This window comes from Sarcophilus harrisii, chromosome 5 (genome assembly GCF_902635505.1).
Source record: "Sarcophilus harrisii chromosome 5, mSarHar1.11, whole genome shotgun sequence".
In the NCBI taxonomy this organism is placed as follows: Eukaryota; Metazoa; Chordata; class Mammalia; order Dasyuromorphia; family Dasyuridae; genus Sarcophilus; species Sarcophilus harrisii.
Window position 1 is genome coordinate 2,185,147 of NC_045430.1, and position 62,626 is coordinate 2,247,772.

The 62,626-nt window shown below is 43.3% G+C and overlaps 1 protein-coding gene across 1 annotated transcript; it reads right to left on the bottom strand.

Annotated features, from left to right (window-relative positions):
• Positions 1-13,395: 13,395 nt before the first annotated feature.
• LOC105750656 (zinc finger protein 91) lies at positions 13,396-39,919 on the bottom strand. Its single transcript, XM_031938588.1, has 11 exons — positions 39,085-39,919; positions 38,915-38,997; positions 37,496-37,622; positions 37,086-37,181; positions 34,162-35,898; positions 29,111-29,253; positions 28,515-28,632; positions 28,326-28,408; positions 25,650-25,776; positions 25,249-25,344; positions 13,396-20,809 (listed from the first exon to the last, which is right to left on the bottom strand). Exons 1-11 carry the CDS (start codon positions 39,107-39,109, stop codon positions 17,409-17,411), a joined length of 6,036 nt encoding a protein of 2,011 aa, XP_031794448.1. The 5' UTR covers positions 39,110-39,919; the 3' UTR covers positions 13,396-17,408.
• Between the last annotated feature and the right edge of the window lie 22,707 nt (positions 39,920-62,626).

The window sequence follows — 62,626 nt, forward strand, 5'->3', positions numbered from 1 at the left end:
TCATCTGTTAAATGGTTTTTTGCTTCCCCAGGGCATAGCAATAATTAAAATTCCAAGATACAGTTGAGAAAACAGGGTTCATGCTGTGGAAATGACTTGGCTGACCAAGCAGCTAAAAGAATAGGTAGCTTTTAACTCCTCAAAGTCCTGAGGGCACAGCTCCTTCAGCAGAAGTCCCTCTGGAACTTTCACTTTTAATATATCCATCTTGCCCAGAGGGCTTGCTTAAGCCTCTTGGCTGAAGTAAGGAAGAGATAGCTACAGCCCCAAAGAGAAGGCTTATCACAAAGCAAGAAAAGTTTCAAAAGGAGGGATATAAACTTGATGAAACTATGGATTGGCTCCAATGGACTCATAAAGTCTCCCTCAGAACTTATCCCTCCCTATGATGAAATACCTTCATTCAGTCAGTCATTGAGGAGCTAACAAGTTGGTGGAATCAGTCCGAAAATATTGGTGGGGGTGTTTTAATAGGGCTGCTGTGTCCCACCTGCCCCAAGCACAAGGAAGCCAGCTCATATGTAGTTTCCTCTCCCAATGCATCCTTTGAAATCTGGCAAATGGACTTCCTTTAATTTCCGGCTGCCCGTGGTTACAATATGCTTTGGTTTGTATGTTTTCTCGGCAGGTGGAAGGGTTCCCCTGTCACACTGCCACTGTCTCTAGGGTAACAAAAATCCTCTTAGAGAAAATCATTCCACTATGGGAGGTTTCCAAAGAAATACTCAGTACCCATTCCACAGGAGCTTCATTAGCTAAACTGCTTTTATCCCACTCAATCACTCAGCATCTCCATTGTGTTTATCATCCCCAGTCTTCAGGGATGGTTGAAAGAGTTAATGGGATGCTTAAAACCTCCCTTACTAAATTCTTTGAAGATCTAGATATTCCCTGGCCCAAAGCCCTTCCTTTAACCCTACTAAGCCTTTAGACTCAGACCTTTGGGTTCCCATAAGCCCAGTCCCTATGAGATATTAAGAAGATACCCAATGCCACAATATCTGTATGTGGGAAACACAGCACCTAAAGAGATTTTAAAAAAACCCAGAAAAAAGAAGTGAACAGAGCATGTGTTGTTTTACATTCAGTCTCTTTTGTTTTTTCTGGAAGCAGATGGCATTTTCTGTCTAAAGGCTATTGGGATTGTTTTGAATCTCTGAACCACTGAGAAGAACCGAAGTCTTTCATAGTTGGTCATCGCACATTCTTGCTGGGAAGTACCATTTCTGAAGCCCTTCTTGGAGCCACATGGAAAGGTCCCTTTGAAGTCCTGCTCACCAGCTCCACTGCAGCCAAACACAGGGAAAGGGAGTTCTGGATCCACCTGTCACATCTTAAAGGATAGTACCACTTACCAGAACTGCAGAAACTACAGGTGACTTAACCTTGAAAATCAAATGGGTCTGACAGGAGTTGACATCTGACATAAACAGCTGTTCCTAAGACTCCCAGGATGAGAAGCAGCTGACAGCAGAGGTAGACAGCTTGACCCAAGAAACCAAAGGTGGGCTTAAAGTTTCCAGTCACTCTATGAATTAAGTCTTTCCTTTCTTCCTACTGTAATGGTCACCAGGCTTACAGTTTACAAAATGATCATCTTTTTCCTAATCTCCTCACTCTGGTAAACAGGCACTGAACCATCCACTCAGGAGCCCAATAAAACACTTCTCTAAAATGCTTCATTTAAGTAATTGGGCTTGTTATTCAAGGTCCCAACCCCTTGAAGCTTTAGCCTTGGCTGCACCTTTAGAATCCCCAGTGGAGGGTTCTATTTTATTGGCCCTTCAAGACAACTTGCTCCAAAACTCCTGAACCCCTCCTGACTGAGAAGCCGTCCAGTCCCAGTGGACTTCACAGAGCAGTAGCTTATATAAAGGGAGCAGCCAGTGGCCGCTACCATCATTTCAATCTCCCTTCTCACAACACTACCACCGAAGTCCCTAGAAAAGAAAATTATGCATGAGAAAAAAAGGTGCACACTAACTAAGAACTAATGGGCTTACTAGCAGGTTTTAGGATCCCTAGCATATCAGACCCTTATCCATTATATTCAGGGTCTCTTTAGAAATTCAACTTCCATTCTGCATCCAGGGCATAAACAAGAATGTTAAATCCCATACAATAAAATTTCACCTTTATTCTGAACTCCACATGGGTTCCTTCCCAGTCATTCCCCCATGATGGAGGCTTGCTTTTCTTCCCACTGCGGCCCTGTTGGCCTCTGTAGAGTCCCCTCACTGGTACAGACCGCCTTTGACTTGCTATACCCATCTGTCGGGAACTTTTCAGTTTGTCACTATATGAAAAAGCTTGTCACTAACCTCCAAAGACAAGCAATGCACTTGCCTCATGGTACTGCCAAAGCACAGGGTGCTAGATATCCTCATGGCAGAGAGAGGAGGGGCCTGTACCATCTTTAGGAAGAAATGTCGTTTCTGTGTTAACCAGTCCTCTCAAATTAGAGGAAGACCTTAGCGTCGTCAACAAGCAAGCCGAAGATTTATGGACTAGAGGTCAGAACATTCTGAAAAATGTCTCCCACTTACCTGTCTTTGATCTACGCCCCTGGTTGCCTGAAACCTTTGGCAGCATTCTCCGTTCTGTGCTCCCTGGTCTGATAGTTCTCTTCCTTATTTTTCTTGCCATCTACTTTAGCATTCACTTTGCAACTTATTTATTTTTACATAAAATCAATGTCTCAAAAGTTCCTCATCAATCTTCAGGGTCATTCCGACCTTTTGAGCAAAAGGAGAGAATGACCAAAGATTATGATGATTTTCATAATTATCAAGATGATATGTGTGATGAATATACTAATAATTTTGATTTCTCAGTGCTGCCTCTTCTGCCTTGGTAAGTCAAGGCTGCCTTGAAATGATTAATCAGTTATTAACAATGCTCAATGTGGATGTTAAGTGGAGTGAATCAAAGATTGTAGAACCTGTTCCTGACACAGAACTCTGGGCCTGTCTCCCTACCCGCACGAACTAACAATTCCTATGATGAAATAATCACTTACAGACTATTCTCATAGGATTGGCAGACACCCAGATTGTCCTGCGCTCCAGAGCTTGTCATGGGAAAGCAGTGGGGCCCAAAACTGATTGTATTGTAAACCTCTTCCTTCCCACTAATGATTTGTGTATAAAATCTCTACCTTTCCTGCAACAGGAAGAGGTCTCCAGCCTAGGAAAACTTCCAGTTTGCAGACTGTTCCTTACTGTGAAAGTGATTAAACTGCTAGTTGATTGCTAAAATCTGTCTCTGCTTTGTGTAATAGCAGCTATTTTTTAGAGATCAAAATGGCAAAATTTGATTAGCAAACAAAAGGTCAAGAACATCAAGGGAATCAAAAAAAAAAAAAAAAAAAGTAAAGGAGGGTGGTCTAGCTGTACCAGACCTAAAAATATATTCTAAAGCTGCAGTCATCAAAACTATTTGGTAATGACCAAGAAATTGAGTAGTATATCAGTGGAATAAGTTATGAACACTAGATGCCTTTAGGGAATGAATAGAGTAATCTACTGTTTGATAAACCTATAGACTCCAGCTTCTGGATAAGAATACACTATTTGACAAAAATTGCTGGAAAATGGCAGAAACTAGGAATGGACCAATATCTTGCATCCTATGCCAGGATAGAGTCAAAATGAGTTCATGATTTAGACATAAAGGGGGAGACTATAAACAAATTAGTAGAGCAAGGGGATAAAATATGTCAGATCTGAGGAGAAAGAACGAATTTATGGCCAAAGAAATATTAGAGAACATTATAAAATGCAAAATGGATAGTTTTGATTACATTAAGTTAAAAAGGTTTTGCACAAAACAACCAATGTAGCCAAGATTAGAAGGAAAGCAGAAATCTAGGAAACAATTTTTACAGAGAGTGTCTCTGATAAAGGCCTCATTTCACAGATGTGTAGAGCACACAGCCAACATTATAAGAATACAAATCATTTCCCAAATGATAAATGTTCAAAGGAAATGAACAGAGTTTCATGAAAAAAACTAGTTTTTAGATTTTCAGATGAAGAAATTAAAGTCATCTATAGTCATGTGAAAAATTATTCTAAATCACTATTGATAGGGGCAGTTAGGTGGCTCAGTGGATAGAGAGCACCAGTCCTGAAGTCAGGAGGATCAGAGTTCAAATCTGATCTCGGATACTTAACACTTCCTAGCTGTGTGACCCACAAGTCATTTAACCCCAATTGCCTCAGGGGAAAAAATCACTATTGATGAAAGAAATGCAAATTAAGACAACTCTGTGATACCATCTCACACATAGCAGATAGGCTAACATGACTGGAAAAGATAATGATCCAATGTGGGAGGAGATGCGGGGAAAACAGGACACAAATGACAAGATCTTCATTGTTAAGGTGTAGTTAGCAGAGGAATTGATAAAAGTGAATCCCTGAGGCAAGCATGAAGAAGTCACTGATAGAGATCAGTTTAGCTCCATGGTCTCGCCCTCTGGGGAGGTCACTCAGTCTGAAATCCAAGTTATGTCTAACCCCCAAGACTTATCCTCTGTAAAGGTCTCAAGCAGTTTTGCATTGCTCTGCCCTTTCAGAAATCCCAGTCATGTTCCTGAAGTTAAATTTTCTCTGTAAAATCTATTAAATATGGGTTATCCCATGGCTGCTGTCTTCCTTTGCGTCAGTCCATTGTAGCTCTCTGCCCCGTGGTGTCCTTCCCCTTGTCCCATGACATGCAGTATCTCTCCTAATTCCAGTTTCTCTCTCTTTTTTCCTCATTTTTTAAAATGAAAGCTTTTTATTTACAAACATATGCATGGGTAATTTTTCTAATATTGACTCTTACAAAATCTTCTGTTCTAAATTTTCCCTCTTTCCCTCTACCCCTTCACCTAAATGGCAGGCAATCCAATATATGTTAAATACATATGTTAAATCCAATATATGTATTCATATTTATATAGTTATCTTGCTGTACAAGAAAAATCAGATCAAGAAAAAAAAACCTGAGAAAGAAAGCAAAATACAAGCAAACAATAACAAAAAGAGTGAATACACTGTGTTGTGAACCACACTCAGTTCCCTGGCTCCTCTCTCTGGATGTAGATGGCTCTCTTTATCACAAGATCGTTGGAATTGGTTTGAATCATCTCATTGTTGAGGAGAGACACGTCCATCAGAATTGATCATCATATAGTCTTGTTGCCACATATAATGATCTCCTGGTTCTGCTCACTTCACTCAGCATCAGTTCCTGTAAGTCTCTCTGGGCCTCTCTAATTTTATCCTGCTGGTTGTTTCTTACAGAACAATAATATTCCATAATATTCATATACCACGATTTATTCAGCCATTTCCCAACAGACGGGTATCCACTCAATTTCCAGTTTCTTGCCACTACATAGAGGACTGCCACAAACATTTTTGCACACGTGGGTCCCTTTAAGATCTCTTTGGGATATGATCTCAGTAGAAACACTGCTGGATCAAAGGGTTTGCACAGTTTGATAACTTTTTGAACATAGTTCAAAATTGCTCTCCAGAATAGTTGGATCCATTCATAACTCCAGCAACAATGTATCAGGGTCCCAGTTTTCCCATATCCCCTCCAATATTCGTCATGATAGTTTCCTGTCATTTTAGTCAATCTGAGGGGTGTGTAGTGGTATCTCAGAGTTGTCTTAATTTTCATTTCTCTGATCAATAGAATTCCACTGTTTTTCAACTATACTTCTTCTCCTTATAGCTAACTAACTCTTTTAGGGTACTAAGTCCCTGAAAGGATTTAGCCTGCCAGCTAAGGACATACCCCAACAACCCCCTTTCTACTGGATAATAATCATGTGTTCCACTGATGAACTTGTCTTTTTTTTTTAATCTTGAGGAGATTTTATTCTTTTTTTTTTTAATATAATTATAACTTTTTATTGACATAACATATGCCTGGGTAATTTTTTTACAACATTATCCCTCAAACTCCCTTCTGTTTCAATTTTTCCCCTTCCTCCCTCCACCCCCTCCCCCAGCTGGCAAGCAGTCCTATACATGTTAAATAGGGTACAGTGTATCCTAGATACAATATATTATGTGCAGAACCGAACAGTTCTCTTGTTGCTCAGGGAGAATTGGATTCAGAAGGTATAAATAACCTGGGAAGAAAAACAAAAATGCAAACAGTTTACATTCATTTCCCAGTGTTCTTTCTTTGTGTGTTTCTTTGTATGTTTCTGTCCAGCCTTGATCAACTGGTCTTCTCTTCGAATCAGAATACATCCTCACACAGTATCATTGTTGAAGTATATAATGATCTCCTGGTTCTGCTCATTTCACTCAGCATCAGTTCATGTAATTCTCTCCAAGCCTCTCTGTATTCATCCTGCTGGTCATTTCTTACAGAACAATAATATTCCATAACATTCATATACCACAATTTACCCAACCATTCTCCAATGGATGGGCATCCATTCGTTTTCCAATTTCTAGCCACTACAAAGAGGGCTGCTACAAACATTTTGGCACATACAGGTCCCTTTCCCTTCTTTAAAATCTCTTTGGGATACCGGCCCAGTAGTAGCACTGCTAGATCAAAGGATATGCACAGTTTGATAACTTTTTGGGCAAAATTCCAGATTGCTTTCCAGAATGGCTGGATTTGGATGAACTTATCTTTCACATGCTCTCCTAACTAAGGATTCTTACAAGGTGCTAAGTCAATTATCTAATTTAGCCTGGTACTTAACAGTTCTCTAGTTCACTAATGTACTTAGTACTTATTAGAATTCCACAAGATTTACACCTTTAAGAGAGAATATATAAGGAGGAGCTCCCACAAGCCCACTAAGACACAAGCCCACTCTCAGAGGCGGAGTCAGATTCATTCCAACTTCCACCTTTGTGCTGGCTGGAGACATTCGGAGGCTGAAACTAGCAGAGATAAAGGACTAGCAGCAAGAGCTCTCAGAACCAAGGAGAGAGACAGGCTTCTAAGAAAGCTAACGGGGTCCACGGAAGGAGACAATACTTGGAAAGAGAAAATAAAGGATCTGGATTTTAACTCCTGGCTGCATTTGAGGTGAGTATTACCCTGAACTGAAACTAAGGCTGCTCCCAAGAACCTGCTCCCAGAGAAGATTATAATTTAGAGAAGAACATTACACCCAACTCTATTAATTTATCATTTCTGGTGTCTATGTACCCCTTCATTTTGTCTGTAACCTATTCCCTTAAATCTACCTTTTGCCAAAGAGAATGATTATTGTGAATTCTTTACATGACCAAACCACATCATCTATGTCTACATCACCCACATCACTAATGCATTGTGGGGGAGTTGTGAAATGATTTAGACATTCTGGAGAACAATTTGGAACTATGCCCAAAGGGTTATCAAACTCTGTGTCAGTGTCAGTACTGGTCTATATCTCAGAGAGATCATAAAGGAGGGAAAGGAACCCATATGTGCAAAAATATTCGTAGCGCTTTTTTTGTGGTGGCAAAAAAATTTGAAATTGCATGGACGCCCATCAGTTGGAGAACAGATGAACAAGTTATGGCACATGAATGTAATGGAATATTATCGCTCTATAAGAAATGATGAATAGGTTGTTCAGAAAAGCCTGGAAAGACTTACATGAACTGATGATGAGTGAAGTGAGCAGAACCAAGACAACCTTATACATAGTAGTAGCAATTTTATGCAATACTCAACTATGATAGACTTAGCTCTTCTCAGCAATATAGCATTCCAAGACAATTCTAATAGACTTGGGATGGAAAATGCCTTATAAATCCAGATTGAGAACTATGAAGACTAAATGTAAATCAAAGTATATTTTCATTACTTTTTGTTTCTTTGTTTCTTTCCTTTTTTATGGTTTTTTCCCTTTCGGTCTGATTTTTCTTGTGCAACATGACAAATATGGAAATATGTTTAGCCTCTATCAGATTGTTTGCTATCTTGGGGAAGCTCAGGTAGGGGAGAGAAGAAGAAAAAAATGGAACACAAAGAATTATAAAAATGAAAATTGAAAACTATCTTTATGGGTATTTGGAAAAATAAAATACTTGAGAATAAAAATTATAAACCTTAATTTTAATATACTTTATTGCTTTAAAAAAGTTAACTATCACCTGAGCTTTGAGAGAGTGCTAAACTTTAAAGTAGAGTCTTGCTCCGTGTTGATGGCTACTGATTGATCAAGGCATGAGTGCTGAAGGTTGTGGAGAAATCTTGAAATAAAATGAAAATGACTTTGCAACATCAATTGTCTCTTCCATTCACTTGAACTTTTTTTTTAAACAATAGTTTTTTTATTTTCAAAATATATGCAAAGATAGTTTTCAGCATTCACCCCTGCAAAACCTGGTGTTCCAATTTTTTTCTCTCTCCCTAGATAGCAAGTAATCAATACATGTTAAACATGCGCAATTCTTCTATACACATTTCCACAGATATCATGCTGCACAAGAAAAATCAGATCACAAAAGAAAAAAGATGAGGAAACAAAAAGCGATCAAATAATAACAAAAAAGGTGAAAATACAATGTTGTGATCCATATTCTGTTCCCACAGTCCTCCCTCTGGATGCAGATGGCTTTCTCCATCACAAGCCTATTGGAATTGGCCTGAATCACCTCGCAGTTGAAAAGATCAAGTAATCTTTTTTGAGAGAATCACCAAAATGATACTCAGAGACACAATGGGACCACCCACTGTTAGGAAAATAGTGCTGAAAGACTTGGTCCATATAGGCAGTTTCAGGGGCCCAATAGAGAGAAGGGCAGGAGGAAGAGGTGTGCCTGGAGTCTCCTTTCTGTCCCTTCCTTCTCCTCCTTGGCCCTCCTCTCATCAGCCTGGGACTCCCAGTGGGCTGAACCTTTGTATTCCTGACACCTGGGAGGTCTTAATCAAAGCTATTGACTGACTGTATTTATTAACATTGACTAGTAAGTAGGCAGTTTCTCCCTAAGAATCAATCTGGAGTCCTCACAATCTCCCCCCCACTCCATCTCATCTAATAGGTTGCCCAGGCTGTCCATCTTACCTCTGCAATCTCTCTCCAAAATGCCCCCTCTGTCTCCTCTGACACTGCTCCCATCCTGGTGCCAGACTATTGCAAAGGAGTGGAGAGGAGGGGGCTGCTTAAGTGCCTCCCCGATTTAGTTCATCCTCCATTTAGCCACCAAAGTCAATTTCCTAAAGGGTAGGTCTGATCATGTCACTCTCTACTCAATATCCTCCATGGCTCCCCATTGCCTCAAGTTATTAGGGAAACTGCTGTCTGCCTTCCTTTCCCCTTTCCTGTAATACTAGAAGGTTTTTGGTTGTTTTGTCTCTTCTGTTTAGAATTAGTGTCTGAATTAGGGTTAGCACAGAGATTTCTTTTGCTTCCTCTGTTTTTAAAAGCCAATTATTCTTCAAATCTAATCAAATGAGATATTTGCAAAGCTCTTTGCATGGGATTACCTTTCTGAGAAGCTTCATGCTGGAGGGTGATTTGGTCCCGCTCCTGGGGAGCTGTCCAAAGGAAGGGCTTGTGTGTTTATGTGCCGACATTTGCAGGAGGCAAGATATTAAAAACAAAAACAAAGTTGAAATCTTGCTGGTGGAGAGCCTAGCATGGTGGAACAAATGGGCAGAAGCAAAAGGCCTTCCATGGGTCAAGTGCAGGCCCTACCTGTTGGGAGCTGTGGCTCTTACTCCTCGCCCCATATTGGGAGGCAGAAGAGACATCTTGTTGGGGTGCTTCTGACTGTGATCCAAGGTTCCCTTGAGGACCTCCCTCCTGGGACTGTCTGATGGAAAGTCCTCTCAATGAAAGCAGGTGACATTTAGTTTGGCAAGGGACGTTGAATTAGAAACATCCATAGGTGTTGGTGATGTGGGGCTGGAGTGCAGGGAGAGAGAGACTGGGCAGGCTGCACAGAACTTGAGATCCCCAGGAGAGAAGTTAGGGGATCCGGCGTGGACGGCGAGCCCCCAAGAAGTCAGAGACACAAGGAGATAACTAGGGGAGAGCAGGGGTAGATGGACTCTCCTGGCCTCCCGGCCCAGCAGCTCAGCTCTCCCCCCACTTTGGTTGGGTTTGAAGCCGAGCCACTGCTAGGCATGAGACTGGCACCGGGTATCCTCAGCCCACCCTTAGTGAGCTCCTGGTCTCTGATCCAAGGACGTCTCTAATAGAGAATTGGGCTCAGGTCTTTGGTGACTGGGCTGTATTCAGTGCCCGAATGGGGAAAACCTAAACTTTGTGGGAGGGGGGAAAGGGAGAAGTGCAGGAGACAGGGAGGGAAAGGCAGAGGTAACCACACTCAGGAAAGAGCAGAAGGCACACTGACCAGATGCTGCAGTTTCCTGGGGAGGAAGGGGGACTGAAGCAGACTGCAGGCAGCTCCAGCCTGGGAGGAGAAGGTGTTCCTCGCTCAGACAGAAGGTAAGCAAAGAGAGGCAGGCCCTGCTGAGGGACCCCAACAAGGTCCTCAGCCACCCCAATGGCTCTGCTCAGCACCAAGAGGTGGACAGTGCCCAGGATGGGCTCCCTACAGAATGCCAGAGGGCTGGGTCCTGGAGGCCAGAAAGCACCTCTGATCCTACCTGGGCTGGTAGGGCCCATCTCTATTTTACCTTGCTTGGCCCCTCTGGGCAATGGAACTGCTTGGGGCTCCTGGAGGTAACTGCCAGGGGGAGGCTGGCAATTCTACTCAAGCCTGGATGAGACCATGGGGTGGGGGCTCCTGGCCCAAATTATGGGGGTGGGGCTCCTGGCCCAGCCTGGGGGGGGGGAAGGAAGGGAGGGAGTAAAATCTGAAACCAGAACTAAACTGAGGATTTTTTTTGACTCCAGCTGCCCAGTTGGTGAGTAAATAAAGGGTCCAAAGCAGGAGTGGGGAGATCATTGGCTGGTTAAAAGTTCAAGGAAGCTCTGGCTTAGTTTAGGCACTTGCCTGTTTCTGGACCAGTTTTTCCACGGATGAGACGACTACATCTGAAGAATGAGGCCCCCGCTTCTGATCAGAGTTGGGGGTGGGGTGAGGAGGCCCCTAGCTCAGCCTTCCACCCACAAGCCAGCTGAGCCACCTGAGAGCTATTTGAGCCTCAGACTCCAAGCCTGCTCCACGGTAAAGTGGCCTGAGTGGCTCCGAGGGCCCCAAGGATCTGCAAGTCCTTCCAGAGGTTAGGGTTCAGTTCAGCCTCCTGTCAGCAAAGCTGCGCTCCCGGGGGGGGCACATATGAAGCCTCCTTAGTTACTGACCTGCAGGAGCTGGACTGACCAGCCTTATCCCCTCCCTTGGAAGCCCTGATTGCCAGAATTACAGCAGTAACTTTCTGCTCATCTTATGCCGCTCCCTCCAACTAATTATTCCATTTAGTGGCTTAGGGTTTTGCACCTGCCTATGTTATAATTAGCAAAGAAAACAACTGATGGAAAACATGTTTGGAAATTTCAATCTGCCCCAAGGGAGGTAGGCAGGTGGGACTGCTCTGGCAGGGCTGGGATTTGGGGGTGCTCCCTTCCTCCCTCCTTTCTTACTTTGTCAAGAAGCCCTCTAAGGATGCTCTATCAGCAGCAGCTGCCTCATGGGGGAGGTGGCAGACAGAGAGTCCCCAGCTTTGAGTCTTTGGGCACAATGTCCAAATCTCAGGAGGATTTTGGGGAGCATTAGAAGGGCGAGATTTCACTGGCTTCTCCTCTTCGGAACAAAGGGACATTCCCCTATTCCTTTATCTAGACTCCTTTGGCCATCGATGTCTCCGGGGACCCGGACAAGCACCCTGAGCTTGGGGCACAGGGCAGCCAAGGCCAGGGGTTCTTTATCAATCAGGCTGCTTTGGGACCCCTGGCCTCTGGGGAGAGGTTTGGGGGTACATAAGACCACCTCTTTATTCCATTAACCTGCAACTCAAAGCTAGCGTTTCTCTCAATTAAAAAAAAAAAGATTTTAAAAGTCTCAGAAGATTTCCATGGGTTGTACCATGTGTGCCAAAGGGAGCACACAGCACAGGAGAGAGGAAATCCCCAAGTTAGCGAAAAAGTCAGTGAACCCAACGGAGTAAAGACCTGCCAAGGCCTTGCTGGCACATCAGACAGATCCTCCAGAATCAGGGAGAAGCCACGCCCGCCACCCCCACTGAGAGGGTCTCAGGAAGGGGACCACTGGAGGCCCCAGTCTCCATCCCAGAGAGGCCGTGATTCAGCCCTGCTCCCCTTCATAAGCATGGCTAGGTGGGCTTTGAATGTGTCCACCATGGAGTGGTACAGCCTATCAGTTGTACATCAAAACCACAATATCCATCCTCTTCTGCAGGGCTCTGGCCAGGCCACTGAAAGAAGGGTGATTTACCTGGTCCCAGACATTAGGCATCCATCTCTGAAAATGGAGGGCCTCCTCTTCTACTAGCACCAAGATTGCCTTACATATTTCATTTTATTCTCAAAAAACACAACCTTATGCAGTATGCGTGATTATTATTCCCGTTTTACAGATGAGCAAATGGAGGCAATCAGAAGTAAAGTTACTTTCCCAGACTCATACAGCTAGTAAATGTCTGAGGCAGAAATGGAACTTGGGTTTTCCTGGCTCCCTATTCAGCTTCCTAGTTATAGGGTAATTGCCTACGATCCCAGAAAGGATGAATCCCCTAAGGAGGAATTTTCCTGGACTAGTAGCAAACTCCAGGATTTTCCTCCTGGTGGAAGGGCCCCACTCAGGGTAATGTCATAAGCCTGGATAGTTGTGTAATTGCCTCATACACAGCAGGTGCTTAATGTTTGTTGTACTGAACACAAGCTTCTAAACTCTACAGGATTACAGGCAGGGGAATGCATTCCCAGGTATCTCCTTCGTGAGGATACCCCCAGAGTTTGTCCTGGACTCATCCATCTCTCTCTCTCTCTCTCTCTCTCTCTCTCTCTCTCTCTCTCTCTCTCTCTCTCTCTCTCTCTGTATCTCTCTCTCTGTATCTCTTTCTCTCTCTCTCTGTATCTCATCATCTCCGCAGATAATTCTCAGATTCATTTACCCAGTTCTAACCTCCTCACCTGCAGCCTCCAATCACCAGTTACCTTTAAGCCATGTCAAACTGGGCATCTCAAACTCAACAGGGCTCAATCTAATCTCTTTACCTTTGCCCTCCCCTTTCCCCAGCTTTCTCATCACTGTGGCAGGCGCCAGCATCCTTGGAATGCCATCATCCCAGACTGATTCCACTTATCCAATCTGTGTCATTGTGTCACTTCCACGTCACATTTCACCTATTCTCCTGCATAGTCTTTTCTCTCCATTGACATAGCTCTCATGTTTCACCTGGTTTACTATCCTAGATTTCTTGATGATCTCCCTGCCTGTGTCTTCCCAACATCAATACCCTGGCCACTTAGGTGCCAAAGGGATTTTCCTAAAGTTCAGATGTGACCATATCAGATCATTTCCCTCCTATTCAATAAACCTTAATTGCTCCTGATTATCTCTAGGATCAAATATAAAATCCTCTGTTTTTGTTTTTGTTTTTTTTAAGTCTCACAATCTGCCTTTTCCCTACATTTCCAGTCTCTTTACAAGCTCTACAATTCAGGTGTATGCTTATAATACTTCACCTCCTGACTCTAGATGCTCTCTGTGCTGGGAACACTATGTTGTCCCCTCCCCAGTTCTTAGTTTCCCAGGCTTCCTTCCAGAAACTCTTTAACTCCCACCTTCTGCAAGTCATTTCTGGTGCCTTTGCTCTGAGATTTGCTTTTAGTTACACTGTATATTTCTCATATGTGAAATAGGATTCAGGTTACATGTCACCTTCACTAAAACATGAACGAAGACAGTTTTTGTTCTTTTTTGCACCCCTGGCACATTGTAAGCACTTAAGAATAATAAATGCGCTGACCAACTGGTAATTCCAGTGCATTTAATCCTTTGAACCAACAAGAGGGTGTTAGGGAAGAGATTGGCTGATAAGTTACAGCACATAGACTAAGCCCCCATGAAGTCCCTATCTTTCCAACCACTTCTGCTGGGGAAATCATTTTGGTAGTTTCCTTCTGTAAGGAAAGAAAACCCCCAGTTCTCTAAAGCTAGGTACTGGTTCCTCCACATCACAGCCAATCAGTAGCACTTGAGGATGTTGCTGGAGAATGGAAGCTGCTGATGCTGCACTTTGCTAAGGACCTCATACTGTGGAAGCCTATCCATTCTTTCTGTAACTCACAATCATCCACAAGAAACCTTTGTTTCCTCAGTCGTTGAAACAAGCAAAATGAACTGACTTTTGGCTTGGGATGAGATTCTAATATTCTGTAGATCTGGAGAGAACTGGATGGGGAGGGCTTCTCCCTGGTGCCCACTGTTGCTCACCAGTTCCCATGGGAGTATCTTCTCTCAGCAAAGCAAGGATGATGTTAACATTTGGAAACTCACAAGTTTCCTACCAGAAAAAGACAAGGTGGTATGTTCTTAAAGCAGCAGGCCATTTATTACAGCACATTTTTACTCTCACAAAGGAGATTTTGATGTGTCCAAGGGTGGGGACAACAAGGAAAAAGCACAACCAAAGCAGCATGCTAACACCTCCACTTGGGTGGCAGGATGGGATGTGAGGAGGGCAGCTCAATGACAGAAGACTTTCTCCAGTGGGAACAGGTCCTTTCTGGATGCATCTGTGAGAAGCCAAAGTACCTCTTTTCCCCTACTCTAAGGTACTAATGAGTCCATTCCTTTTGTCCATGGAGCTGCCTATGCTGCTCTCCCACATCCTAGAAGCTGGCTCCTGAGCCCCTTCAGTTATGACCTTCGGATGGGTGTCGTGGAAAGAGGGCTAGGTTTGATGTCAGATACTCTGCCGTTTAAAGTGTGTCCTTGGGGAGGTACCTAACCCCCAAGATTTAGGTTTCCTTCTCTGCATATGCAGGTGGTGGGTTCTTTACATGATTCTTTGCCATTGGGATGTCTTTCTCACCTGGCCAAGGGCCTGGTAACTATCGATGTTTCCATGGGTCTGGTACAAAGGATCTCCAGCTATGGACCTTCATGTGTCCTCCCCACTGAAGGGCAGAGGAGAAGGGAAGGGAATAAGCATCTCTCCAGTAGCTCCTCCGAGCCAGGCATGTCAGCATGCTATGCCAAGCGCTGCACAAATATTACCTTATTTGATCCCCACCATCACCTCCAGGAAAAAGGTGCTCTTATTATGTCAGTTTAACAGTTGAGCAAACATGCTAAGGGACTTGTTCAGGGTCACATATCTCACGAGCGTCTGAGCCTGGATTTAAGTTCAGGTGCTCCTGACAGTGTCAGGGGCTGCCCTGAAGCACACTGCAGATCTGCAGGAGGCAGGTGAGAACAGGGCAGCTGGGACCCACCCAGGTGGTCAGTGCAGGGCTGACATTTGGGGAAAAGGGTATATGAATGCAAGGGGATGTTGTATTGTGCTCTAAGAAACTAAAATTACGTGGAATGCAGAAACATAAGAATAACTTATGAACGGACTAAGAGTAAAGAAGCAGAACCAGGAGAAAAAAGCATAGAGTGATGATAACAGTAGAAATTTTAAAAAGGTTAACTCTGAGAAATCACAACCAAGCCCTTCCCTTTCGGTAGAAAGGCACGGAATGTCTCTGTAGAAAAACATATGTGTCTGTGTATATAAATACGTAAAACATTTTGTTTGAACTATCATTGGTCTCATGCTTTTGTTGTTTCAAGAAGAGCTCAACTGGGGTTTGGAAATGACTGAAGTAGGAGAACAAAAGACATTCATAAAGCCAATCAGTCAGACATGCAAGTTATTTTCACCACCCTTGAGTCCTCAATGAATTCAGATATACTGTCTCTCAATTCCCCGAGGTCTACAGGCCTACTCCTCCAGTCCGGGTGTCCCACAACTCAACCTCCTTTCCCAAAGGCTTGCTCTCCCTAGAGAGTATCCCATGCCAGAAAGATGATCTTCCCTGAGAAGATGCTCTCCACTAAACATTCCCTGGTATTTTGGTGGGTGTCCATAGTTCCAAAGTTTGAGAAACTTCCAGAGCACAGGTAAGGGCTGCTGGTTCTGTCCTTGTCACCCAAAGTTGCTTCAGTCAGGGCTAGAGAAACCTTAGACTTAGGTGATTTGAGCAGCCTGAGCCTGAAACCCAGCAACGCCCTCCTCTCCTGGGAGCTGGAAAGAACCCTCCCTTTCAGTGTGGCCTCCCCAGGAAGTCCCTATGCTCTTAAACTGTCTTTTGATCATTTCACTTGTTTCTGTCACACTCCTAACTCTCCTGTTTACAGTCTCTAGGGCATTGTCCCTGGAGGGCCCTAAGGAAAGCACAATCCTTCTCCACTATTTGATCCTCAAGCTGCCCTTTTATGTAGGTGATACTGTGATTTGAAGCAACTCCAAAGACCTCCCTTAAAAGTCTAAAATCTGTGATAGAACCTAGGACATTTCCAATGGCAGATTCCTTCAGCTTAATTAACTCACACTGCCTGGAGGGATAGAAGAGATGTCTGTTTCATAGTTACCCTAATTAGGAATGCAAATTAACCATGCTGATACATCTAAGATGCTGGGAAGAAATGTGATGGGGAGATCAAGATGCAATTTGAAAGTCTAGGGCAGGGAAGGGATGAGAATAAGGACACCCAAAACTTTGGGATGGAGAATACCCTGGGGAGCCCAGAATGACAGTTTCTGTCTCATTTGGTTTCTACTCCACATTGTTAAATAACTGCCAGATCCTTCATTTCCATGGAGAGGTGCACAAACACCACTCACTATTGAGTTTCTGTACTTCTGGAACAACTTCCCATCACCTTTTCTCTATATATCTCCAAATTATAAGATCCATATTCACCCACCCCCCATCTTTTTTTAGATTCCAAAGAACAAGCTATCAATCAGGTTTCATGACGATGGCCATTGAGAACTGTTAGATGTACATCAATAAAAATGATGTGAATTGGTGCTCACAATTAACAGAGCTGCCTATAAATATATCTCAGTAGAAATTCAGGTTATTAGCATCTTTATATTTCCTGTGTTATCTTACTAAAATGTTTTAAGGAACAGATTCCTTTTTTTTCTATTCTAGAAAGCTAAGAGGCCAAGAGCTGCTAGGTCTCACACCTTGAACCTCTTACTTGGATCTATACAAATGTACTGTGGCCAGGTGTGTTGTAGGGAAGAGGCAAATGTCTAGGGAAACCTTTTTTTCTCTCAATTCCCCAATGAAAAACTAATTATCATAATTCTCAGATACATCCGTTAACAAATCTTAAGCTTCCCGGTATTTATAACAAGAGTTCATCCCTTTTTATGAAGTCTCTGATACCTGCACTAATCCACAAGGTCTTTTCACATACATATTATTTGTATTATTTTTCTGTCAAGCATGAATTTTCTGATCCCAAATAATTTTTCAATTGGGGGAAGTTTGTCCCAAAATCACTGAACTAGAATTTCTTTTCAGTATGAATTCTCTGATGTTGAAGAAGTCCTCTTCCCTCATTGAAAGCTTTTCCACACTCACTACATTTGTAGGGTTTCTCCCCAGTATGAATTCTCTGATGTACAGTAAAGGATGACCTGTGAGTAAAGGCTTTCCCACATTGAAGACATCTATGGGGCTTTTCCCCAGTATGTGTTCTTTTATGTCTCGCAAGGGATGAGCTGGAGCTGAAAGATTTCCCACATTCGCTGCAATTATAAGGTTTCTCTCCAGTATGGATTCTCTGATGATTTGTAAGGCTCCCCTGTGCACTGAAGACTTTCCCACATCCGTTACATTTATATGGCTTTTCTCCAGAATGAATTCTCTGATGGACAATAAGGGATGAGCTTTCACTGAAGGCTTTAGAACATTCACTACATTTATAGGGCTTCTCCCCAGTATGAGTTCTCATATGTCGAGTGAGTTGCATACTATAAATGAAAGCTTTCCCACATTCATTACACTTATACGGTTTCTCCCCATTATGAATTTTTTGATGCTGAGCAAGACCTCCCTGCTGACTAAAGGTTTTTCCACATTCATTACATTTATAGGGTTTGTCTGTGGAATGAATTCTCTGATGTAGATCAAGGGATGAATTGTTGCTAAAGATTTTTCCACATTCACTACATATATAGGGTTTTTCTTCTGTATGAGTTCTCTGATGTAGATGAAAAGATGACTGATTACTAAAAATTTTTCCACATTCATTACATTTATAAGGTTTCTCTTCCACATGTATTTGCTGATGTAAGTTAAGTGATGAGCTGTTACCGAAGGCTTTCCCACATTCACTACATTTGTAGAGTTTCTCTCTAGAATGAATTATCTGATGCTGTGTAAGGCCTGAAGATTGGGTGAAGGCCTTACCACATATGTTGCATTTATAAGGTTTAACTCCGGTGTGAATTCTTTGATGCTGAGTAAGGTACATTCTCCGGCTAAAGGCTTTTCCACAGTCACTGCATTTATAGGGCTTTTCTCCATTATGAATTTTTTGATGTTCAGTTAGATGTCCTCTCTGACTGAAGGCTTTTTCACATATGTTACATTTGTATGGTTTCTCTCCTGTATGAACTCTCAGATGTACAATAAGGCCTGCACGACTGCTGAAAGGCTTTCCACATTCATAACATTCAAAGGATTTTTTCCTATTATGATTTTTGGAATGTGGAGTAAGAGATGAATTATTATTGAAGGTTTCTGAATAATTACCAGACGTGGAAGGTGTCTCTCTAGAGTGAATTATCTTATGTTGCATAAGACATGTACACTGAGTACTATTCTCACCACATGTACTACATTTATAAGTTTTCATCCCATTATGAAGTCTCTGGTGTTTAGTAAGATATATTCTCCGGGTAAATGCTTTTCCACATTCACTACATTCATAGGGCTTTTCTCCATTGTGAATCCTCTGATGAAGAGCTAGGGAAGAGTTGCTTCGGAAGGCTTTGCTACATTCAGTACATTTATGACACTTCCCCCCAGTTTTCATTCTCTGACACTGAGGAAGGTCCACATCGTGGGGGATGGCTTTTTTACGTTCACGACGTTTACGTGGTTTTTCTGTGGTATGAATTCTATGATGTAGTGTGAGCCGTGAACGGCTGCTAAAGGCTTTGCTGCATTCAGTACATTTGTAAGGCTTCTCCCCAGTATGAATTCTTTGGTGTTCAGTGAGGTGACCCCTTTGACTGAAAGCTTTTCCACATTCACTACATTTATAGGGCTTCTCTCCAGTGTGAATTCTGTGATGGAGAGTGAGGTGTGAGTGATTGCTAAAAGCTTTACCACATTCATTACATGTATATGGTTTCTCTCCACTGTGAATTCTCCGATGTTCAGTAAGGTGTCCCCTCTGGGTAAAAGCTTTTCCACACTCACTGCATGTGTAGGGCTTCTCTCCATTATGAATTTTCAAATGTTGAGTGAGGTGTCCCCTTTGACTGAAGGCTTTTTTACATACATTGCATTTATAGGGTTTCTCTCCAGTATGAGTTCTCCTATGTACAATAAGACCTATACACTGGAGAAAGGCCTTCCCGCATTCAAGACATTTATATGGTTTTGATCCCGTGTGAATTCTTTGATGTACAGTAAGAACTGAGCTGTTACTAAAGGCTTTCCCACACTCATTACATTTGTAAGGTTTTTCTCCAGTATGAATTCTGTGATGCAGAATAAGGGATGAGGTATTGCTGAAGGCTCTCCCACACTCATTACATTCATAGGGTTTTTCTCCATTGTGACTTTTATGATGTTCACTGAGATGTCCACTCTGGCTGAAGGCTTTTTCACATATGTGACATTTATAAGGTTTTTCTCCAGTATGAATTCTCTGATGGACTACAAGGCCTATATACTGAAGGAAGGCCTTCCCACAATCGTGGCATTTATAGGGTTTGGTTCCAGTGTGAATTCTCTGGTGCACAATAAGGACTGAGCTGTTGGTGAAGCCTTTTCCACATTCATAACATTTATATGGTTTTTCTCCAGTATGAAATCTGCAATGTAGAATAAGGGATGATTTATTGCTAAAGGTTTTTCCACATTCGCTACATTTGTAGGGTTTCTCTCCATTATGGATTTTTTGATGTTCAGTAAGATGTCCACTCTGAGTAAACGCTTTTTTACATATGTTACATTGATAGGGTTTTTCTCCAGTATGAATTCTCTGATGTTCAGTGAGATGTCCTCTTTGGCAAAAGGCTTTTTCACATACATTACATTTATAGGGCTTCTCTCCAGTATGAATCCTCTGATGTAGCATAAGATAGGGAATTCGACTAAAGGTCTTCCCGCATTCTGTACACGTATAAGGTTTATCTCCAGGTCGAATTCTGTGATGTCGAGTAAGGTGTCGCCTCTGCTGGAAGACTCTACCAAATTCATCAGATGCATAGGGTTTTTCTCTAGCTATTATCCTGTGATAGCGAATAAGGTCTGAATGGTAACTGAAGGCCTTGTTGTAAGCATTAATCATATGAGATTTTCTTCCCGAAGAGATTCCATTATAACTATTCAAGTCTGAATACAATTTAAAGCTATTTCCATGTGTATCATATTTATGGAGATTCTTTTCTGAAGGAATATTCCTTTGTATTTCAAGGACTGATTTTTGACGGAAAGTTTTCCTAAATACATATTTACGCTCTCTTGACTTATTAGAAACTTTCTTTCCTTGCCTTAAGCCTCTTTTCTGGTTGCCTTGATGTCTGTTAATCCTCTGGCCATAACTGCCAACTTCTCCAAACTTAAAATTCCTGGGATGATCTCTTGAGGATCTTTCCTGGGATGATTTTTCCACCAAAATGATTTGCTTTAGAATTTTCTTCTTGGTCTCAAGACTACTATTTTGGTCTGAAAGAAAAAGACATTATATAAATACTTTATTGCCAGTGCGGTAAGAAAAGAAACATCTGGAAATATTCACTGTTTCATAGACTTCCAAAGGTCATGAGAAATATTGAATACCTGCGACTTTAATTAATCTTGTAGTCTTCCAGCTATTCTGAAAGATGACAATATAGGATCTCTTACATTATGCAAGGACAGGGATTGGGATGGCAGGGGTAGGGTGGAGAAGGGAATATTCTGATTGCTAATAGTAGAAAAAGAAGCTTTTGTCTCATATTGGAATTAAATTTGAGGAGAGATGGAACTCCTGGGTTAGTCCCTGTCTTATGTATTTCTCACACAAAGTGCTTTGGCTACTTTTACATTTCTGAACTAATCTCTTGGCTGCCCTCTGAATAGAGACAAAAATCATGTGTTTGCTAATATCATATACTTCAATTTGCAGAAAATAAAGGCACAATAACAGAAAGATAGACACAGCCTAAGAGTTCATAAAATTGCATTACAATATTATTCAGGTGAAGTGAGCAGAAGGCAAGCTCTATCTGCTTCATTATGGAAAGGCTTTCAAGTATAGCCCTGGCACCACCTGCTTCCTAAGAAGCAATCAAGTTGGGTACAAAGGAGCTGTCCACCAGCACTTGGGAATAAAAGGATAAAAGAGCCCTCAGTTCTCTGTGGCTCCCTTCCTCCTCTGCACAAAATGTGAGAGCCTCATTCAGTGGTCAGCCAGGAAGCAAACGCTGCAGGAACTAAATTATACCAATCCTGACTTTGTTATAAATGAAACCAGAAGACAAAATTAAGCTGTGGACAAATGGAATCTTGGCTCACAGGGTCTCCCAAACAGGGATTCTTAAATCTTTTTTGTGTGTCCTGGATCCTTTTGGTAGTCTGGTAAAGTCTGTGGAACCCTGCTCAAAATTGTGTTTTCAAATGCAGATAAAAATCCATAGGTTTACAAATGAAATAAAATGTAATAAAACATAAATATTGAAATTAAAAAAAAAAAAACTAAGTTCATGGTCCTCAGTTGATTTTGATTTCTTGGGACATTCGGTCACCTCATATTATGATATTTATGACAAAATTACAAGGAAAATAATTTCAATTTTGGTGTAAATATCAGTTGCAAATCATGAGGAGGTAGAATATTTTTTGAAGAAATCAATGAGTCAATCCAAATTAATCCAATATAAATATAGACTTCAGTACTTAGTCATTTCTATGAAAGGATAGTAATAGGGGAGGCTGCAAAAAAAATGTCAGAAAATATACTTCCAAAGAAACATAAGAGGCCTTTGGCCATAGGCCATAGGCCCACTAAAAATTTTCATATCTACACAGTAAGACTACTTTATGTGAGGGAAAAAAAAATATCCTGTAACCTCCAAACATGGCAAATCAGGAAAATAAAACTGATAAAGTCTAACAGACAGGAAACAGCCCACCACTCACGTGGACCATTCCAAAGTCAGGTGTATAGTTAGTATAGTTAGAACACCAACTTCTCGGTGCAAAAATCACAATTAATATGAAATTAGAAGAATAAAAGAAAAAGATATGATAAGTAATTAAAACAACTTCAAGCTGACCTATTTTTAAAAGCTTCTGGAAGCAAAAAATTGGCAACATTTTCTAGATAAATATTTCTAAGATAAACCAAGTACCAAAAGGAGGAGACTCCATAAGCTTAGAAAGCACTGGATCCAGCAAAGCCTCAGCATCCCTATCAGGGTGGGAGAAATGGAATTAGGGCAACACTGGTTTAAAACAGGAACTTTACCAAGCAAACTTGTGAGGATTTAAGGATGAAAGGGAAAGGAGAGCAAAAGAAAGAAAAGAATGTGAAACTTGATAATAAAATCTCTTCCCCATCGAGAACTTTTTTCCTTGGAACATCATGGTCTCCCATGGGCTATGAAGGTAGGAGAAACAGGCAAAGAGCTGTTGGCTGTGCCCAAGGCTACACAGAAGAGGTCGGAGGCGACCAGATGGGGAGGACAAATTATGGGGAAGATAAACCAGGGAAAGGCTGGCCATGATCTCCAAGTGGCTTTCCCATTTCTCCCCCATATACCCTAAAGGCACTCCTCAGGAAGAAGAGAGGATAGGCAGGCTCTCACCATCGATACTGTGCACCGGAGCTTAGGCACAGTTGCCCAACTGACCAGGAAGAAAGGATGAATACGGGAGCTTCCTGCTGACTGACTATATAAGTGTGATCTGAAAAAGCAAAATGCTAATTCCAGGCCCTCCTCCCACTCCAATGACCCAAGAGGCTTTGAAAGATACACAGATCATTTTGTTCAACAATAATGGTGAGGTACAAAGCTGGAGCTGCGCTTGCCAGATGCTTCTGCCTCCCTCTGGGGGGCGATCAGCGTGGAAGCCCAGTGGAAGGGATGGGAAGGCCCTTCAAATGCTGCAGTTGGCCCGGAGCACTGTGCTGGTGCACCAGCGGCCTTGTAAGCATTTATTTAATAAAGACTCGTTGAGGAGCAGCTAGGTGGTCCGGTGGATAGAGTACCAGCCCTGAAGTCAGGAGGACCCGAGTTCAAATCTGGCCTCATACATGAAACACTTCTTAGCTATAGAACCTGGGCAAGTCACTTAACCCCAACTACCTTGGCAAAATAAATAAATAAATAAATGAAGACTTGTTGACATTAGTTTCCTGGATAAGGTCCATGAGTCAGCCTAATAATGTACTGAGAAAAAGCTGACAATAAAGAGTGCTCTTTGACCAGATCCCAGAGTGCTGAGCGGAGGGAGGGGAGAAGTGATCTGAGAGTCCCAAGGAAAGGAGAAGCTGTGGAATGACTGCTGGGGAAATGTAATAGGACTACTTGGCAGGCAGCTAAGGCAGGCTCCTCAGCGGGACTGGCTTTCTCCAACACAAAGTGAGAGGCCTGGAGTTTGGGAGGGCTTGGGACAAGGGATTCTGGAGCATAGGAAGTGAGCTGGCCACTTGGGCAACTGAGCCTAATGAGCAGTCACGGTGAGGATGGCTGAGCTGCTCCTGGCTCCTGTGGGCCTGGACCACGTGAGCCTGCACAAGACCGGCCCGAGGTTCAACTCACAGCCAATCCTAGACCTGACGTTGCAAACAGAAACTCCCGTGGCATCTTTCAGTCGACCACGCTCTTTGGAAGCAGTCTCCTGCCAGTTTCTGCCCATGCCAGTGTACCCCCCACAGCTGTCAAAAACATTGTCTACCCTATTCAATATATATAAACTGCATCTTGACATTTAAAGCCCACTAGGGCTAACGCCTGCGGCGGAGCAGAGCATCAGACATAGTCAGGAAGACTCGTATTCACAAGCTTAAATCCAGCCTTAGACACTTATTTGCTAGACGATGGCAGCAGGCAAACTACTTAACGCTGCTTGTCTCTGTTTCCTTATCTGTAAAATGAGCTGGAGAAGGAAATGGCGATCCCCTCAGCATTTCTGCCAAGGAAATTCCCTACGATGTCACAGAGACAGGGGTCCATCCTCCCTTTTCCACATATAAGGTCCAGAAAAGACCCTTCCTGGATCCTCTAGCTCCCCTCTCTGACTCATTTTTGCATGTGGTGTCTCCTCTACGTGAAGGCTTGGAGGGCTTTTCTTTTATTTTGTGGCCCCAACACTGAGACTGACAGAGGAGGCGCTTGATCAATGCTCACTGATGACAGATGGGCTTTTCTGGGGCCCAGAGAACAGTTTCAGAATTCTGGACCAAGGAAACCTCCCACTTGAGATGGGAAGGGAAGATCTTGGGCAGGTCCCTTCTGGTGGGCCTTCTGATCGGTGTACGTGGAAATCCCCAAGTCCCCAAGGCAAGGAGATGAGAGGAGTGAGTCCTGAGAGAATGCCCACAAGGTGAGGAGGAGGAGCAAACCAAAGAGGAAGAAAGCTGGCTGGTGGGCACCTGGGAGTCGTCTGTAGAGCAAAAAGGGGTCTGAGGTGTGAGGGCTGGGCAGGTGGGCCTGGGGACAATAGCCCTTCTGGGGAGAGTTCAGATGGGCAAGGCAGGCGCAGGCAAGATGGAGGGAGCAGAATAGGGAAGGAGACCCTGGAAAAGGGGATGTTGTGTAGTCAAGGGGATTATAAGCTGAAGAAAGTCCAGAGCCTGACTGGGAATAAAGGTTACTGGGAAGTTTGGGGTTTGCTTTAAAAACAGAGGCTTCTGTGTATCTATGAATCATCTGGAAAATGACTGGAAAAGGACACAGATAAGGAAGCTAGTGAAGGAGGATGTCTGGCCAAGGGAGGGATGGCAGCTCCCCACAGTCTCCACAGAGTTCAGGTTAAAAGCAGCATGACCATGGATGTTGCCCAGAGATGCGCAGAAGGGAAGGGAGATTGTAGAAGCGACTGTGGGGGGTTCTGCTGCCCGCACAGGGCCCCCCATCCCTCAGGGCCAACAGCACCCCATGTCTGGGAGCATCTCTCACCTGGACGGGGGCTTCCGGGCTCTCCCTCCAACAGCATCCATGGGTCTCCCCAACCTTCCAGTTGTGAGATCAGCTCTGGCTTGGAGACGAGAAGCCCTGATTGAAGGGAGAGAAATGGGAGCCCCCCTGGAGTCCATGCCAGCTCCCCCCCTTCAGGGAGAGACTGGCACTGTACTAGGGCCTCTGCTGGGCATTCTGTCCTGGGGGAGTCAGGCTGGGGCCACACACACTGGGGGAGCTCACTGATCATGGGGACTCGGGGCTGCCCACAGAAGACGCCCATTTCTGGGGGCAAAGCCCGCCTGGCTACAGGGGCCCAATCTCATGAATGGCAAGGTCAGGCCTGGGGCCAGGCCCTCATGTGGACAGGCCACGGGCACGCAGGGAGCTGGGCCCCTTACCCACACAGACCAGGTGCTCATAGTTCTCCAGCATCACCTCCCGGTACAGGATCTTCTGAGCTGGGTTCAAGTGTCTCCACTCCTCTGAGCTGAAGAGCACAGCCACGTCCCCGAAGGTCAGTGATACCTGGAACACCAAACACACCTGCTCACCACAGGCCTGTCCCTCCCATGTGCCCAAAAGCCTCGGGGAAGCAGCAGGACAGAGAGGAGGGTCTGGGGTTCCCCCAAACCCAACATGGATTCAGTTCCCAGTGTCCCCCACATGACAAGTGTGATCAAAGCCACAGAAACGCCGACCTCCACAAGTGTGCTGGGATGTGCCCCCTAGGAGGCAGGTCAGGCCCCAAGGGCCTCTCACCAGAAACCAAACCAAAGGAGGTTTCCTTAGAAAAGCACAGAAAGGCCACAGGAGAAGGAATGGCCCGGCAGAGGGTGGGGACTCCAGTGGCCTTCCCATGTCCACCACTACTGACCCCTCCCCGGCACCCCGCCCCCCAGGCCTCCAGGAAGTCCCTCCCTTACCTGAGTCTTTCCCTCCCCTCCCCCCGAGACAACCAAGTTTTCTTATCCCTTTAGGAAAGGATGGCAGGACGACCTGGGCTTCATCCCAGGGGACACTGAGCCTGTCAGTCTCTAAATATGACTTCCACACAGATAACGTTCAGCAGCCCTGATACAAAATTGTCTCCGCTGGAACCACTCTGGTTTGTCCCGTTTGGAGGCTACAGAAGGAGCAAGCTAAGTTGCCAAGACGAGGCTCTAAAGTCAATGTCAGGAAAAGCTTCTTTGCAATGAAGCTTGCCCAAGGGGGAAAAGGGTGACCTTGTGAGAAGCCCTTGGCTTAGTTCTCCCCAAGGTCACTCGTGGTTCTGGCTCCTTCCCAACTGCCCACAAACAGGCTCAGCTCCTCCCAGCCTCCCTTAAATCCCTTCCCACTAGGTCTGACAAGTGGCGTTGTCTGGGCCAGGGCAGGACCGGTGCTCGGAGGGACTCTCTTCTCTGAGAATCGCATCATCTCCAGAAAGATGGCTCCCTCCCCAGATGCTGATAGGAAGTCCCAGCTCTCCTCCCAAGCTTCAGCCCCACAATCACCGGCCATCTTATGACCACTTTATATTGGACTCAAGATGTCCAAACAGACTCATTCTCCTCTTCCCAGATGCCTCTGTTCCTGCTAGAGGTACCACCAGCCTCCCCCAGCCCAGGCTAGCAGCTCATCATCAGCTTACTCCATCACCACCTTGTCCCTTCCACCTTCCCCTCTTTTGCTCTTGCCCACTTCTTTCCAGGCAGACTCTCGGCCCCTCTCCCAGAGGCCATTCCTAGAGCCTTTGGGATGGTCTCCTTCCCTCAGGTCTCCCGTGGGCCTCCAGGGATTTTCCCCAAAGGTGGATCTGACCACGTTGCTAGGGCTGCATGGGAGAGCCCTTCTGAGCCTGGGCCCACAATCCAGAAAGGCATGAAGCCCACAGAACTGCTTCTGGCAAGGCTTGCTGTTCCCTTGTCCAGGGGGGACAAGGAGAGGAAAGAAATGCCTTTGAATGGATGCACATACCCATATACAAAGGGTGTGCGCAAAGGGCACTTGGTGTGTTGTTGCATGTTGTCTCCCCATTGTGCACACGAGCTCTTGGCAGGCAGCCATGTTTTTGCCTTCCTTTGTCCCCCTAGAACTCACTTGACACAGTGCCTGGCACACAGGAAGGGACTTGATACATCCCTGTTAACCGCCTCACTGGCTGCCATATTTGTCCTCATGACACGAACCTCCACCAAAGCTGGCCGTGTACCTCTGTGTACTAAATACCATAAAATATGTGAGGATCAATGTATGACAAGACTCATCAAAGACTTAATGATATAACTACAAAACACTTCTTAGCGAAGAAAAAGACCTGACCAGATGGAGCAATCATTTGGCTGGGCCGAGGCAACAGATGCAAAGGCCATTACCTGCATTTACAGATTTGGGGGAATACCAAACAACTCAAGCTTATCCATCACACAGAAGCACATTTTATGAGCCCTGCCTTTGATGAAATAATACAATTCATCTAGAAGAAGGAAGACACGATCAAGAAACTCCAAAGAAATCATGAAAATGAATAATAAAAAATAATAGACATGAAGGGAATTAAGAAAGACCAGATTTCATACCATTCTACAAAACAGTAACTACTAAAAGACTTTCTGGTCCTCTAAGTTAAAGCAGGATAATGCAAAAATCAAGAATGAGTCAAAATATGGCAAAGAAAAAAAACTCAGGACTCAAAAGAGTAATTTGGTTATTGTGACGTTAAAATGATTACATACAAGCTTGTGATTCCTGAGACAGTGCTCTTCTCGATTTCTCTCTGAATAATGAAATGTTCTTGGGTGCCAATAAATCTCAAACTCATAACAATAATAACATTAATGAGAAGCTCCTAGAAGTGCACCCTAAGGGACCATGCATGGTCCCTGCCCTCATGGAGCTTGCTGACAATGACACATGGCTGCCATTATTACCAATCGTTTCTTATTGACCCCTATTAATGGTCAAACACGTCACCACTCTGTGCTTTGGTTTCCCTGTCAGAGACAGAACAAGGCTGATCCCCAAGCACCCTCCCAGCTGCAGCATGTGTGGAGTTGGGGCAGGGGACCCACACCCCACAGGGAATAGCCACTCACCAGGGAGCTGGGGGCCACCAGGAGCCCAGGGGTCGTTCCCTCTTCATGCTGATCTCTGCTCATGTCTCGGGGGACAGCAGAGTCTGGGGGAGAAGAAGAGGCTGAGGAGCAAAAGCCCCATCCCCTCAGGTCCCCGCTGCCCAGACCCTTCCCTCCCTGCCCCTCACCCTGCAGCCCTGTCATGCTCACCTTGGGTCTCTGTCCCACTCTCCATGGTCACCTCCTCCTGGGGCCTCTGACTGGCCACACGTCCTGCCCCCCAAGGCCTCGGCTTCTGCTCCTTGTCCTCAGCCACTGCCTGGGAGCTCTGGGGAGAGGTCTCTCCGTCAGATCTGCCTCCCTCCCCTTCAGCTGAGCCCCCCTCGTCTCCCAGGGGGACACCAAGGAGGTCAGAAGAGATGGGCTCTCCCCAAGGGCTGCATCCATCCTACTCACGGCCCCCAGCAGAACCAGAGACAGAGAATCAGAGACCGCCCCCAGGGCACGGACACAGAGACCCCCAGGACCCCCAGATCCCCCAGAACCCAGAGACACTCCCCCAGGATACAGAGAGAGCATCTCGCACGGCACGGATCCAGGAGACCTGACTTCCCATTCAACCTCAGGCCCGGCCTGCCTCAGTTTCCTTTCCTGTAAAATGGGAGGGACGCCCCCCCTGCTGGGGCTGCTTGGGAGGGTTGCCCCGGGCACACAGTAGGAGGTCAGACAGAACCCCGGAGAGTAACGTACAGACGGGAGACACACAGACACACAGCCAGCCGCAGGTTCCCAAACCCCAGACGCACCTCCAGATCCAGGAGCGCGCGCGCGCGCACGGGCATGCGGGTGCCGCCGGGCACGCGCCTCCCGATCTTCCGCGCTCCCCGAAACTCCGGGGGGGGGGGGAGGGTGGGAAACAAGGGGAAATTGCGCAAGCGCGCAGGGAACACTCAATGACCACTCCCACAATGCCGAAGGTCCTAAACCCGTTGGTCCCGCGGGGTCTCCTGGGAAATAGAGTCCGAATAATGAGAAGAAAAACCGTTTGCTTTAGACGCATGCGCAGCGCTTCTCCCCTAATACGCTGTGGGTGCCCACGTGTCAGCGTCAGGGGATGGTGGTGTGGGGGAGAGGCGGGATCTGAAGGCCCTCGGAGGAGGAGGTGAGCGGAGGGGGTGGGCGGAGCGGGGCGAGAAGGAATACGCCCGCCTCTCTAACTTCTGGCCTGTGAGTGCCCTCCGTTTGCAGATAGCAGCCCGTTTCCTGGGGCCTCGGGGTCTGTGCGTGGGGAAGAATGACCCCCTTCCCTCCGTATGCCCATTGCTCCGACGGGAAAACCCCTTCCGTGTCCCCCGAGTTCTTTATATTCTTATTTCTTACAAACCGACATGGTGACAGAACAGGGTGGATAGAGAGAGGCTGATAAATAAGGAACGGATAGGTCATAGGGGAGAGAGGATAGATGCTTGAGCAGTGATAGAGACAGAGGATGAATGGATGGAGACATAGGTGATTAATCCAGGGGTCCTCAAACTTTTTAAACAGGGGGCCAGTTCCCTGTCCCTCAGACTGTTGGAGGCCGGACTATAGTCAAAACAAAAACTTTGTTTTGTGGGCCTTTAAATAAAGAAACTTCATAGCCCTGGGGGAGGGGGAGAATCGTCCTCAGCTGCCGCATCTGGCCCGCAGCCATAGTTTGAGGACCCCTGATAGAGGATGGATGGATGGATGAGGTGATAAATATAAAGATTGGATGCAGAGATCGATGGATATAGAGATATAGATAGATGATAGATAAATGATTTAGAGATAGATTAGTGGATGATGGCTGAATGATAGAAAAATGATAAATGGCTGATGGAAAGAGATGATTGATAGATGAATAGATAGGTGGCTAACTGATAAGTAAATAGATAGATAATAGAGAGGTTAGGTGGAGAGATAGAGGTTCTTCCAGTACATCTGCTGGGTAGACTTTAGCTTCCTAAGACCAAAGAGAAAGGCAGAGGTGTCACATTGCAGTGAAAAGAGCACCTGGCCCGGTTCCAAAGACCCCACTTTGGGCTGCAGCTCTACCCACTACAAGCTTGTTATCTTGTCATCTCTGTGACTGTTTTTCTCCACCAAGTGGGGCCAGGGATACATGCACTAACTACTTCACAGGATTGCCAAATTATATGAAATAGACTTTAAATGCTCTTATGGTCAAGGCATATTGCCAGGTACCTTATGTAGATCAAATAAGAGAATGCAGCCCTCAAAAGCTCCCTAAACATGGGCTTTATTTGACTCCTGGAAGGGCAGTCCATCTTTGGAAGTGCCCCATTTGGGCCCATTGATAGGACTGAACTATAATAAGGCTCATCCAAGAACTTAGCCCTAGTTCTAAGTGGCCATTTCTCCTCTGGGGTAATGACAGTTTAGATCAGTGCCTGGAAATTAACTGTGCTTCTGGGTAATTAGTCAATTTCCTAAGCACTAGTTGGTTACATGTGAGATACTGTGTAAGGTGCTGGTGACACAAAGTCACAAACCTCCCGGTCTGGGCTATTAAATGGAAACAAAATGACTACAGTGTGATTATGGGTAACCAGTCACTCCTCTCCTTCCTCCCACGCCTTCTGAACCTCTTCCTCTCTTAATAATGTCAAGGAGAAAACAATACACACAGAGCAAAAGAAGTAACCTTTTTGTTTGCTTGTGGCAACATTTGCAACATTTGGCAACTAGAGTCCCAGTGGGGATTAGACTCCTCTTGTAATCCTGCTGTGAATTGGTGGTCATCTTTTGTGTGAGTGGATGGGGTGTGCAGGGAGCACTGGTACTTCTGCTGGGAGGGCTGCTCCTCCACCTTTGGTGTGCACCTGTCCCCCAGCTCTCACCTGTGGCTCCAAGAAGCTGTGGTAGGCACAGTGGGTCATACCCTAAAACCATATCCACTTAAACCAGGTTGAGGATAACCAAGGGTCCTCCAACCATTTGGTGAGTTGTAGGGACAGTATCCATCCCAAGTACATGAAAGCTTCCCCAGACAGAATGGGAAGATGAGAACAACTTGTTCCAATGGCCAGGAAGGCAAAAGGAGCAGGGGCTGTGGAGCACTTAAAGGTTGGTCAGTCATTGAAGATGTCAAGGTTGTCCCTGTATCCTGAATCTTCTCCAGTTATCCTGACTTTGCCCCTGGACTCAGGAGGAGAGAGTGAGGCTGATGACTTTATGCAAATCCAATTCATGTTTGAGACAAGACCAACAATGTTGTCTGTCATTGGTCCTCAATGGACAAAGGACAAACAATAATAAACCAGAATTGTTGTCTTTCAGATATGATCAGTTTTAATGGTGATGTTATAAATTTGGAGTTACTTGTGGCATATGACGTGACATCAGAAACCTAATTTCTGTCAAACCATTTCAAAGTTTTCCAAGCAGTTTTTGTGAAATAATTTGTCCTTATCCCAATTTGAAGACTCATTGAATGCTATGCTGCCATGTTTCATTTGTTTCTCAATACCTAATATTGGATTAGCTATTTTCTATTTTTAAGTGAACCCATAGGATGGCTTCTTAGCAGTGTTTCTACATAACCTTGGTCCCACCAAGTTCAGGTGGTTCAGATGTGACATCAGTGCCGGAGTCATCAATTCAGCTTTGAGCTGTTTGTCTGCAGCCTGTCTCCTTCCTTAATGCTGACACAAAAAGCACATTACTATTTTTAAGGTGGGGTTACTAGAGGTAGCTAGCCTGAGAAGAGCCTTTCCTGTTCCTGATCCCCAGAAACAGGGCCTCTCCAACTAAAGGATACCATCTCCCCTACTCCTACTTACAAGCTCCTCAGCAACAGCCCTCTCTTATTGTAGGGTACTGCTGTCTAAATTGAAATCTAGATAAGCTTTGTCTGTTTGTTTCTTTGGGGAGCCTAAGCCCTGGTGAGTGGAACTCCCTCACCGTTGAACTCAAGAAACACTCATAGCCTTCTGAATTTCTGATATTGGCTTTGGGTTATAGCTTTAGTTTGGGAGTGATCATTCTGGTTTTGGTTTTGTTCCAGCATTGACAATTTTACTCACATAGATCCTGAAGGTCATTCTTGAAAGTCACACTTGGCTCCTCCAAGTATTGATGCTCAGCTACCTGAAAACCCCACATTTTACACTTTAGGGAGGCTTCATTTTGTTTTGCTTTTAAAGTCACAGCTTCCAATTCCTTTACCCTGAAGAATTGAGACCTAGTTTTAACATTGTCCTCTCAATGGACACTGCTGCCAAAATCAAAATAAGAAACCATTGCTCAGAAAATGGCTAAGTCTCTGGTTGCTACTGTATTTTGTCGTTATCTCCACTTTCAGCTTCCCAGTCAATCAAAAAGGCCATTCTTGATTATGTTATGAGGAGATTAGAACCACTTAAAGAATTCTGCTAATTCTCATTCATCCAAGGTACTATGATTTTTTTGTCATCTCAATCTTCCAGAAGCAAGCTATGTGGGCTCTTCCAAGTGACCCCATTACAAAAATAAGCTTACCTGTCTCTAAGTGATTGCATCCTGTTGCTAGCATGTTCAAAAACTTCCCATTGTCAACTATTGCATTTTGCTTAGAGGATTATTCTAAATCCTCAGGATGACATTTGAAATCTCCCTTTTCCCCATTATGCCCCAAATCTACACAACAGCCTTTAATCTCAAAACTCCTCACAAGCACTCTTTTGTTTGATGTGTCAGTCTTCTCACTATGCATGTTCCACTATTTACTCAACTGCACATTTTATGATCTCATGTAAGTTCATTCTCATTCCTTTTTCAAAGCCTTGCACAGCTTTTCCTGAAATCCTAAGATCATGAGCCAGAGAGGGATACATAAAAAAACCACTTACTCCAATTTTCTCATTAGATGATTATTATACCATGCTTTTTCACTCTGCAACCCTACTGTTTTAAACTTTATTTATCACTTTCCTATGTCCAGGTCTAGTTTTCCTAAATAGATCATGAAATCTTGAGTTGGTCTCATTCTCATTCTATAACCCCATTATGAAATACTAATATGGAACTTTCCACTATAGAATCTCCACAGAAGACAGTAGGATCTGTTAGAGATCAAAACAAGATCTTGTTCTTTTTTAGTAAAAGGTGAAATCTCTTAGAGGATACTGCTCTTGCCCATATGTTAGTTGCTCAGGAGTGAGAACAAGATATGAAGAAGTATGAGAGGAAAAGTCAAGACCTGAGAGGAAATATCCAGACTCACAATGGAGTTTAAGGGTCTGGGCACTTGCAGTTATTTAAGCATCAAGGAGCTTGACTCTCCCTTGAGGTCTCAGCAGCTCACTACACTAGGGTATGATGCTTTCAGATACTTGGTTTCAGTTGTTTTGTTATGATTCTTATTTATACTGTTGTAGTCATTATATACATTGATTGAATGAATCAAGCTGGGAGGTGGACAACATAAGAATGATTCTAAATCTTTTTAGTTTTTTTTTTTTTTTTAAGGACATTTGTTAATGAATCTTCCCACTATGTTTGCTTCTATAGGCTTATGGATATTAAACTCTCATTTATATTTTGTTGAGTATTTCTTTTTATTCTCTTTTTACTCCCACAACTTCTGCCTCCACCCCATCCGTGTGCCTGCCCTTTAAATGGGGAAAAAGAGGTAACATCTTTTAACATATGGGATTTGAAGTCTACAAATTTTACAGTTTCTTTTTGGTATTAATTTATTGATGGTGAATTAGAATTGCACATAGGATATACACTGGGTAAAGTTTTTACCATACATAATATGTTCACAGGGATTAAATGAGAAAATTCATATGAAATTCAGATTATAAAACTTAAGGCACTATAAAATATTAACTATTACAAGCATTATTACAAGATTTCTCCCCACTGTGAAGTTTCTGATGTTGAGTAAGATATAACTTCCGGCTGAAAGCTTTTCCACATTCACATTTATGAGGTTTCTCTCCGGTATGACTTTTTTCATGTCGAGAAAGGTCTCCTTTCTGGCTGAAAGCTTTTTCACATACATTACATTTATAGGGTTTTTCTCCAGTATGAGTTTTCAGATGTTCAGTAAGATACCCTCTCTGGGTGAAGGCTTTTCCACATTCCCTACATTTAAAAGGTTTCTCTCCAGAATGAATTCTTTGATGTTTGGTAAGACGATGTCTTTGGATGAAGGCTTTTGCACATATGCTACATTTATGGGGTTTCTCCCCAGTATGAATTTTCTGATGTTCATTAAGTTTTCCCTTTCTAGGGAAAGCTTTTCCGCATTCACTACATTTAAAAGGTTTCTCCCCAGAATGAATTTTCTGATGTTCAGTAAGGGATCCCTTTTGGGTGAAAGCTTTTCCACATTTGTCACATACATAGGGTTTTTCCCCAGAATGAGTTTTTTGATGTTCAGTGAGGGATCCCCTCTGGATAAAAGCTTTTCCACATTCACTACATTTATAAGGTTTCTCCCCGGAATGAATTTTCAGATGAAGTGTGAGGCTTCTTGGATGACTAAAATTTTTCTCACAAATATTGCATTTATATGGCTTTTCCCCACTATGAATTCTTTGATGTTCAATAAGGCTTCCTCGTTGTGTGAAAGCTTTTCCACATTCACTACATTTAAATGGTTTCTCTCCAGAATGGATTTTTTGATGTTCAGTAAGAGTTCCCTTCAGAGTAAAAGCTTTTCCACATTCACTACATTTATATGGTTTCTCTCCAGAATGGATTTTCTGATGTTCAATAAGGATTTGTCTCTGAGTAAAAGCTTTTTCACATTTACTACACTTATAGGGTTTTTCTCCAGAATGAATTTTCTGATGTATCAAAAAGCTCATGTAATTACTGAAGAGCTTCCCACATTTGTGACATTCATAGAATTTCTGCCCACTATGAATTATGTGACACAGAACAACGGATGAACTATTGCTTAAGGAATTCCCACAATCGCTACAAATACAGGGTTCTCTTCCATCATAAATTTCCTGATGTGCAATCAGGTGTGTCTGCTGGCTTATCGCTCTTTCACAGTCTCTGCAGGGATAAAGTTTTCCTGCAGAATGGCTTCTGTGATGTTGAGGTGATTGTCTGTGATGGAAAGCTCTGCCAAATTCTATATAAGGATTTGCTTTAGTTGCTATTTTGTAATCCTGAATAAGGTCTGTGCATTCACTAAAGGTTTTATTATATTCATTATCCTTGTGAGATTTCTTTCCTGGGATTCCATTATGACTACTCAGGCCTGAAGATGGCTTAAAATTATTTTCATGTGTATCACAGTTATAAAGTTCCTGTTCAGAAAAACCATTCCTGTGTAAACCAAAGACTGACTGTGAACTGAAATTGCCCCTAGATTTGTTATATTCATGGATTCTTGCTTCATTAGGAATTTTTTCCTGAGTAGCTGTTCCTGGCTTCCAGTCTCTCTCCTTGTGGCACTGATATCTCTCAAACTTGATATCACGACTACAAGTTTCTCCAGGTTTAAAATCCCAAGGAACAACGCTTTTATGATCATCATTCAATGATTCTTCCATAGAAATGCCCATCTTCTGAACTGTCTTTTGGGTCTCCAGCCTAGTCTCAAGTTCTGAATAGAGAAAAAAAGAAAAGAAAGTAAATACTTTCTATTGAGTCCTCATTATTTTTCAAGAATGTGTTTCCATGTATGTAAGAAAAATGAAAAACACTAAACACCAGAGCTTTAGATTTTTCAACTAGATTTTGAGATTTCTGATACGCTGGTTTTCTGCTGAGGTGTCGAGGAGAGCAAGTAAATTTAGGGGTTGGACCCAGGAAGCAAGGGAGGATCAGTGCTGGAGGGGAAACTTGAGAACAAAAGTGGAGTTTTCAAAGGAAGGAAGCCAAGATTTCCCCAGTGATGTAACAAACCACTCTAAAGGACTAATAATTAGAGAAGAGCCTGTTGGAGGCAGAACAAGGAGACCGTGGGAAGGCCACAAGTTGGGTACGAGGCACATGCAGTTCATCCTGATCACCTGCCACAAGCAAGACCCAGGGACAGGTGCAGGACACGCAAAAGGCATTTCCCTGCCTGGTGCCCATGCCTGCATGCTCTCTCCCCCTCCCACTGCCCGGCTTTGCCGTGGCCCCAGATGAAATTCTGTCTCCTACAAAAGTCCTGCAAGGTGCTCCCTCTGCTGATCATTCCCCAGCTGGGAGGCACTCGCCGTACAGCTGTCTGCCTGCTGCCTCCCCCCTGGACTGGAAGCTCCAGGGAAGCAGGACGGCCTTTGGTCCTTCCTTGCATCCCAACTCCTCAAAACCTGGCACACAGTGGTGCTCAAGAAGCATTCACTGACTGACTGAAAGCCAGTCCGTGGCCCAAAGCCCCTTGTGCTCTCCTGGGGTGGGGAGTGATGGGGGCAGAGAGTCCAGACCAAGGGCCTCAGAGGCCTGCTTTTGTCCAGTGCCAGGGCAGTGCCCACCTGGCACCTGTGTCCTCAAGGACATGAGGATGTGAGAGGCAGGGCCGGCACTTGGGCCTTCAGAATAGCTCAGGGGGCAGGGCCAAAGGGCAAGGCCTTGGAGGGAAGAGGGTCACTTAGCTCTTGGTGAGTGGCCAAGCCCCTTGGCCTGCTCCAGGGGCCTCCACTTCTTCATCTGTAAAATGGGGATGAAACCTCTGGGGGGCAGGGCAGATGTGAGGATTTCCTAAGATGAGGCAGGCAGAGCCCTCTTAGGCGCAGATAGACTGGGAGAAGGGACCAGGCTGAGGAGGCCCCTCATGCCAACCTGTCTGGGGGCATCTCTCACCTGGACAGGGGCTTCTGGGCTCTCCCTCCAACAACGTCCATGAGCCTCCCCAATCTTCCAGCTTTGAGATCAGCTCTGGCTTGGAGACGAGAAGCCCTGATTGAGGGGAGAGAAATGGCCACCTCCATGCCAGCTCCTCCCCTTCAGGGAGAGACTGGCACCGTACCAGGGCCTGTGCTGGGCATTCTGTCCTGGGGGAGCCAGGCTGGGGCCACACACACTGGAGGAGCTCACTGATCATGGGGACTCGGGGCTGCCCACAGAAGACACTCATTTCTGGTGGCAGAACCCACCTGGCTACAGGGGCCAGCATCATGGATGGCAAGGTCAGGCCCGGGGAAAGCCCTGATATGGACGGGACAGCTTGTGCTGAGTGAGGCCATGGGCATGCAGGGAGCTGGGCCCCTTACCCACACAGACCAGGTGCTCATAGTTCTCCAGCATCACCTCCCGGTACAGGATCTTCTGAGCTGGGTTCAAGCGTTTCCACTCCTCTGGGCTGAAGAGCACAGCCACGTCCCCGAAGGTCAGTGATACCTGGAACACCAAACACACCTGCTCACCCACACGCCTGTCCCGTGCCTGGGGAAATCGGGCTCTGTTCCCCTGGGGTCTCCTTCCTTCCCCTTGTTTGTCACATTTCCCTTTGGGAGTCTGGGGAATCCTTCAGACTCTTCTCAGAATGTTAGTTTTAGTTTAGTTTTTGTTTTTTTTTTTAAATTTAAAGTAAAAGGAAATACTTCCTTTCAGACAGAGAGTAAGGGATGTAGAGGGGTAATGATTCCAGCTGAAACTCACAAACTCTGTTGATTAAAAACTTGGTCTGAGTTAAAGAGCCGACCGTGGAGCTAAGTGACTGAAAAGGGCAGGTCCAAAGACTTTTGGGACGCTCCACACAGACCAAATGACTTCTAGAATTTGGACGTTCCCTTGACAGGACATGGTGGAACAAGCTGTGAGCTGTAAAGGGGCCTCTAAGCAATGATGGATGGGATGGTGTTAGAGAAAGCCGAGTGTGGATGGAGGCAAATCCAAGAGAGTGGAACCCAAAGAAAAGTAGTCCTAAATGAAGCCTTTACGTTAGGTTTTGCTGTGAAGAGGAATCTATTTTCTCTCTTCTCTCCCCCTTCCCTCCAGCTAGGTAAAGCCACAGAGCTCAGGACTGCGGTCTGGGAGTAGCCTCAGACTGGGCAAGTCACTTCACTTCTGCCTCAGTTTCCTCAATCCTGAAAGGGGAAGAATAACGCCCCCTTCCTAGGGCAGCTAGATGGCAAAGTGATAGAGCACAGGCCCTGAGGTCGGGAGGACCTGAGTTCAAATATGGCTTCTGACAATTAATGCTTAATAGTTGTGTGACCCCAATTGCCTTTAAAAAAAAAATCCCTTAAGAGGACATCTGTAAAGTGCTTAGAACCTTGGAAGCATTTAATAAATGCTTGTTTCCTTCCTTTGCCCTTCCCCTTGTTCCTGCCTCCCAAGGAAAACAAAGCTTCCTAAGCTGCCAGTCAGAGAGGGCATGAATGGAGTCGCCTCCTGGCCAACACAGCCCAGGGGTAACTTTTGTTTGCCCGCCTGTCACACTAGTGGCAAGGAGGGCTTCTATCTGGGGGAGAGGGAGAGCCTGTGGGTTGTGAGATGCCAGGAGCACTGAAAACACATGTAGTCCAGGAGAGTATTGGCTCCTAATAATGGTCAAACACGTCACCGCTCTGTGCCTCGGTTTCCCCGTCAGAGACAGGGCAAGGCTGATCCCAAGCACCCTCCCAGCTGCAGGCGTGTGTGAACTTGGGGGCAGGGGCCCCAGGATCCCACAGGGGATGTCCACTCACCAGGGAGCTGGGGGCCACCAGGAGCCCAGGGGTCGTTCCCTCTTCATGCTGACCTCGGCTTACGGCTCGGGGGAGGGCGGAGTCTGGGGGAGAAGAAGAGGCTGAGGAGGAAACGCCCCATCCCCCCAGCCCCAGGTCCCTGCCCCCCACTGCAGGCCTGCCGTGCTCACCTGGGGCCTCTGTCCCACTCTCCATGGTCACTGGGCCCAGGTCCGCCTGCGGGCGCTCCCAACGGACACGTCCTGCCCCTCCTGGCCCCAGATGCTGCTGCTGTTCCTCAGCCACTGCCCCGGAGCTCCGGGAGAGGTCTCCCCGCCAGGTCTGTCTCCCCCCGCCCCCCGGGGGACACCAGCAGGGCAGGAGGGACGGGCTCTCCCCCAGGGCTGCCCGCACCCACCCACAGCCCCCAGCAGGATGAGAGAGAACCAGAGAGCCCTCCTCCCCCGCCGGACGCAGGGACGGTGTCTCACATGGCGCCGGCCCGGAGACCTCAGACCAATCCAGCCTCGGGCACTGGCCGGCCTGCCTCAGTTTCCCCTTCTGTAAGATGCGGGAGGCGCTCCCCCTCCCGAGGCTGCCTGGGAGGTGGCCCGGCCACACAGCAGGAGACCAGGCGGAGCCCGGGGAGTCCCGGACACAACCTCAGGCTCGCACATCACAGACACGCCTCCAGGCCCGGGAGCGCGCGCACGTCCACGCGCCCTCCGCCGGGCACGCGCCTCTCCCACATGCGCATTCCCTGAAACTCCCGGGCCAGAAAGAAACTACGCAAGCGCGCTAAGAGTACTCAATGATCACTCCCACAATGCCGTGGGTCCTGGGTCACCTGACCTCACGCAGCCTCTTGGGAAATGAAGTCCGGATAGTGGGAAGGTGAAAACGCTTGGAATCAGGCGCATGCCCGGTGCTTCTCTCCTGATGAGGTGTGGGTGCCCACGTGACGGTGTAGAGGGAAAAGAGGCGGAGTCTTAAGGACGGAGGAGGAGAAGCAGCCGGGGCGGGGCCTCCTGGGAGGGGGAGGGGCCTCCTTGAGGGGCGGGGCCTCTTGGGAAGGGGCGGGGTTTCCCCGGAGCACGCCGGCCTCTCCTTGAAGTCTCTCTGTATGCAGATAACGGCCCGCAGAATCTGGCCAGGATTCAGTGGCTTCCTTCCCCACCTCCCATGAGCCCCTTGCTCAGGCAGGAAGCCCCCTTTCCCCTCTTTTGTGTCCCCTGACTTGTTTCCATTCACTGTTCCTTCCCCCCAGCATTTTATCTTTCTCTATAACATGTAACAATAGTTTTGGTCATTTTTAAAAGAATAAGTTGCACGTTTGCTTCTCCGTCCCTCCCTAAGAGCCGGGAGTCACACGAGCGGCGGGGCTGTGGGGAAGAACCTTTCCAAAGAAGCGGCTTCCTTGGGGAGAAGCGAAGGGGCTGGTGCCGGGAAACGGTTCCCTCCTGGGAAGCGGCAAAACCATTGCTTGGGGAGCTTTCAAGCCCTTGCAACGGACCGGGCTCTGCTGGGGCCAGACTGGGCCGCTGCCTCTCGCTTGCCTCGGCCCCAGACCCCATCCCCGCGAGAGCTAACGAAGGCCTCTCGTCTGCTTGTCGCGTCTGGGAAGCCGAACGGGGGCGAGGCAACGGGGGTGTGGGTCCGTCATCTCGGGCTGCTGGCAGCTGACGGGGCCGGAGAGGACGCCTGGGGGGTGTTCACACCTCGCCGGCTGCCGCTTCTGGGAGGGAAGCTGGCTGGGGGGCGGGGGGCGCGGGGAGAGAACAGCCACCACTTGGATGTGAGAAAGTCATTTAGCAACAAAGGAAACAATCAGGGAGTGAAGACCGAAGGAGAGAACTAGCATGAGCAAGAAGAGCAATTGGGACCAACAAGGGAATAAGCCTAGTCTTCGGGGAAGGAGAGGGTCTAGAATAAATGGATACGAGAGGAGAGGAAGAAAGCGGTGAGAAATGGCAGAAGGATGGCGAAAAGCAGCGGTTCTGGATCTGGGTGATCGGTAATCATGATCCCTCTTTCAAAGGATGCCTGGGTCTTCCCGGGGGGTCGCTGGAGTAGGATGGCTGAGGGGTATCCAGATCAGGGACTTCTGAGGAAACAGGGACGTTTACCTGGGTCTTGTGTGTCCAAGCAGGTTTCCTTCTTAATTGCTGGGGAGTGGAAAGAAGAGCGTTGAAAAGGATCTTTCCATTTGGGAATAAGTGGGAGTGCCTTTGCCGATCTGTTTCATGTCGGAGTCACTAGGTTGGCAGAGGTGATTAGTGATTCCTGACTTGACCCAGGTGAGATTGAATTAACATGCTCCTGGAGGGTAGCTCATTTATTTCAGCTGGGCAGCCAGTGGAGCAGTGCCCGTGTCATGGAGGATGTCCAGCCTTAGAAAGGGTCTCCCATAAAGGTTCAAAAGAGCCAAGTTTAACATCTGTTCAGGGGCTACCCCATGCAGAAAAGTCAGAGGGTAGGAGTTGGGCCCAGTCTTGTTTATATTCTTGCCTCATTTTGGGTTAGGGGTTGTTTGGCCTTCTGGACCTTTTCTGGGACAAAATCTAACTAGGAATCCTCCCCGAGGAAGAGCCATGCCTTTAGATAGGTTGGAAGAAGAGAAGGGGCAAAGTTAGCCTTAGCACAGGCTGCCCAGGGTAGGCAGACATGTTTCAAGGTTTTAGGGGAAAAGTGCCATCAAAGAGGGATTTAACTAAATTGGAGAGGATAGCTGTGGTTCTGGATGGGGCAAGGGATGTAGGCCCAAATGTGAGGATATGGCTGAGGTAAGTTACAGACCGCGATGGGCCCTGAATTTTGGAAGGAGAACCATATCTGGCAAGGTGATTTAGGATCCCTGCTGATGCCAGAAGGCCTGTTTCTCCCACAAGAGGTACACACCACGAAGCTATTAACATATTGTGTGAGAATTCCCTGTCTAGAGGGGAGGTCACTGGACCACTGCTTGGTCAAAAAAATTGGGACTATCTCTAAAACCCTGGAAAGGGTGGTCCGGGTATATTGAACCAGCAGGGGACCATTAGGGGAATACCATTCAAAAGCAAAGAAACTAGCAAGTATAGTTCTTCTGGTACAGAGAAGAAAGCATCTTTGAACAAGCTTTAAAATCCTAGGGCAACACTTGGAAGTAAGTTAAAGGCAGGCGCTAATTTTTAATAGCTTTTTATTTTCAAAATATATGCAAAGTTTTCAACATTCACCCTTGCAAAGCCTTATGTTCAAAATTTTTCTCCCTCCTTCCCCACCTCTCCCCTCTCCTAGACAAGTTTAAATAAGTTAAAAATGTGCCATTCTTCTGTACGCATTTCCACAATGATCATGCTACACAAAAAATCAGAAAAAACAAAAAGCAAGCAAACAACAAAGTAAAAATATTAATGTTGTGATATACTTTCTGTCCCCATCTCTCCATCACAAGCTTGTTAGAATTGGTCTGAATCCAGTGCTAAATTTTGAAGCATCTCTTGCATCTTAGAAAAAGCCTTATACACTGCAATAACCAGACTATATGATGATCAATTCTGATGGACGTGACTGTCTTCAACAATGAGATGATGCAAACCAATTCCAATTATTCAGTGATAATGAGAGCCATTTACACCCATAGAGAGGACTGTGGGAGCTCAGTGTGGATCACAACACAGCATTCTCCCTCTGTCTGTTGTTGTTTGCTTGCATTTTCTTTTTCCCAGTTTTTTTTTCCCTTCTTGATCTATTTTTTCTTGTGCAAGATAATTATATAAAAAATACGTATACATGTAGTGGACTTAACATATATTTTAAGGGAAAGGGATGGGAGGAAGGAGGGGATAATTTGGAACAGAAGGTTTTGCAAGGGTCAATGTTGAAAAATTACCCATGCATATGTTTTTTTAAAATTTTTAATAGTTTTTTATTTACAAGTTATATGTATGGACAATTTTACAGCATTGACAATTGCCAAACCTTTTGTTCCAATTTCTTTCCCCTCCTTCCTCCCACCCCCTCCCCTAGATGGCAGGATGACCAGTAGATGTTAAATATATTAAAGTATAAATTAGATACACAATAAATATACATGACCAAACCGTTATTTTGCTGTACAAAAAGAATCAGACACTGAAATATTGTACAATTAGCCTATGAAGGAAATCCAAAATGCAGGCAGGTGAAAATATAGGGACTGGGAATTCTATGCAATGGTTCTTAGTCATCTCCCAGAGTTCTTTCGCTGCGTGTAGCTGGTTCAGTTGATTATTGCTCCATTAGAACTGATTTGGTTCATCTCATTGCTGAAGATGGCCAGGTCCATCAGAATTGATCATCATATAGTATTGTTGTTGAAGTATATAAGATCATTATATAATTTTGTTGTTACTGTGTTCAATGTTTTCTGGTATTGCTCTCTTCACTCAGCATCAGGAACAAGAGCTTTGTGTTTGTTTGTTTGTTCTCCCTTCCTCCATCCTCCTCCTCTTCCTTTTTTCTGTGTTCCTTCCTTTCTTTTTTCTTTCTTCCTTCCTTTCTGTTTTTCCTTCCTTTTTCTTCCTTCCTTCCTTCTCCTTTCTTTCTTCCCTTCCTCCTTCCTTCCTATTTCTATTTTCTTTCCAAGTCTTATTGTACAAAATGACTAAAAATTAAAGCTTTTACTTGAAAAAACACATGTAATCCATATCTGATTATTTACTGTCTCAAGAAGAGAAGTTAAAAAGTGAGAGAGTTTGGAACTCAACATTTAAAAAAAAGCAAATGTCAAAAATAATGTTCCCATGTAATTGTGAAATAACCTAAAATATTATTTTAAAAAGATCATTTGTAACTATCAAGAGGCCATCCAGATGTTGAGATCAAAAGTCACATTGCAGAGGATTTTCAAATCAACTGAGAGGAAAAGAGGTGGAAGCACTGAATAGATATAAGTTCAGTTAAGAAGAGGCAGCGAGATTTAAGATTATAAATAGGGTGGATGATAAGGTCTCATGTAGGGATTTTTTGTTTGTGTTTAGGATGTGGGAGATGAGTGTTTTTTAGGAGGCAGGAATAGAGCCTGCACTGCAGAGATGAAAAATTAGAGTGAGGATGATAGAGGAGTATTCTTCTGAAAAGGGGGCATGGTATTGAGAATCCACATACAGCTTGGCCAGAAGAGGGCAGCAACTTCCTGATGAGAGATTGAGGTGAGGCAAAAAGATGGGAGGGGGATCTTGGAATGATGTGAGGTAAGGAAAAGGAAAAAACGGGGAGGTTTCCTTGAATGATCTCATTTGAGGAAAAAGTTTAAAAAACCTTTTTCATTTATTTAGGAGTTCATGAATATGGAAGTAGGACATGTAGTGGGAAACCTAGGATATGATGAGCATCTATCTCAGTTCTGGTGGAATAGAGGCATAGGTAACAGGAAAATGAAGGTATTTGAAAGAATCAACATATTTTGAGAATTTCCTCATAATATAAATACCAGGAGAGGATTCAGGGGAAAAGGCAAGAAAGAAGAGGCCAGAAAACTTTCAGCCCTACAAATTTTCACCATAAAAAGGACAGAACATTGCCTCAGAGCAGCAAAAGTTAAACATGGAATAAATCACTTGTCGTCCTCAGACAATTTGAGAAGACTCTAGGAAAGACCCAACCTCCACAGGTGAAGGTTTGCCCCTGAGTGAAGTGCAAACATCTGTAAGCAGATTGCAGCATCAGCCAATACTAAATCCTGGGAGCAGCCTCAGCCTTAGAACCTTTCATTTTGCAGTCAGTGGGGATCTGATGATTCAGGAGGAGTAAATTGAAGGACCTTCCTTTTGAGGATCCAAGACAGCCATTGACAGATGATTCCAGCCTATGGCTGGGGAAAAGCCACACCTGATGAGTACAGTGGCGGGGTGGGACCCTGTTGGTAAATTGCAGGGGAGATTAGATCCTGGTTTCATTTCTGGGACAGAGAAGCAGATGTCTGCAGACACCAGAGGAATTGAAAAAGCAAGATCATTTGAAAATGATTTTAAAATGGGGTCTTACCCTGGCTTAGGGTGAAGAGGATAGCCTCAGGTTGGGCTACAAGATTACAGAACACATTTCAACCATACATGTGCCTTTAATTTTTCTAGTATGACTATTCTAGGCTTGCATGATGTATTTAAAATCAAAAGATGGCATGACACTCCCACTGGAGTCTCAGGGAAATTTGTTGTTTTCATTTTGAGGGACATCTTTATTTAGAATAATGAAATGTCTGACGGGCTGATCACACCAATATGATAAAATGCTCTGCCACAGAGAGGACAAAATAATCCCCATGAACATTTGGGGTAGATTTCTAAGTTTGCATCCATCCTTCAGAAAAAAAGAAAAAAGTACTCTTTTGTCTAAAATTTTTGATCAACTTTATTCTTATTGTTTTTGTTTTAATTTAAGAACTTATAATTTTTAAAGATTATATCAATATTTTCAAATTTGAAGTTCATTTATTCTGACATGTTTGTTTAAAATTCTTTATAAAATTTCCTTCTGTTTCTCTGGAACCACCGTTTAATCTATAGGAAAGAAATGAAAAATGGAAATTATTCAGAAACTACTATCGTTCAAGTCATTGAATTATTTCAATTTAATTTCAGCATTAAATTTTGTGTTTAAATATCAAGGTTCGTTGTTTCCAAACTTAAAAGTCTAACCACCCTTTTCCCCACTTGCCATAAAAACTCTCAAAAGCTTAAGGCCGCCGCTTAGTTCCACAAGTTTTATTTTTGGAAAGGCATAATTTTCCCCCTCCTCCCCTTTCCCATCCTTTGAATCAACAAAATTAACAAAAAAACCAATCTTTATTTCTGCCATTTCATCATTTTAACATTTATATATCCAGGCTGAAAAACCAAAACAAGATTCTGAACAAAAGTCGTGGCCCCAGTGCCAGGGGAAGCATAAATTTAAGTCCAATGGGGGAAGGAAAAGGGTTGGGGGGATTTTGTGGTCTTTCTGCCTAGAATGAGCGCAAAAAAGTTTCCCCAAGATTTCACAAAAAGACATTCCCAAGTGGGATTATACTATCTATTTCCATGGCTCTATATTTCCATTCTTTGCTTTTAAAAAAAATAGTTTTTTTTTTTACTTTAATAACATTGCTTTATATATCATGTTGGGAGATAAAATCAGCAAAAGGGAAAAGCCAGGAGGAAAAACCAGAAAGAGAAGGAAAGAAATGTTGTTGATATACAATCTCCAACAATTCCATTGTTCTTTTTTTGATTCAGATGGCATTTTCTGTCTAAAGTTGTTGGAATTACTTTGGATCACTCAACCACTGAAAATCATGTTTTTCCATAATAGTACATAGCTCCATTTTTCCTAACTTTTTATATTTTCACAAAAGGATCGTCTGTTTTTCAAAAGAGCTTTACACCTAAAATAATGACATATAGGGAAGTATGGCTAAGAAGGTTGTTTTCCAAGCAAACGATTTATTCTTCCAAGAAAGGTAGTCGAAATTCTTCTCCAATATAACCAACTTGGTGGGAAAATAATGACTTTTCCCCGTACAGGTTATTGAACTCAAAGGATACTTTTGATATCCCTCCCCGAATATTCGTTCACTTAAATTGAGCCCAAAGGAGTCAGGAGGGGTTTGGGATATTTCTTTAAAAGTGTTTCTTCCTCCCATTCCCCCTTTTCTTTGACACATTTATTTCTCCTTCTTTGGGTGTTCTTCTTTGTGAGTTTGATTCTTTTGTTCTGACATCACAGTCTGCAAGGAAAGAATGCAGAATTTGGCAGAAATTAAACAAGGTTAGGCAAGAAAAATTGCAAGCAAAGACAGGTTAAAGACATCCAAAAGCCAATGTTACAAATTTTTTGATTTCAAAAGTCTTTGAAATCTTCAGGGTAGGTTTCCAACCTGGTCCTCCTGATATCTGCCCTGCATTATTACCTTCTTGTTCTTTAGGGAGATTTGGTTTTCAATCTTGGGAATCAAAGTCCTAGGAAGACCTGTCCAAGATTTTTTACATGGAAAACATTAGGACGATTCATTGTTCTGAAACCATCTCAAACCAAACATCATTTCATTCCTCGGCTTCTGCCTCCCTCCTTAACCTAGAAGACTTGAAAAACAGTAGCAGAAAAATCGGTCTAAAACTCAACTTGGTAAGTCCTGTTCATTGAATTATAAATCACAGTTCCATTAATTTCTTCCCTAAAGTCCATCCAAGCAAAATGTGGTCTACATCTAATAGCCAAGTCCTGCATAGAGCTGGCTCTGAATCCTTTTTCTATCCTTTGCTGGGCTCCACACTTGGAGAACTTGACCTCCTAACAGGCTCTACAGTGTTAATAATGCAAAGAAATATTCAAACTGCTTTTATCCAGTAGAAATGCCTCCTGCATCCCTTGTAAATCTCTATTCACTTAGGTCAAATGACTCCCTCTCTAAACATTCATCTTCCCTTGGACTCTCTATGCCAGATAGGCTACCATCCTGTTTCGTTTTTTGACTGGGGAACTTTAACAGAAGCTTCTTTCCTTTATGTCTCAATTTGTCTATTTTGGATCCTCTATATACTTAAACACACACACAAAAAAAAAACCATCTTTTTTGAAAACTGCCTTTTAAGGAAGTTTCATATGTCTTGTTCTTGAGAACCTGGAAAGAATTTGAAATTATCTAGGGAAACCTTTGGTGGTTTCTATGAGAATCCTCTACTTCTATGATTTTTCTAAGTTACAAATAGGTGACAACAGCTCTCCACAACTCAAAATCTAGCTCTTATTAACACCCAATCCTAGAATGCCAATTGAATCCCCTTAATCTCCTTTAATTTTTGACTCAGACTTACCTTTCTGGGGAGTTTGGTTCTGCTTCTTGGATTGAAAAAACTTCCAAATGTTCTCTTCTACTGTGGTTAAAGTAGTTGTATTGAGGGAGACCAAGCAAGAGGATTATATATAGTCCCTTCTGCAGGGGGTGGGACTAAATGTCTAGGGACTGAATTCACACCTTTCAATATAGGATTCTTGCTTAATGTTCTAGGTCTTAGAGCAATTAAACATGTGAACACAGGGAGTTTTTCCATAGACAAAAAGTAGGTATTTGCATTGGGAGAAAACCCAAGAATATGAGTCGATCTTGTTGTCAGAACCAGGAGAATACATAAATTTATAGAGTGTTGCCACCTGTCTCGGGAGTTCACACCTGTTCTAACTGCTCACCCTGTGAGTTCACACATTCCTTGTTGAGCACTTTATAGTTGACCTTCATATTTCTAATGTGGTCAAAACTTCTTTAGTTGTAAAATCTGGCAAAAGTTTAGCCACTTTGCAGAAGCATAGAATGTCTGAGGTGGAAGGGGCCCCTGGGGCTTCCCTGTGCAATTAGTGCCTGGAAAAGAAGCTGCCACCACGATATCTCTCTCAAGTGGTTCTCTAGCCTTTGTTTGTCAAACTCTAGTGAGGGAACCTACTGCCTACTAATTTCTTTTTTTTTTTAAATATGGTTATCTTTTTATTTTTCAAAATACATGCAAACATAGTTTTCAGCATTCACTCTTGTATGCTTGTATGACTCACCATGTTGGTCTTCTGATATATTATAACCATGATTATTTCCATGTCTGATATCAGTTCTTGATGTCTCCACTGTTTTATCTGTCAGTGTCCTGGGAGAACTCAATTCTTTTATTACTTAAGGGACTGAGTTTTGGGGGTCAAGATAAAAAGTGTGAGACCAGAGAAGGGAATGAATAAGAAGTTTGGGATGTTTTCTATTACTATTGAGTAGAGGTGTGACCTTGCTTTTAGCAGGAAGACATTAGATAGTTAGCCCCTCTTTTTTCATTCCATAGTAGCCCATAGAGGAGAAGGGCCAAATAATTCACTCAACTCCTCTGGAGAGGAAGGGCACCCATGTTTGAAAGAGTCATATGATGGTACAGAGCTCATTTGAACACTTTTTACTACATTTTTGTACATGTGGGTCACTTTTCTATCTTTGGGATACAGACCCAGATCATCGCTGGGTCATAGAATATACACTTTTTTTAAATAGATTGCTGATGCTTTTAAATAAATGTTACTGATCACTTTGAGGAAAACTCCATTTATTCCTATACTCTCTAGTGTTTTAAATAGTAATGGGTCTTGGATTTTTTCAAATGCCTTTTCTGCATCTATTGAGATCATCATCTGGTTTTTGTTCGTTTGATTATTGACATCGTCAATTATTTTAATAATTTTCCTAATATTGAACCAGTCCTGCATTCCTGGTAAAAATCCTACTTGGTCATGGTGTATTATCCTGAGGATGACTTTCTGTAATCCCTTTGCTATTATTTTATTTAAGATTTTTGCATCAATGTTCATTAGGGAAATCAGTCTATAATTTTCTTTCTCTGTTTTAACACCATCTGGTTTAAGTATCAGCACCATATCTGTGTGATAAAAGGAATTAGATCTGTTTTTGCTTTTGCTTGATCTGAGATGAGGATCACTATCCCTGCTTTTTTGTTGTGTTTTTTTTAACTACACCTGAGGCATAATAGATTCTGCTCCAGCCTTTTGCCTTTACTCTGGATGTATAGCTCTGCTTTAAATGTGTTTCTTATAAACAATATATTGCAGGTTTCTGGCTTTTAATCCAGTCTGCTATCTGCTTCTGTTTTATGGGTGAAGTCATCCCATTCACATTCTCGGTTAAAATGACTAATTCTGTATTTCCCACCACCTTATTTACCCCAAGTTATTCCTTTTCTGTAAAGAGCCAGAACTCTGGAAAAGTATACTTGAAAGAAGTATACTTGAAACAGGGTGTCAACTCAGAGGAATCGACAAGACAATGGCTATCATATGCTTAGTACTTAACATGGTGATGTAATATTTCTCTAGTTCACACGTATTCAGTATGCTGTAATGATGTAATTGTAATAGGTTATATAAAAACTGGGGACATAAAGGCAGACTGAAGGCAGACTGCAAGCAGACTACAAGCAGACTGCAAGTAGACTGCTGGAGGAGACTAGGTCAGACCGTGACAGACTGTGTAAGATACAATAAAGACTTTGAACTCTATTCTTGTCCTTGAGGTGTCTATCCTTCTGAGACCAAGGCCCTTCCAGAGGACTTCCAGGAAGCCAGCATGAACATTATACTTTGCTCCTTTGCCTCCTCCCCAGAATTTTGCTTCTGACTACCACCTCCCTCAAACAGCTTTCCACTTTTATAGTCCCTCTGCTTTCTTATATTTTTCCCCTACTACTTCTGTTTTTCCTTCTATTAGCCTTTCTTTTCTTCTGGCTCACATGCCCTATGAAACACCTTTGGTTCTCATTTGGTTGAGATGGCTGGCTTCTCTAGAAAAACTGTCCTCTTTCTTCATTAGTTCATGAGTTGTCCCATTGTTTTTCTACATTTATTATATTTATTTTTCTATTAACATAGTAATCTTACACAACCATTGACATCTTTGAGAACTTTAATAGCTTTTACATCATGCCGTAGCTGCCGCGAGATTTTGTTCATTACAATTGCTTTTCTTATTTCAAGACAGTAGTTTGTGTCCTTTCTTCTTGGCTTTGCTTTATTTCCATTTTGTATTATGCCATAATGTTCTACCCAGATTTCTTTACATTTCTCATACTTCTGTAAAATCATATTAAAAATAAATCCCTTAAGTGCAGATCCAACCCTGTGATCCTCCTTCCCTCCCTCAATCAGTAAACTCCAATGGGTCCTTATTACCTCTATTATCAAATATTGAGTCTTCTATTGGGCATTCTAACCCTTTTATAACCCAGTCCCCTCACACCTTTCCAGTGCTTTTAAACTTACTCCTGACTATAACCTCTCTCCCTCTGATTGACCTCTTTACTATACCTGTTCCATCCAACAAGACCCTCCACCTCCCAGCTCATTGATTGTCTTTAACTATCCTCCATGTCTTTCCTTTCTTCTCTCTGTCCTCTGACTCTCCCAGATTTCTTTAAATCCCAACTAATACCCTATTTTCTACAGAAAGCTTTTCTTAATCCCTCTTAATTCCACCATATATCTGGTGATTAGTTCTTATTTATTTAATCTGAAGTTTACTTGTATATATTTTTGTCCACTTCCCAAGTAGATTATAAGCTTCTTGAGGATAGGGACGGTCTTTTGCCCCTTTTTGTCTCTTTAGAGTACTTAGCACAGTGCATGGCACATGGTTGATTGGGTGGTTGTCGTCCTTTGCTTTCAAATGATGTCACTGTTAAGAGTTGTCTGATTGTGGTTAATCAGACCAACATGAGTTCAGAATGCTCTGTCACAGGTCACAAATACTCCCTGTGAACATTTGGGATGCCTTTTCTAAGTCTGTGCCACTCCCATTTCTTCTGAGCTAATTCAATCCTGCTCTGTTCATAGGGCTCATAGAGTACAGCATCTTCTCTGATGAGGGCACGCCATGCTGGGTGTTTTGTGCCAGTATCTCCCATGTCGTATGATCTGTTTTTAAATTCTTAAGAGAGCCTTTGAAAGTTTCCTTGTATCACTTTTTCTTACTACCTTGTGAGCACTTGCCCTGTGTGGATTCTCCATAAAATCATCTTTTTGGCCAACATACATTTGGTATTCAGTGTGGCCAGCCCAACGGACTTGTGCTCTTTGCAGTAGAATTGGAATTCTTGGCAATTTAGTTTCAGAAAGGATCTCAGTATCTCATTTTTTTTATCCTGCCGGCTGATCTTCAGAATGCTCCTAAAACAATTCAAATGGAAGTCATTCGATTTCCTGGCATGTTGTTCGTATGCTGTCTAAGTTTTATAAGCATATGACGGTGAAGTCAATACACAAGCTCTGTTGACCTTCAGTTTTGGTAGTCAGTCATCTCTCCTCTCCCACACTTTTCTTCAGAACCTCCCAAATGCTGAACTAGCTTTGGCAATGCTTATGTCGATCTCATTATCAATGTGGACATTCCTGGATGGTACACTGCCAAGGTAAAAGAATTTATCTACAGCATTCAAAACTTCATTTGCTGTAATTGATAGTTCCACATAAAGGTAGTGTGGTGCTGTCTGAAGGAAGACCTGTGTTTTCTTAGAGTTAACTGTTAAGCCTAAATCAGCATAAGTAGCAGAGAACTGATGCATATTTTGTTGCATCTCAGCTTCAGAGGCTGCATTGAGTGCACAATCATCTGCAAACAAAAAAATCATGCATCGACTCTGCCTCCACTTCAGTTTTGGCTTGTAGCCTTTTCAAGTTGAAGAATTTACCATCAGTGCAATAGTTGAATTTGATATCTTATTTGTCTTCTTTGAAAGCATTTGACAACATGGCTGAAAATTTCATGGTGAAAAGCATGGGAGTGAGCACACAGCCTTGTTTCACTCCATCGATAACTGGAAAAGCTCAAGAGTATGGAATTAACCTTCTGTACTGATGAAATTCTCTGTACAACCAAATTTTGACATAATTTTCCATAAGCCTTCACAACTGATAGCATCAAAGGCCTTGATCACATCTACAAATGTTATACATAGACCTCTGTTCTGCTCCTGGAATTTTTCCTGGAATTGTTGGGCAGTAAACCCCATATCCTTGGCCCTCTCTGAAGCTAGAGTTATTAGGAAGAAGGTATATGAGCCACAAGGCATGGACAGAAATTATATGGAAGTAATCAAAAGAATAAAAGGATTAGCAAAACTAAGAAAATCTATTAGTTAAATTTGACATACAACTTATAAAATATACCATAATTTAAAACCTTCAAAGGGAATTCCCAGTCTACATCATAGTAATGTCACAAATATGAACATAATTTTCAAGCGAAGAACTTAAAATCACATTTAAAAAATGTTTAATTCCTGTTGAAATGGCTTACTGGAGTGTGGCTGCTATACATGCTTATAGCTTCTTAGAGCCATAGATGAGAGTTACGTGGATCAGGTGGATCCCAAAGGTGGAAAGTAGCCCTATAAAGGACTCAGCAGCCCTCACAGCTTAGGTACTAGTCTTCCCTGAACACCCCCTACACCCCCAGTATTCCTTAATAAATGTTTATGGATTGATTTTGATTGAGTTATGACATTCAATGAATGCTTTACATACATTATTATGTATAGACATATATTAGAGATAAATCTAATCTCTAATTATCTCTAATAATATTACTATACATTTAGGTTGTTCAAATTTCATTTTTTTATAACAAACCGTAAATATCAACAAACATAAAAATCTCACTTTCTGATAAATAGGAATATGAATGAAATTGTAGATTTGTTATTTATGTTTTTCTTCTTTTCAGCTTTGTCTGGCTTATTTTGGGGGGGATTATGTAACTATAATTTTACATGATCATCCCTAAACTGCCCTGCTTGACATATTTTCCCTTCAGAACTTTCTTTAGCTCCCTCTTTTTTGGTGTTTCTCTTAATAATATTTGTCATTCTGTCTGCTGCATTTCACTTAGCCATATTTTCATTTTAGTTCTTCTTTTGGTATGTTATGTTCTGGTCAGTCCAATCTTCACTGGAACTTTTGGCTACTTTCCCCTCTGAGATCTGAATTCCACTGTTGCTGCCAGTTTTGATGGAGTAGTTGGCATGAAATTGTGGCTTAAGTCTTGGTTTGCTCTTTGTATATCATGGATCTTCTTTGCACAGTAACCAATCAGCAGTTGGTTTCATCTGCCGGGGATCTGAGAGGTTGTAGCAGGATGGTGGAGAACACATTTGTTTCAGGCATCTTCCTGCTGCTTTGCTGAGGTGCTGAGTTGATGGTGTTTTCTGCTGTGGCTCCTAGTGTGCCAAGCCAATAACTCCACACTAACTCACTGACTCCACTCTAAATGATGGCCTGAAGTGGTGGTTCTATTTTTGACTTCTATTCTTACAGACCACAGCTTAGCATCTGGTTTCAGGGCCCTGAATATGGGGCAGGCACCAATTTGTAATGGCTTGCTCAATACACTGACTTGAGATTTATTCATGCTCATTTCACACTAGCTTTCTTCTAGCTAGTTGGTACAATGGCTACAGCCTTAGATTCAAGAAAACCTGAACTAGATTCTGGCCTCAGACCTAGTAGCTGTGTAACCTTGGGCAAACCATCTGCCTTGTTTTCCTAAAATGGGGGTAATAATAGCATCCACATAAGGATAAAACGAAATGAGAAATATCTATAGCAGGTAGCACAGTGGCTGGTACACAGTTGATGTGTAACAAATATTATTTTCTTCCTCTCTCCACATCCATTGGCATCTTAGATGCATCCATCATTTTGTAGACATCCTTTTACACAATTCTGGATTGGAAAGAGGAATTTCTGCTTTATTTTGGATTTCATTGTTATTTCTGTGACATTTCATATTTTTGGTAGTTTCTTTAGAAAGTTGGGCTTGCCTGTGACTTTTCTCATCTTTATTTTAATTGAAAATCTACTTTGGTTATTTCTTGTCACAATATTGTTACTTCAAGTATACCTTAATATAATTTATTGAGCTATCCCCTAATTGGGGGCACTCACTTTGCTTCCAGATCTTTGTTAGAAGAAAAGGTGCCATCGCTATTTTTGCATATATGGGATTTTTAATTCTCTTTTTGAGGTATAAGGTTTGTACTGATATTTCTGGGTCAAAGGTATGATTTTTTGTTTATAGTACCAGATTGACCTTCAGAACTATCAATGAAAACATTCACAACATTGCCAACTGTATATTAGAATGCAAGATCAACACAAGGGGTGCTTACTTTGCAGGCACTCATAATACCTCCACAATATCATGAAGGTATTGTTACATTTGTTTTATATTCTTGGCACATAGTACAAGTGTTGGTACATAGCGTTAATATAATCAGTGCTTATTGGTCAGTCTTTGCCAGTTTGATGGGTGTCATGGCACAACCTCAGATTTATATAAATGTGTATTTCTTTTACTATTACTTAGAGCACTTTCTGGATGGTTGTTTGCCATCTTTTTGAAACCTAACAGTTTCTACTACTTTATTTATTAAGGAATTGTCATTGTGTTAGCATATTTGTATTAATTTCCTGTTCTGGTATCTTCCTTATTAGGCCTTTATCAGAGAAACTCACTGCAAATGTACACAGTCATTTCCCAACTTAATTGTTTCCCTTTTAATTCTATGTGGTGTCAAGATAAGGTCAAAATGGGTTCATGACCTAGGCATAAAGAAAGAAATTATTAATAAATTAGAGGAACATAGGATAATTTACCTCTCAGACCTGTGGAAGGGGAAGGTCTTTATGACCAAAGCAGAACTAGAGATCATTACTGATCACAAAATAGAAAATTTCGATTATACCAAACTGAAAAGTTTTTGTACAAACAAAACTAATGCAGACAAGATTAGAAGGGAAGCAATAAACTGGGAAAATATTTTTTACAGTCAAAGGTTCTGATAAAGGCCTCATTTCAAAATATATAGAGAATTAACTCTAATTTATAAAAATCAAGCCATTCTCAATTGAGAAATGGTCAAAGGATATGAACAGACAATTCTCAGATGAAGAAATTGAAACTATTTCTAGTCATATGAAAAGATGCTCCAAGTCATTATTAATCAGAGAAATGCAAATTAAGACAACTCTAAGATACCACTACACACCTGTCAGATTGGCTAAGATGACAGGAAAAAATAAGATGATTGTTGGAGGGGATGCGGGAAAACTGGGACATTGATGCATTGTTGGTGGAGTTGTGAACGAATCCAACCATTTTGGAGAGTAGTTTGGAACTATGCTCAAAAAGTTATCAAACTGTGCATACCCTTTGATCCAGCAGTGTTACTACTGGGATTATATCCCAAAGAGATTATAAAGAAGGGAAAGGGACCTGTATGTGCACGAATATTTGTGGCAGCCCTTTTTGTAGTGGCTAAAATTGGAAACTGAATGGATGTCATCAGTTGGAGAATGGTTGAATAAATTGTGGTATATGAAAATTATGGAATGTTACTGTTCTGTAAGAAATGACCAACAGGATAATTTCAGAAAGGCCTGGAGACTTACATGAACTGATGCTGAGTGAAATGAGCAGGACCAGGAGATCATTATATACTTCAACAACAATACTATATGATGACCAGTTCTGATGGACCAGGCCATCCTCATCAACGAGATCAACCAAATCATTTCTAATGGAGCAGTAATGAACTGAACTAGCTATGCCCAGAAAAAGAACTCTGGGAGATGACTAAAAACCATTACATTGAATTCCCAATCCCTATATTTATGCACACCTGCATTTTTGATTTCCTTCACAAGCTCATTGTACAATATTTCAGAGTCTGATTCTTTTTCTACAGCAAAATAACGATTTGGTCATGTATACTTATTGTGTATCTAATTTATATTTTAATATATTTAACATCTACTAGTCATCCTGCCATCTAGGGGAGGGGGTGGGGGGGGTAAGAGGTGAAAAATTGGAACAAGAGGTTTGGCAATTGTTAATGCTGTAAAGTTAGCCATGTATATATCCTGTAAATAAAAGGCTATTAAATAAAAAAAAAAAAATTCTATGTGGTGTGATTTTATTTCTGGTTTGGGAAAGAGTAATTTAAATTGGACATTCATTTTCTGTAAGCCTCCCTAGTTTTTTCTTCAAAGATGTTGCTGTGAGAATCTCTGATTAGAAAGCTCTAAGGGGGGGGGGGTTGTTTGCATAATAATACCTCTTTGTCACTTTGTGTCACCTCTTTGTCACCAAGTGCCACCTCTTTGTCACTGTTACCTCTGTTACCTAGTGCCACCTCTTTTGTCACCTAGTGCTGCGTCTTTGTCACCAGGTGCCACCTTTATTGTCACCAAGTGCCATCCATTTTGTCACCAAGTGCCATCCATTTTGTCACCAAGTGCCACCTCCTTTGTCACCTAGTGTCACCTCTTGTCACCATGTGCCACCTCTTGTCACCTAGTGCTGGGTCTTTGTCACCAGGTGCCACCTCTTTTGTCACCTAGTGCCACCTGTCATTGTCACCTGTTACCTAATGCCACCTCTTTTGTCACCTAGTGCCACCTCTTGTCACCAAGTGCCACCTCTTTTGTCACTAAGTGCTACCCATTGTCACCTAGTGCCATATCTTTGTCACCAAGTACCATCTCTTTGTCACCTAGTGCCACCTTTTTATCAGTCACCTAGTGACTTCGTCTGTTCACAGTTCCTTTATTACATCACTACAATATGTGATTCCGCCTCTATCATTTATGATCACTTCTGCACACCACTAAGCGCATGCCTTTTGTGACACCTATTCCACCTCTTTGTCACCAAGTGCCATTTTTTTTTCTTTTTTGCTAATCCCAAGAGTACCTAAATGACATTTTTGTTACTCTTTGATTAATATAGGTACTAAATATTTTTAATGTGATTTTCAATTCTTCACTTGAAAATCACGGTCATATCCATGACCACTCCTGTAATGTAGATTGGGAATTGCCTTTGTAGGTTTTAAGAAATTTATTTTACAAGTTACATGTTGTTTTATTATGATTTCTTACTTTTGTTAATGTTTTTTCTTTTGATTTCTTTTGTCATAAACATATAAATACACATACACACACAGAGATATTTCTGTTCCTTGTTCCTAATAACTCCAGCTTCTATAATGGAACATCTAACTTCAAAAACTGAGATAATTAAAAAATTTCACCTCCTTTCATATTTTATAGTTCATACCACACAAATGTTTAAGGTGAGAATCTAGGATTAACTGGGAGTACAATGTGAGAAATTATTCGAAATCTATCTTCTGTAAAATTGTTTAATTTTCTCAAAGACATTTGTTAAGTGATGACTCTTTTCACTAGGCTTATTCTTCTAGTAGGGTTTTCTCATTGATGTTAGATTTCATAGTATCTTTAAAGTTTAATTCGATAAAGTTTGTTCTTCTCTCAATGATTCTCTCCTCCATCTTCACAACTGTCTGCATCCATCTATTCAATTGCTCATTTAATGGGTCCAAAATTTAATGTCATACATTTCCTTTAACGTGAGGAAGTGGTAGTCTACCTACAAATTTCAGCATTTCTTTTTGGTTTTAATTTCCTGATGTGAATAAGAATTGTACACAGGATATACATTGGGTAAAGTCTTTATCTTGCCACACATAGTATATTCATAAGGATCACACGAAAAAATTAGCAGAAACTATAGTGCAAAACTTAAGGCGCTATAAAAATTTTATTTCAGGAATCATTGCAAGACTTCTCCCCACTATGAAGTCTCTGGTGTTGAGTAAGATATAATCTCCGGCTGAAAGCTTTTCCACATTCACATTTATGGGGTTTCTCTCCGGTATGACTTTTCTCATGTCGAGAAAGGTCTCCCTTCTGAGTAAAGGCTTTTTCACATACATTACATTTATAGGGTTTTTCTCCAGTATGAATTTTTAGATGTTCAGTAAGATATCCCCTCTTAGTAAAAGCTTTTTCACATTCCCTACATTTATAAGGTTTCTCTCCAGAATGAATTCTCTGATGTTCAATAAAGGCGATGAATATTAAGCTTTTCAAAGTAGCTACATTTAGGGTTTTCTCCCACTATGAATTTCTGATGTTGGAATAAGTTTTCCTTTCGGGAAGCTTTTCTTCTCATCCTATAGTATAAGGTTTCTCCCCAGAATGAATTTTTTGGTGTTCACTAAGGGATCCCTTCTGGGTAAAAGCTTTTCCACACTCACTGCATTTATAAGGTTTCTCTCCAGAATGAATTTTCAGATGTATAGTAAGGCTTCGTGGATGGCTAAAGTCTTTGTCACAAATGTTGCATTTATATGGCTTTTCCCATAGATTCTTTGATAGGTTAATGAGGCTTCCACTATGTGACTTTCCACATTCACTACATTTATATGGTTTCTCTCCAGAAATATGACATTTTCTGATGTGACAAGAAATGGACGTTCCCCTCAAATTTGTGAATAGCTTTTCCATTCACTGAAATTTATTGGGTTTTCCTCAGAATGATTATTATTTCCATCCAATGGTGTACAAGCAGGTTAGATCCCGTACATGATTGTTGAAAGTCTGTATTCTCCACATTTGTGACATTCATAGAACTTCTGTCCACTATGACTTATGTGACACAGAATAAGGGATGAACTATTGCTTAAGGAATTTCCAAAGTCAGTACAATCACAGGGTTCATTCTACTAGTGGAAACTAATGCTATCTGGAACTCAGTGTACTTCTCGATAGTTCTTTCATGCATCTCTATAGGTATAAAGGTTAACACCGAACGATTTCACTTCTGTGAATGTTGCATTAATGTTTTCTTTGAGGAGGAGAATTCTCCCAAATTCAATATATGTATAAGGTAAAAATTAACCTTTGAGTTGTTGGATGGTGTTGTGAGGACTTCCTGAATAAAATCTGTGCATTCAGATAATGTAATTTCTTTATTGCCTTAACCACAAATTCCATTATGGACTACTTAGGAGGTCTGAAAGATGGAAACTTGAACATTAGTTTCAAGGTGCATCACAATTATAAAGCCTCTTTTTAGAAAAACCATTCTGTATTAAAACAAAAGAACGACAGGAAACAGAAATTGCCAAATTTGGAGAATTCCTGGCTAATCTTGCCTTCACTAAATCTTTATCTTGGTGACTCATTCCTGGACTTCAATTTCCTCTTTATTACACTGATGTCCATCAAGTTGTTATCTGCAAGTTTCTCAGTTTAGAAATAAACCCAGGTACACAACTTTTTAATTCAAATGGTTTGTAAGAATAATATCTTCCACAGAAATGCATTTCTTTTGAACTGTCTTCTGGGTTTTCCAGCCTAAAGTACTAACAGAATATCTGAAGTGAAGGGAAAGAACAAAAAAAGGAAAAGAAAAGAAGAGAATATTTCTGCTTGATGAGGTGAGAAGAAAAGCCTAAACTGACTACTTGAATCCTCATTATTCCTCTCAGACTGGTGTTTCCATGCTTAAGAATAATAATAGAACTACACAGAAACCTTACATTTGTCAATGTACATTTGTGAAATGTCTTCAGGCTATCTTCTCTGGCCCCCTTCACCGAGAGTCCATGGAGATCCACATATGTTAGATTGAAGGGAGTTTTGCAATTTGGGTCAAGAAATAAACTCTGATGAGGGAAGCTTGTTAGAGGAATGGAGTTGTTAGAGCTGGATGCAAGGTATCTTCCCTGTACAACCTTTTTTGAAAACAAAATGCTAGAGATAATTGGGCATAAATATGAGACATTGAGCTGATTGTACAGCACATAACCTATATCTGGACTCACCTCCTACACATCTAGGGGGAAGGTGCAGGGAAAGAGGGAAAGGATTTCGGAACACAAGGTATCTTCAGCGCCCTCCCAATGCTGAAAATTACCCATGCCAGTATGATTTGCCTTTCTTAAAAAATCCTTTAGATTAAAAGGTCAAAACAAAACAAAACACAAATGCTAGGGAGAACTTCCCCTGGCTAGACTCCTGCCCTGTGCATCTATCCTCTTCAAGTGCTTAGGCAATTCTCCAATTTTGGAACCATTCATTTTCCTGCCTTTTGGACAGTAGCAAGGTTGTTGGTCTGTCATGTCTTCCAGTGTTCAGAACATAAAAGCACCGTGATCGAAAACTAATTCCTTCAAATGGTGTTGAAAATAATGGGCAAGTACATACAAGGTACTCAGAGCCTTTCAGGCGAGATGCACTGAAAGTAAAGACATAAAAGGAATAATATAAGTGGAGGGCCGCACTTGGGCCACCAGAACACTAGGGAACATGAAGAAAGCATGGAGGAACAGGTACTGCCTGGTGAGATCGACAAGCCTGGCCCTCAGGATCACTAGACACGTGTTTTAGAATGCCTAATTAATCTCCCTGGGGCAGGCAGTTGGTTGTTTTCTTTCAGATCAGTAGAGAGCTAGCCCATAACGGAGAAGATGTAGATCCCTTCAGCTCCAACACTGGGAGCTCCCACTGTTGCTGGTTCTGGCCTCCACGTGTCCCAGTGCCTCCCGACTCCGCTTGCTCTGGCTTGAGCAACCTGTTACGGAGAGAATGCCCATTCTGGCAGTAGCTGCTCCCACCTCAGTTTGTTTCTCAGTTTATGCACAGGAGTTTATGCCAATTTTGGATCCAGCAACATAGAGGAAGCAAGGGCAGAAACTGGGAGCAACAAAATGGGTTTTCAAGGCGCAAGGAGCCACAGATTTCGCCCAGTGATATGATGCAAACCAGCTCCAAAGCCAGCATAATTGAGAAGAGCCCGTTGGATGACAGGGAACGGGCCTACCACGACCAGTGGGAAGGCCACAATCTGGGTACAGGCTTGGCAGTTCATCCAACACTTGCCTGATCACCTCACCACGCAAGACCAAGGGACAGGTACGGACACCAAAAGCATCCCTGCCTGACCCATGCCTGCTGCCCCTCCCTCCCAATGCCCTCCCGAGGCCCAGAGACAGAAGGGGTTCTGGCCTCCTACAAACCGAAGTCCTCACAGGTACCTCCCCTGCCAATCGTTCCACCAGCTAGAGAGGCACTACCCTCCCAAGCTGTCTGCTGCTGCCTCCCCTGGAGCTCGAAGCTCCAGGAAGCTTCAGAATCAAATCTTAGGGCTTCCTTGACATCCCGACTCACTCAGAAGAGCCTCGGCACAGCGGAGTTGGTGGCTCCAAAGTCTCACTGACTGACCTCGAAAAGCCATCCATGGCCCCAGAAGCCCCCTACCTGCTCCTCCCTCCCAGGTTAGAGGGAGGGAAGCTGGGAAACAATTTAGACCAATGTCTGTAAAGGTATTCCAATAACAGAGGCCTGCATTTTGATCGTCAGCCAATTGGCAGATGACCACATTTTCAGAAATACACCTGTCCAATCAAGAGACATGCTAAGATAGTGATGAGAATGCACGAGCCTAGGACCCCTCAGAACAGCTCAGGGCGGCAAGAGACAAGAAAGATGTAATGCTGGAGGAGGGAAACTGATAAGCTCTTGGTGGACTGTTACCAATTGAGCCTTGGACTGGCTCCAGGGGCCTCCACTTCTTCATCTGTAAAATGGGGATGAAACCTCTGGGGGGCAGGGCAGATGTGAAGATTTCCTAAGATGAGGTAAGCAGAGCCCTCAGGCCCAGATAGACTGGGAGAAGGGACTAGGCTGAGGAGTCCCCTCATGCCAGCCTGTCTGGGAGCATCTCTCACCTGGATGGGGGCTTCTGGGCTCTCCCTCCAACAGTGTCCATGGGCCTCCCCCACCTTCCAGCTTTGAGATCAGCTCTGGCTTGGAGACGAGAAGCCCTGATTGAGGGGAGAGAAATGGGAGCCCCCTCTGGAGTCCATGCCAGCTCCCCCCCTTCAGGGAGAGACTGTCATTGTGTCAGGGCCTCTGCTGGGCATTTTGTCCTGAGGGAGCCATGCTGGGGCCACACACACTGGGGGAGCTCACTGATCATGGGGACTCAGGGCTGCCCACAGAAGACGCCCACCTGGCTACAGGGGCCAGTGTCATGATGGCAAGGTCAGGCCCAAGGCCAGGCCCTCATGTGGACGGCCACGGGCATGCAGGGAGCTGGGCCCCTTACCCACACAGACCAGGTGCTCATAGTTCTCCAGCATCACCTCCCGGTACAGGATCTTTAGGCTGGGTTCAAGTGTCTCCCTCCTCTGGGCTGAAGAGACAGCCACGTCCCAAGGTCAGTGAACCTGGAACACCAACACACCTCTCCCTCGCCTGCCCCTCACACGTACCCAAAAGCCTCGGGGAAGCAGCAGGACAGAGAGGGGGGTCTGGGGTTCCCGC

Coding starts and splice junctions, on each gene's coding strand:
- LOC105750656 (XM_031938588.1), bottom strand. CDS start 39,109: ATGGAGAGTGGGACAGAGGCCCCAG. Junction 38,998..39,084: donor GAGTGGGACAGAGGCCCCAG/GTGAGCACGGCA, acceptor CTTCTCCCCCAG/ACTCCGCCCTCCCCCGAGCC. Junction 35,899..37,085: donor GCCCAGAAGCCCCTGTCCAG/GTGAGAGATGCC, acceptor TTCTCTATTCAG/AACTTGAGACTAGGCTGGAG.